This window comes from Coregonus clupeaformis, unplaced genomic scaffold, assembly GCF_020615455.1.
Source record: "Coregonus clupeaformis isolate EN_2021a unplaced genomic scaffold, ASM2061545v1 scaf0271, whole genome shotgun sequence".
NCBI classification, from domain to species: Eukaryota; Metazoa; Chordata; class Actinopteri; order Salmoniformes; family Salmonidae; genus Coregonus; species Coregonus clupeaformis.
In genome coordinates this window covers 316,646-388,734 of record NW_025533726.1, presented here as the reverse complement: position 1 = coordinate 388,734, position 72,089 = coordinate 316,646, and the positions used below count along the sequence as shown (strand labels likewise).

Genomic DNA, 72,089 nt, shown 5'->3' with positions numbered 1-72,089 from the left:
AATATGTTGAAATAACGATATCACTGGAGTCATTGCAAATCAATTTGTGCCACATGTGTAGCCTACCTGGAGCTGGCAAACCAATTTATTAAATAGTCTATGACTTCAGTTTGTTGTTGTAGCCTTGTGTTATTATAAACGCATTAGATTGATGGTAACAGTAGTCAGATTAGGCTACTACTAAAAAATAAACACTGGCTGTTGTTGACAAGCATATTCAGTTCTTATCACAGGAGGCTGCTGAGGGGAGAACCGCAGCTAGCACTGCGATGCAGTGGTCTAAGGCACTGCATCGCAGTGCTAGCTGTGCCACTAGAGATCCTGGTTCGAATCCAGGCTCTGTCGTTGCCGGCCGCGACCGAGACCCATGGGGGCGAAGCGCACAATTGGCCCAGCGTCGTCCAGGGTAGGGGAGGGAATGGCCGGCAGGGATGTAGCTCAGTTGATAGAGCATGGCGTTTGCAACGCCAGGGTTGTGGGTTCGATTCCCACGGGGGACAGTATAAAAAAAAATAAATGTATGCACTAACTTAAGTCGCTCTGGATAAGAGCGTCTGCTAAATGACTAAAATGTAAATGTAAATAATAATGGCTGGAATGGAGACAATTTGAATGGCATCAAACACCTGGCAACCATGTGTTTGATGTATTTGATACCCTCCACCAATTCCGCTCCAGTCATTACCACGAGCCCGTTCTCCCCCAATTAAGGTGCCACCAACCTCTGTGGTTAATATACATATTATTAATATTTAATTCAGTGATTGGAAATTATGACCCCATCCTCAGTAGCCAATTCCAGCAGGCAATTGGGAAACACAAGCACTTCTTATTGCGAAATCACCTGGCTATTCATGTTGAATAAATTAGTCTGTTAATTTGAACTAAGCAAGCTGCTAAATCATTCAGTTTACATCTTGTCTAGGCTACTGTAGACTATCTGAAATGAGATGTAGGCCTATCAGGGGCTATAGACTACCTGCCTTTAGCTAAGCAAACTATGGCAAAATGTAATTACAATCATAAACCCAGATTTTAGTCTGTAGCCTGTGCCTATTGAAATGACAAGTCAATCTCGCAAATGGGCCATTTATAACGGTTTGTAGTCTTAACATCTGGCAAATAACAGCACAATTGCCAGAAAATAGCCTAACTGTTTTTTTTATTTTCATCCAAGTGTTTCTTGCTCAAATTTCGAGATCCTCTCTCCAACTTTCATTAGTCAAACTCTCCTGTCAAATGTATCTATAGTTATGCACATGCAGAAAAGGGGATTTATTTACATTTATAAACCTGGTTGGAGCCTTGAATGCTGATTGGCTGCTAAGCTGTGGTATATCAGACCATATACCACGGGTATGACAAAACGTTACTTTTTACTGTTCTAATTACAGTGGTAACAGTTTATAATAGAAATAAGGCACCCGGGATTTGTGGTATATGGCCAATATACCACGGCTAACGGCTGTATCCAGCACTTAGCCGTGGTATATGGGCCATATACCATACCCCTGTGCCTTATTGCTTAAATCATAGCAGTCAAATGGGTTAAATCGACCTCCATTGATCTGTCGAAGTTTAATAAGGGCGAATGATCTTTTCTCTTGCCACATATTCAAATTCCTTTATTATGTCATAGCTTGCAATTATTATTATTTTGAGGAAACCCGAATTTTGCTACTAACGTTGTTACAAATTACTACGATATTCCTTCTTAATTAGCTCTTTAACTTTATGGGGGGTGTTCAGAAAGAACCAAAGGAAACTCGAGAGATGCGTTCCTGCAGGTGCGCCCAAATGCAGGAACGCCCCGTATGCAGGGGCTGCAGTTGCACACTAGTACACTGAGGCGTTAGCTTACTCCCAGGATAGCGCTGTTGATTAGTCGAGCCCAATTCTGGGCTGGACAGGAAACAGGAGACGCATAGCGTGCCTCGCGCAACAATCCTGGGAATATGTATGTGTTTGCAGGCGAAATGGTTAGTTTAAAAAGATGAGGACAGCGGGCACTACAATTCTTTAAACTTATTCACGAAACGTGTTATTTGGACCATTAAATCACGGTATTTGGAACAAATACCGTGATTACTGCGTTTGGTTTTCATCATCCATTGGGGGAACACAGAAGAGGAGCCGCTGTTAAATCCCAATTAGACTGTAAGTGGATTGTGAAATCAGCTTTTCTTACCCTCAGATGTGTTTTAGGATTTTTGTATTAATAAAACATAACAATCTACTTAACAAAAATACCTTAAACGAGTTATGATGTACCAGCCTAGGTGTTCCTTATTGTAGTGTCCCCATGAAAAAGGGGCCGAGAGACGGGGGAATTGATAGCCTGCTGGGTGTGAATTATTTGTGGAGGAAGGGTAGTTAGTCGTATAGGACCTCAAATGTAAGAATGCCTATGTTTCTAGATAAACATTTACCTTTATAAACGCTATGACGTCAAAGCTAGTGGTCTGTTTGAAGGAGTTATATGCTTTTTGTGGTGTTCTTATGCGGCCATTGAACACTCCTTGCATAAAGGGTGTGTGTGGCTGGCCAGTGACCTATTGAAACAGATTACTGGACAACTGCTGTTAGATTATCGTACTGGTGAATGTTTTTTTTAATGAACAGGCCAGGGATACAAAGTCGCACTGTCTGACTCACTGTCTGTGTGAATTGCTCATATGAATGTCATTTGATGATGGTCTAGGATGGGTAAAATGTTTTCATGTACATTTTATGACTTCATCGTCGTCTCTCATCAAAGTCGATTTGTGTAACGGAGATCAGCCTACTGCGTAATGTCATGCCATTTTCAGCGACATATTATGATAGGCCTACTGCCTCGTTGAACAACGATATTGCTGCCAGAGTCCCCACCCTGTTCAGACTGGTCTCAGTCTAGACATAATAGTAAACGTAAATCCGGGACACTAAATTAGTATGTTGCCTGGAAACGCGAGGTTGAATTGCATTAATTCTACGTCTGTCAGAAATGAGCGTTTGAATCAGGAAAGTTTATTCTCACGACCTCTACAAGCCAGAATGTTTAATACAATTATATATGAACATACTTTTACCGGTTGTTCTTGCGGCTGGTCCTTATTGATGGTAGGAATGTGAGATAGCATCAACAGGAAAGTATAATTACATTAACTTTTCAAAGTACTGGTAGTACATTCAGATTTCTATCACCTGAAGCAAGCTCACAAGATTAAAATACATGCACACTTGCCGAGCTCGTGCAGGTGTTTACATGGTTCTGCACATGGTGATAGAAATCTGAATTGACAACCAGCGCTTTGAAAAGTTGATGTAGTTATACGTTTCCTGTGGATATATTGTGTCCCATACCTGGGCATATAACGCAAACATCTAGCAACCAGAAGTTTGTGTGTACGAATCTCATCATGGGCAATTTTAGCTAATTAGCAACTACTTACCTTTTTAGCTACTTTTCAACTACTTAGCATGTTAGCTAACCCTTCCCCTAACCCTAAACCTTTAAGCTAACCGTTTAACCTAACTCCCAACCTTAACTCCTAGAGCTAATGTTAGCCAGCTACCTAACGTTAGCCACCTAGCAAACATTGGCCACAACAAATTGGAGTTCGTAACATCCTATGTTTGCGAATTAATAATATTGTATGTTTTGCAGTTTAACATATTGTACGAATTGCAATTCATAACATATCATACAGTATGAGTTGTAATACGTAACATATCATAGAAAATGGATGATGGACATCCACAAATCTAACACATACCGTACGTCTCGGATTTACGTACAGAATAATACAAAATGCTCTGAGGCCACGTTGCCCTTTTAGTGGGTAGGCTATCATAGCTGGAATAATTTCTGTTCTGTTGGAAAAATATTTATCTCCATTCGTTCCTGTGACATTATCATTCGTTTTCTCTTTCTACACACATTTAGGCTACATGTTTTGGACGTACGTACGGCCTTTGGCCCTTTGCTCGCTAGGCAACTTTGTTGGAGCTCGCTCACTTTGCAGTTTACTACTTTGCATCCACCATGTTTCGGCTCGTTTCTCATTAGGCGCAGATCGGCTGTATCTAATTTGACCACTGCACATCTCATTCATGTATAGTGGAAGATAGGTTTCCTATATGCCTGCTTAGACCCAACAAAGACAACATCTGTTATGACCAGCGGTTAAGGGTTTTATCGGCTGCTCTGTTGTCTCTTCTTTCATCATCTTTAGGGGTTAAGAGAGGTTTAATTGGCTGTTGAAAAGGCACACTGCTAGTGTTGTGGTATAATGCAATCCATTTTAACACTAGTGCTGCTTAAAAGGCAGAGTAAATGGTTCAAGTGTCTGTATGTGTCATATATATATATATATATACATACATACATACATACATACATACATACATACATACATACATACATACATACATACATACAGTACCAGTCAAAAGTTTGGACACACCTACTTGTTCAAGGGTTTTTCTTTATTTTTACTATTTTCTACATTGTAGAATAATAGTGAAGACATCAAAACTATGAAATAACACATATGGAATCATGTAGTAACCAAAAAAGTGTTAAAAAATCAAAGGGCCACCCTTTGCCTTGACAGCTTTGCACACTCTTGGCATTCTCTCAACCAGCTTCACCTGGAATGCTTTTCCAACGGTCTTGAAAGAGTTCCCACATATGCTGAGCACTTGTTGGCTGCTTTTCCTTCACTCTGCGGTCCGACTCATCCCAAACCATCTCAATTTAGTTGAGGTCGGGGGATTGTGGAGGCCAGGTCATCTGATGCAGCACTCCATCACTCTCCTTCTTTGTCAAATAGCCCTTACACAGCCTGGAGGTGTGTTGGGTCGTGTCCTGTTGAAAAACAAATGATAGTCCTACTAAGTGCAAACCAGAAGGGATGGCTTTTGCTACGGAATGCTGTGGTAGCCATGCTGGTTAAGTGTGCCTTGAATTCGTTCACTTACTTACCAAAAATCTCAAATTTGGACTCATCAGACCAAAGGACAGCTTTCCACCGGTCTAATGTCCATTGCGTGTGTTTCTTTGCCCAAGCAAGTCTCTTATTCTTATTGGTGTCCTTTAGTAGTGGTTTCTTTGCAGCAATTCGACCATGATTTACGCAGTCTTCTCGGAACAGTTGATGCTGAGATGTCTGTTACTTGAACTCTGTGAAGCATTTATTTAGGCTGCAATTTCTGAGGCTGGTAACTCTCTAATGAACTTGTCCTCTGCAGCAGAGGTAACTCTGGGTCTTCCTTTCCTGTGGCGGTCCTCATGAAAGCCAGTTTCATCATAGCACTTGATGGTTTTTGCGACTGCACTTGAAGAAACTTTCAAAGTTCTTGAAATTTTCTGGATTGACTGACCTTCATGTCTTAAAGTAATGATGGACTGTCGTTTCTCTTTTGCTTATTTGAGCTGTTCTTGCCATAATATGGACTTGGTCTTTTACCAAATAGGGCTATCTTCTGTATGCCCCCCTACCTTGTCCACAACACAGCTGATTGGCTCAAACGCATTAAAAGGAAATAGATTCCACAAATTAACTTTTATGAAGGCACACCTGTTAATTGAAATGCATTCCAGGTGACTACCTCATGAAGCTGGTTGAGAGAATGCCAAGAGTGTGCAAAGCTGTCATCAAAGCAAAGGGTGGCTATTTGAAGAATATCAAATATAATTTTGATTTGTTTAACACTTTTTTGGTTACTACATGATTTCATAGTTTTTATGTCTTCACTAATTATTCTACAATGTAGAAAATAGTCAAAATAAAGAAAACCCTGGAATGAGTAGGTGTCCAAACTTTTGACTGGTTTGTGTATGTATATGTATGTACAGTTGAAGTCGGAAGTTTACATACACCTTAGCCAAAATACATTTAAACTCTGTTTTTCACAATTCCTGACATTTTAATCCTAGAAAAAAATCCCTGTCTTAGGTCAGTTAGGATCACTTTATTTTAAGAATGTGGAAATGTCAGAATAATAGTAAGAGAGTGATTTATTTCAGCTTTTATTTCTTTCATCACATTCCCAGTGGGTCAGAAGTTTACATGCACTCAATTAGTATTTGGTAGCATTGCCTTTTAAATTGTTTAACTTGGGTCAAACGTTTGGGTAGCCTTCCTCAAGCTTGTTGGGGGGATTTTGGCCCAATTCCTCCTGACAGAGCTGGTGTAACTGAGTCAGGTTTGTAGGCCTCCTTGCTCGCACACGTTTTTTCAGTTCTGCCCACACATTTTCTATAGGATTGAGGTCAGGGCTTTGTGATGGCCACTCCAATACATTTACATTTACATTTTAATCATTTAGCAGATGCTCTTATCCAGAGCGACTTACAGTTAGTGAGTGCATACATTTTTCATACTGGCCCCCCGTGGGAATCGAACCCACAACCCTGGCGTTGCAAGCGCCCTGCTCTACCAACTGAGCTACAGGAGGCCTTGACTTTGTTGTCCTTAAGCCATTTTGCCACAACTTTGGAAGTATGCTTGGGGTCATTGTCCATTTGGAAGACCCATTTGCAACCAAGCTTTAACTTCCTGACTGAGTGTCTTGAGAAGTTGCTTCAATATATCCACATAATTTTCCTTCCCCTCATGATGCCATCTATTTTGTGAAGTGCACCAGTCCCTCCTGCAGCAAAGCACCCCCCACAGCATGATGTCTGTGTGTGTGTGTGTTTCTTGGCTAAATAGACCCTGTGGACAAACACAGAATTTAGAGTATGACTGGGTTTCCCCCGCTTATAGCTACAGACAGACATTCACACTGTAAAGTTAATGACCCTTCATTGACCGTAGAGTTCATAGGTCATCTTGGGAAGAGGAGCAGAGTGCAAAGCCTCTTGTATGCCATATGGCCCCCAGGTACCCAATGCCTGCTAAAATGTCAAAGCAAACATGTGTTGGGTTGGAATTGTTTACACTAGTAGGGCTGGGAAAACAGAGGTTTATTTTTGGTGTGCTCTTTCTTCTTGCGAGGTGGCACAAGCTCTGCTGGCACATGGTAAGATTGCTAGTGAAATTAGGCCTACTGGGTGAAGCTGATGAGAACTTATGACACCTTTTGATCTGTCCCAACAATTTATGACCATATGGTAATTTTTAGGCAGGCATGTAAAATAGCCAACCGTACATCCACAAGGCCCCGGAAATACTGAAACTGCCCTAATCTCTCTGTGTTGTTGGGGGACAGAGCAGTAACTTTTCTATGGGCAGTGAAGTCCTATCACCAAAGGAAATCCACCAACAGAACATGGGTGTATTCATTAGTGCAAAACGTTTTGCAATGGAAAAATGAAAACAAGCATTTGTTATTGGACACATTCAGGTAGGTCCCTCCCCATTTGGGCCCGTTTTCTTCAGTTTGGTTCTTAGTGAATACACACCAGTTGCGGGCCAGATGATAACAGCCAACTATCAGTAGGTGGTTTCATAGTTTTCTAGTGAACGCTGTTTACATTTACAGGGACAGCAAGTAGCAGGAGTTGTGGGTCGGATTTCACTGTCATGCCAAAATAACAGAGGGAAAGAATGGAAGGAGCGCATAAGTGAAGTGTTGTGCATATCACAGCAAAGATGTATCCAATCTGAAGATGAGCCCTACCCTCCTATTCACTTGTGGAGTTCTGAGAGAACTGGTAGTAGTTCCACCTTGCCTTTCAATAGACTAGATTGAGTTTTCATCATTGTTGCTTACACCTATCCAGTCCTCACAGATCTCCACAAGTGCCTAGGGGGTAGGGGCTGGTTGACTTGAGATGTTGGATTGATTGTCAGGATCTTCAGTCAGTCTCACCAATAGATGTTATAAGGTTGGTTGTGTGGTTTTGTTTCTGAAGAATTGAATGAAGGATCGCGTTGTAACTTACATCGGCAGCTGTGTGGCCACATTATTTTGAAGGGCCAAAGCACTTTCTGTTAGCTGTGTTCTTTGGGGCTGATGTAGCCTGGGTTGTGTTCATTAGGTCACATTGATTCAAAACGTTGTTGCAACTAAAAATGGAATGAGCTTCTCTTATTTGACAAATCCAGGTAGTCCATTCCCATTTTACTCCATTCGTTCCATTTGGTGCCTACTTAACAGACGCAGGCTTTGTGGGTACGTAAACAGCACAGTCATGGTTTAAGTTTTCCATTGATGTGGGGGGGCATCTGTCAGGAGGAGCTTGTCAGCGTCCCAAATGGCACCCTATTCCCCATGTAGTGCACTACTTTTAACCAGGGCCCATAGTGCTCTGATCAAAAGTAGTGCACTATATAGGGAATAGGGTGCACTTTGGGATGCAAGCCTGGTGTCATTTTAGTTTCCTCTTTTTCAAGGGCAGATGTAAGGGAGTTCAGTGTTCCACTGTTTCCCGAGGCCAGGGAGGGAGAAGAGTGGGAGGAGAGAGAGAGAGAGACACTGCATGTCTGAGAGGAAACTGCAGAGCACAACAACAACCACACAGCTTACAGCCACTGCATGGTTTTCCCATTCACTACTTTTGTTCAAAAAACATGTTCTCTACCTTATTTGCTCCCATGTCCATCTCCCCCCTCTTCCCTTTCATGTCCCAGTGAAAGTAGTTTTTAGTGGTAAAAGGTACCACATATATCTTTTTTACCCCTACCCATTTCAACTATACAAAAAGAATGGAAAGGCCTCTGTGTACAAGGCGCTATACAGTAGGGACTAGGAAGCCACATATAACTCCCTCTTGCCTTTCATGTCAGTGTTCCAGTGAAAGTAGTGAAGCTGCTAATCAGATGAGAAAAGCAGTCCCACGACTTGGTTCAATCCCTAGGGACAGAGGGTGAGGAAGTAAGGGGGTAAAGGCTGTGGAGGAGTAAAGGCTGTTCCTATTGGGGGTGGAGGGGGTGTTGCACGTGTAGAAGGCCCTCTGCCCTGCCACCCACCACATGTCCTGGGCACAAAAGGCAGCCCTCGAGCCACACAAAGAGCAGCAACACCACTGAGATGACGGGTGTAGGTTTACCAAGGATCTGTTACACCCAGAGGGGGTGTGGGGTGGAGGGGGCACTTCAAACATACTCATAACTTACCGTGAAGAGCTAGAGGGGGGCTGGAGGGTGGTGGGGGGGAGGGCAGGGAAACCTGAGATGGGTCCTATTGATGAAGGAGGTATCCCTGCTGCCAGTGCCTTGGGTGGGGTTGGGGGTTTGGGAGAGGGCGGTGGTAGGGGCCTGCGAAGGCCAGCTGGCGCCATGGTGCCCAAACGAGTACCACCCTCATACCAACCAGGGCTGGGCCCACCCTGCTTGGATGTGTGATACCATTCCTAGGCATGAGTTTCCCCTATTATAGTCTGTTCTGGTACATGGCTTCTGTCTCTACAGGTCGCTTAGTGTTCATGTAGCATTTTCTTGACCTTTGACAGCTGCAACTGCCATTTTGGAACAAAGGCAGCCACCCGCCTGCCTGCCCTGGCTCCCCCTTCCTATGGACCAAGATGGAGAAACAGATTTTCACTGACCAATTGTTCACAGAAATTTACAGAAACCAAATCTACATGACTCAATGAAATGAACAAGAAAATCAATGTATTTTTCATCTCACATAGTGTTACTTGATGGATACAGTAATTCAGTAGTGCGTCATTTGATTTTTATGCAATAAGAAATGAACAGGAGTTCTTATCTGAATGTTTTAAATGGATCGGGAGCACACATCTGTGGGTCCATGTCTAGATCATGTTTTCAGCCTGTTCGAGGGCTGGTATTCAGACTCTCTTCTCTCTGTCTGTTCCGTCTGATTGGAACAGGCAGAAGGAGGGCACCCTTGCCTGTGTTGAGGGGAATATATCTGGGTCCTCATTTAGCAGGCACGCTCAAGCGATGCCATGCAGGCCACATAGGAGAGATGAACAAAGTGCTGCAGAGGCAAAGTGTTGTCCCACAATGAAAGGAAATGTTCTCTCTCCCCTCTCTTTACCCAGTACGTCCTTTCTCTCTCTCTGTCTGTCTCTGTCTGTGTATATATAGTGTCATTATAAGTAGCTTAGGTAGTTATTAATCAATCAATAGCATGAGCACAATGGCAGGTGGCTCGTTAAGGCTTCTGCACGCTTAGGTTCGGCTGGTGCACCGAACAAGTGTGCTCACTTACTCCCTTTAAAAGAGCTTCGATGGAAAAAGTGGCAATAGTACTGTTTGTCCATCTTGAGACGCAGTAACCAGTATAGTCAATTGTCAGAATGATTCTATACTGAACAAAAATATAACGCATAACATGTAAAGTGTTGGTCCGATGTTTGTTTCATGAGCTGAAATAAAAGATCCCAGATATTTTCCATAAGCACAAAATGCTTATTTCTCAAATTTTGTGCACACATTTGTTTACTTGCCTATTAGTGAGCATTTCTCCTTTGCCAAGATAATCCATCCACCTGACAGGTGTGGCATATCAACAAGCTGATTAAAAAGCAAGATCATTACACAGGTGCACCTTGTGTGGGGACAATAAAGGCCACTAAAAGGTGCAGTTTTGTCACAAAACACAATGCCACAGATGTCTCAAGTTTTGAGGGAGTGTGCAATTGGCATGCTGACTGCAGGAATATCCACCAGAGCTGTTGCCAGAGCAGAATTGAATGTTAATTTCTGTACCATAAGCCCCCTCCAACGTTGTTTTAGAGAATATGGCAGTACGTCCAACCGGCCTCACAACAGCAGACCCACGTGTGACCACGTCAGCCCAGGACCTCCACATCTGGCTTCTTCACCTGCGGGATTGTCTGAGACCAGCCACCCGGACAGCTGATGAAACTGTGTGGGTTTGCACAAACCAAGAATTTCTGCACAAAATGTCAGAAACCGTCTCAGGGTTGCTCATCTGTGTGCTCGTCGTCCTCACCAGGGTCTTGACCTGACTGCAGTTCAGTCGTAACCGACTTCCGTGGTCAAATGCTCACCTTCGATGGCCACTGGCACACTGGAAAAGTGTACTCTTCACGGATGAATCCCGGTTTCAACTGTACTGTGCAGATGGCAGACAGCGTGTATGGCGTCGTGTGGGCGAGCAGTTTGCTGATGTCAACGTTGTGAACAGAGTGCTCCATGGTGGGGTTATGGTATGGGCAGGCATAACCTACGGACAATGAACACAATTGCATTTTATTGATGGCAATTTGAATGCACAGAGATACCGTGATGTGATCCTGAGGCCCATTGTCGTGCCATTCATCTGCCGCCATCACCTCATGTTTCAGCATGATAATGCACGGCCCCATGTCGCAAGGATCTGTATACAATTCCTGGAAGCTGAAAATGTCCCAGTTCTTCCATGGCCTGCATACTCACCAGACATGTCACCCATTTGAGCATGTTTGGGGTGCTCTGGACCGACGTGTACGACGGCGTGTTCCAGTTCCCACCAATGTCCAGCAACTTCGCACAGCCATTGATGAGGAGTGGGACAACATTCCACAGGCCACAATCAACAGCCTGATCAACTCAATGCGAAGGAAATGTCTCGCTGCATGAGGCAAATGGTGGTCACACCAGATACTGACTGGTTTTCTGATCCACACCCCTATCTTTTTAAAAAAGGTATCTGTGACCAACAGATGCATATCTGTATTCCCAGTAATGTGAAATCCAGGGATTAGGGCCTAATGAATTCATTTCAATTGACTGATTTCCTTATATGAACTGTAACTCAGTAAATTCTTTGAAATTGTTGCATGTTGCGTTTTATTTTAGTTCAGTGTAAGGAACACAAGAAATCTGTCATTCATTTAGGCGTTTTTGCAGAGATCTTAGTTGCGCAATTTTACGTCTAAGATGTTTGGTGCAGTATTTCTCAAGTGAAAAATGTTGCATGAAAACAAGTCATTTATCGTTGAATGACAAAACACTTAATTGAAGTATCCCTTGACCAATGACCGACGAAGGGGTGTAGCCTTCGGCTCTGAACTTCAGCTTGCCTCGAGGAAAGAAATGTGTGCACAACCACTCAAAAAAAACTTGCCCAAGACCAAAATGTCGTCATCATATATGCACAAACCGTTTCGGATAGGAAGCGTGCAGACGCCTTTAGCCTGTGTCCTCAAAGGCCACCCTCTTAGCTACAGGCAGATGGCTTCTGCTCGCTCCTCCTGTGGTCCAATCAGTGTCGGCATTAGTGTCATGTGACAGGATGTTTGGGAAATTTGACCGAAACATGAACTCGTCCAATAATAAATAGTTTTCGTTGCAAAAGCGTTATGCTCACGGTTTGCACTAACGAAGTACGATCCAGGTCTGAATAAATTATCTAAGAGAACCACTGATTTGGTCCATTGGGTCTAGTTGAAGCGTTCGAGCCCAGCCTGTGCTGGGTTCTCCGATCTGGTTGTGTCCCAAATAGCTCTATGGGGCCGGGTGAAAAGTAGTGCACTATGTAGGGAATAAGGTGCCATTTGGGAAGCAGACTGTCCTGTTTCCCTCCAGTGAGAAGTTCTGTTCTGAGTGACCTCACATGACCTCTGATGTTTTCTTCATTGCCATGGAAACGGGCCGTCTCCCATCAGCCAGGTGGGATAGACATCATTATCCTCCCCATCCTGTGTGCTCCTGCTCTCCTCTCCCAGAGTTCAGCTGGTTCTCATGGAACACTGACAACAGCACAGACGTATGTGTGTGTGTGGTTTATGTATGGGGTGGTAGAGAAGCCAAGATTGACGTGAGAGGAAGGAGGAGAGGGAGACGAGGAGAAAGAATCACACAGGGTGTGCGTGACTGTGTGTTGTGTTGATATGGAATTGTAGAGAGAAGCCAGGATTTGTCTGAGATTTACCAGGATTTTCATTTCTGTGTGTGTGCAGACCCTGGGAATTCTAGTCTCAGGTCATTAGCTGTGCAGATTAAGCTAGCTCTTCCGCACTTTTACCCCACTGCGAAAGTCCTCCACTATTTATCCCTACCCGTAGTTTGTGTTTGCTCTGTTTCCCCTGAGTGGTCTCTTCTTGGTCACATTCCTTTTAAATCCTCAGGAACTGTTTTTGTCATATGAACACATGCATTTTTGTAGATGTGTTTTGTGATTCAAGGAAAAAATTAGTGTGCAATTGTCTTTCTTTGGGACACTCTGCTCTATTGTATTGGGGTTTCTTGTGTGTGTGGTTATGCTCAGTGTGTCTGTCTTTGAAGAGCTCAATGGCTGTAAACAGTCCTTGCACTTTTGGTACTTGGGAGATTCTCTCTTACCATAGCACCTAGACATTTAGCTACATGGGTGGTATTCAGTAAAGGTACACTTTAGCAAACGCGTTTTGCAACGGAAAGCTCCATACTACTTGCCAGACATAGAACTGTGATACTGGTTGTGGGTGTGGGGGGGTCTTGGTGGCTATTGATACTTTTTATTGGATTCCTCATGTCTTACTCATTGTTGGGAAGAATTCGGTGGTCCAAATCGGATGTTATGTACTAATTTTTTAGATTATATGAATCCTATAAATTAAAAATGGCCAATCCTCTTTCTTGTGCTTTTTGAGGTGGAATGGCTCTGGTCTGTTCAAAGAGCTGAGACTGGGCTCAGTATAGAATAGAAATCCTCCATTATCCATTAAAGATGTACAACTTGCCTTCACTTTCTTGGTTTCAGCCCAAGCAAATATTACTAATTTAAAACATGCAAGATGCGTTACACATATTACTCTCTTCACATCTGTTGTAGAATAGCTTTCACTTTCAGATATGGCAAAGGCGCATATGGATGGGAGTCAAATTATTTAATTTTATTAGGATCCCCGTTAGCCGACGCCAATGGCGACAGCTAGTCCTACTGGAGTCTGACACACAACAACATTACAGACAAAATACATGTGCATTAACATTAACATGTAGTGTGTGTTTGCATCTATCAGTTACACATGTCAGTATATACACACAAAAAGTAGTTCACCTGGGGTAGAGTTCTTGTGCCGTAAGGTGTTGCTTTATTTGTCTTTTGAAACCAGGTTTGCTGTTCACTTACATGCAATCATGGCTCTGTATAATACTGTTTCCTTGAATTTGTTCTGGACCTGTGAGACGAGTTTGAAGTGAGACGAGTTAGAAGGCAAAACAGTGGCTTTGTCCCAATATTCTACCCCTTCAGCCTTAGTATGCACTTGCCGCTCCCATCATTGATTTAAATGCATTGGATTGGTGTAAGCATTGGCTGGAGGGAGTTTCTACCATTTGTTAATCCATGAGGGAAGTGTACAAGTGTAACGGTTTAGGAGAAGGGTGGAGAATCGGGATGTCACATTGCCCATTTTACCGAGCCCTAAAGTGAGGTTATTGGCTAACCTTTCCTCAACCTTCAGCTACCAAGTTGCCAACACAATAGTTACAAGACTGATGGCAGTGGTTGGGAACTGGGTCATCTTTCATTAGGGCACACTGTTGCAAAAAAGTTTTGAAAAAGAAAAGGAAACTGAGCGTTTCCTATTGGACATGTCCAAGTGGTCCCTCCCTGTTTCAATCTGTTTTCTTCTGTTTGGTGCCTAATGAAAATGACCCTAGTGATCGGATGGAGAGCATAGAGAAATAAATTAATAAACGAGAGAGATGTCTGAGCAAGACCGTGCTGCTCTTAGTGTAACTGATGTCATCCGAAATGCGTGCTTGGAAACTCTGAGGTCATTCTCATCATTTCTCCTCAAGTCATTTGACCAGTTTCACACAGTCAACATCTGGAACACTTGGCTGTGTAGCAGTTTCACTTTGTAATGCTTTTGCTTCTTTAATACCAGTGTTCAATAGGTGGTGTTCATTAGGGAACACTCTGCAAATAGCTTTTCAACAGAAAACGAGGGTTTCTTATTGAACAAGTTCGGTAGTCCCTCCCTGTTTTTCTGTTTTCTTACATTTAGTGCGTATGACCCTGGTATACTACTGTAGTCCTAACTTCAGAGGGAGTTATAATGGTCAATGTCTGAATGTTAAATGTTATGCAACAGTGTGCTGTTCCCTTGCTGAAACCATGTCACAAGGCTTTGGAATAAAGGTGAACCAGGCCAATAATGTCATTGGAAAAGGTTGCACCTGCTTTGGCTATGCCTACTGTAGATATTTCACTTCACCTTATGCCCCTCTTTCTCCAAAAAAGAGATGGTGACTCGTATCAAACAACCACCTGTAGCTTTAGTCACTCACTGGCGGTACATATGAGTGTTTTACCACTCTCACACAGTCATGGTGCATTCGTTTTGTTTCTGTTTCTGTTTGTGTGTGTGTGAACACCACCTCATGTTAGTGTGTGTGTGTGAGTGGCTCATTCTCACACACACCCTCATTGTCTAATACCCTGCCTCTCGGAGTCCAAACTCCTGACTCACCCGCTGGGCTGACTTGCTAATCTCTTGGCTGGGGCCTGGTTTATTGTGTGGTGATCCTGATTACACACTGCCAAATGTAGTAAGGCCTGGAACGATCAGCTGCCGAGCTTGACGTCCCTATTGGTTATATGGGGCATCAGAGGGCTACTCACAGGTCCAGGGTCAGCCAACATGAACCTGTTGCAACAGAAGTGAAGAAGTTTACAGAGAGCGAGAGAGTCGAGGCCCATATTCATAAATCTTCTGAGTAGGAGTGGTAATCTTGGATCAGTTTGGACATTTACATCATAATGAATAATGGGTAGGGTAGCGCTCCTAGTCGGAGGGGTCTTTCACGCCAAATTGGTTTTGGGTGCAGGTTTTTCCGAACTCTGGTGCATTTACCCCTTAGTTCGGTCTGAACACTATCTGCACGAGTGCACTAAACAACTCAAAAAGGGTGGTCTCGGTCCGTTTCCATTCGTACTGTGGTGCTGTTCGCTACAGGTGAGAACGCATGAGTCCCGACCAAACACAGGAAAATAACCAGAGTCGCATTATTATTGGTTGTTTGACTGCGAGCATTTGCTGGAAATACACCCATCATAACTTCAGATCTCTGGAAACATTCTGTGACTAGTAGCCCATCCTCGATGCAGATTAGGGGAGATGGGCTATACGTGGGATATAGTCTACTAAAATACTAGCCTATTCACGTCGCAGATTTCCTCCCGCATGTTGTTGGAAGGCTAAAGTAATATGAAGATTGGGACAAAAATGATGCTTCATGATAATTAATGGATTTAACGTGAGCATTTTTTGTCCAATAAACAAATTACTTGCATGGATACGTGGTTTTGTTTAGGAATTATTGTTAGTTCGACAATTGCCAGACCAAATGAAAAATACAATGTTACAAATAATTGAACTCTGATTCGAACTAGGGTTGGAGCGGTATCCAGATTTTCATACTGTCATACCGTTAATGTACCATACCGAGGTATGGCTATTACTGAATGTGCACACAAGGGGTGCTATTTCAGCAACAAAAAACGCACAAAACAATTTAGGCAACAGGGATCTTGATCCAGGAGGGGATTGAATGTCTCTGCTGTAACCAATAAGCTTGATCTTGACATTTTAGGTACTTAGCTAGGAAGTTAGCAAACCAATGCATAGCTGGAGCCCAGAGCTGGATATAATTTATTTGACAGCATCTTAGATTTCTTATACTCCTGGTTATAAGCAGTGGCACAGCACACAGCCCCCGTGAGGCTATATATATATATATATATATTTTTTTACGGTATTGTAAATCATACCGTCTGTATTTAGAAATACCCCGTTCATCGTGTTGGAAATTCCTGACGCCTTCCATATCCCCTAATTCCCACCATGTGTGCTACTTTGCCGGTGCGCTCCAGGCTGAACCACGGACAATCCTAGTGAAGAAGTGGGATCAGCTCCCTAGTAATGGGATCCATACCGCCGCCCTGGGAGAGCTCCTAGTCCCTATGAGTGGCTGTCTATATATAGGGCGACAGGTAGCCTAGCGGTTAGAGCATTCAGCCGTAACCAAAAGGTTGCTGATTTGAATCCCCAAGCTTACAATGTGAAAAATCTGTCTGTGCAAGGCACTTAACCCTAATTGCTCTAGGGACGGGAACTGGATGGGTGTGAGCTGGCTAGGTCAATGTAAACGGATTATGTATCTTTATGGATTGTGTATAGGCAGGATATACACTACAGGATATACAGTGGGGAAAAAAGTATTTAGTCAGCCACCAATTGTACAAGTTCTCCCACTTAAAAAGATGAGAGAGGCCTGTAATTTTCATCATAGGTACACGTCAACTATGACAGACAAATTGAGAAAAAAATCCAGAAAATCCCATTGTAGGATTTTTAATGAATTTATTTGCAAATTATGGTGGAAAATAAGTATTTGGTCACCTACAAACAAGCAAGATTTCTGGCTCTCACAGACCTGTAACTTCTTCTTTAAGAGGCTCCTCTGTCCTCCACTCGTTACCTGTATTAATGGCACCTGTTTGAACTTGTTATTAGTATAAAAGACACCTGTCCACAACCTCAAACAGTCACACTCCAAAACTCCACTATGGCCAAGACCAAAGAGCTGTCAAAGGACACCAGAAACAAAGTTGTAGACCTGCACCAGGCTGGGAAGACTGAATCTGCAATAGGTAAGCAGCTTGGTTTGAAGAAATCAACTGTGGGAGCAATTATTAGGAAATGGAAGACATACAATACCACTGAATCTCCCTCGATCTGGGGCTCCACGCAAGATCTCACCCCGTGGGGGTCAAAATCATCACAAGAACGGTGAGCAAAATCCCAGAACCACACGGGGAAACCTAGTGAATGACCTGCAGAGAGCTGGGACCAAAGTAACAAAGCCTACCATCAGTAACACACTACGCCGCCAGAGACTCAAATCCTGCAGTGGCAGACGTGTCCCCCGCTTCAGCCAGTACATGTCCAGGCCCGTCTGAAGTTTGCTAGAGTGCATTTGGATGATCCAGAAAGAGGATTGGAGAATGTCATATGGTCAGATGAAACCAAAATAGAACTTTTTGGTAAAAACTCAACTCGTCGTGTTTGGAGGACAAAGAATGCTGAGTTGCATCCAAAGAACACCATACCTACTGTGAAGCATGGGGGTGGAAACATCATGCTTTGGGGCTGTTTTTCTGCAAAGGGACCAGGACGACTGATCCGTGTAAAGGAAAGAATGAATGGGGCCATGTATCGTGAGATTTTGAGTGAAAACTTCCTTCCATCAGCAAGGGCATTGAAGATTAAACGTGGCTGGGTCTTTCAGCATGACAATGATCCCAAACACACCGCCCGGGCAACGAAGGTGTGGCTTCATAAGAAGCATTTCAAGGTCCTGGAGTGGCCTAGCCAGTCTCCAGATCTCAACCCCATAGAACATCTTTGGAGGGAGTTGAAAGTCTGTGTTGGCCAGCGACAGCCCCCAAAACATCACTGCTCTAGAGGAGATCTGCATGGAGGAATGGGCCAAAAAGACCAGCAACAGTGTGTGAAAACCTTGTGAAGACTTACAGAAAACGTTTTACCTGTGTCATTGCCAACAAAGGGTATATAACAAAGTATTGAGAAACTTTTGTTATTGACCAAATACTTATTTTCCACCATAATTTGCGAAATAAATTCATTAAAAATCCTACAATGTGATTTTTTCTGGATTAATTTTCCTCATTTGTCTGTCATAGTTGACGTGTACCTATGATGAAAAATTACAGGCCTCTCTCATCTTTTTAAGTGAGAACTTGCACAATTGGTGGCTGACAATACTTTTTCCCCAACTACACTTACCGGTCAAAAGTTTTAGAACACCTACTCATTAAAGGGTTTTTCTTTATTTTTACTATTTTCTACATTGTAGAATAATAGTGAATACATCAAAACTATGAAATAACACATGGAATCATGTAGTAACCAGGAAAGTGTTAAACAAATCAAAATATATTTTATATTTGAGATTCTTCAAATTGCCACCCTTTGCCTTGATGACAGCTTTGCACACTCTTGGCATTCTCTCAACCAGCTTCATGAGGTAGTCACCTGGAATGCATTTCAATTAACAGACGAAGTACATATTATGGTAAGAACAGTTCAATTAAGCAAAGAGAACGACAGTCCATCATTACTTTAAGACATGAAGGTCAGTCAATACGGAACATTTCAAGAACTTTGAATGTTTCTTAAAGTGCAGTTGCAAAAACCATCAAGTGCTATGATGAAACTGGCTCTCATGAGGACTACCACAGGAATGGAAGACCCAGAGTTACCTCTGCTGCAGAGGATGGGTTCATTAGAGTTACCAGCCTCAGAAATTGCAGCCCAAATAAATGCTTCACAGAGTTCAAGTCACAGACACATCTCGACATCAACTGTTCAGAGGAAAATGTGTGAATCAGCCTTCATGGTCGAATTACTGCAAAGAAACCACTACTAAAGGACACCAATAAGAAGAAATTACTTGCTTGGGCCAAGAAACACGAGCAATGGACCTTAGACCGGTGGAAATGTGTTATTTGGTTCCAACCGCTGTGTCTTTGTGAGACGGTGCAGGTGAACGGATGAGCGCCGCGATGTGTATTTCCCACCGTAAAGCATGGAGGAGGAGGTGTTATGGTGTGGGGGTGCTTTGCTGGTGACACTGTATGTGATTTATTTAGAATTCAAGGCACACTTAACCAGCATGGCTACACACAGCATTCTGCAGCGATAGATGGCTAATTTACCAGCTACGTCTATCGATAGTTGTTGCAGTGAAATCATAAACATTCTATTGAAATAGTTACTTGCATAGTGCAGTCTTTTGTTTAGACATGTAGCTAGCAAGCTAACAGTACACTTTTGAACTTGAAATGAAAACGACTTTTTGACAATTCGAAACGTGTAATATCTGAAAATGTAGCTAGCTAGACTATCTTACCAGTATACATGGAGGGACCTTCCCCCTCTCTGTTTGAAGATGTAATCCGGAGACAGGTGTTTTATACAACAGTCTTCTGTGTGTTCTCTTTTCGAGCTCCGTCTGCATATTTGCAATCAAACACCAGAATTTTCTTCATCTCCTTAGCTATCATACTCTAATTCCACTGATTTCAAAACTCAGTCCTCCAGAAAGTAGAGAGCAACACTTATGCAGATCTACTATGTGATATCTTTCAAACAAGCTGCATTAGAAAGGATTACCTACACATACTCCGACCAGCTCATGTTATAGACAGAAGCGTGCTACATGGCTGACCAATCCGAATTTATCTCTCGGCATGTCCAGCCCACTCATTATCTCAGCCAATCCTGGCTAGCGGGAAGGTTCCAGTCTTTTTTCCGTGGCTAAACCACGTAATTTAACAATTATATTTGTATTTACAGATGCATAGCCGTTTGTTATTAAGGCACATGAAATTTCAAATGTTCCACTAGGCATTTCTGCATTTTGATTTTAAAAAAGTTTACGTTCAAATGGCGCTCCTGTGAAGTAGCGGGGCAAGACTCCGTGTAATGAAATGCTCACGATGTAAACGGAGCATTAGTTTAGATAATGCAGGAGGGCATGAGGCAGTGTAACGATGTCCTAACTACTGTGAATACAATGTGATCGGAGTGGTGGAGGTCACGGGTTTGGATGTTCACACGCACGCATGCACGCACGTGCACATGCACACACACAAATGCTTTTACTACCTGCTGCGTTCTTGTGGGTAATGTCCATTACTGGACACACAGTCCTAGTTTCTCTCTCACTTTCCTCTGTTAACAATACTCGTTTTTATTTTCATCTGACATCATCACCTCTGCATAGTGCCCTCTTTCCCACTTCCTGCTTCCTGCTCAGACAGGAAATGTGAGATTGGGGCGAGCAGGAGTATGGAGTGGGAGAAGGACACACCTGTATCCCAGGGAGATTTGAATATACAGTACAAGAGGCAGTGTTTCCCCTACATTTCGTTTTTTGGGGCGGAGGCAGAAGCCTACACCAACATCAACACTTGTCTCAATGGAAATCAACAGAGACAAAAGGTGCAACCATAGTGGCTGTAGGGGATAAATACTGGCGCAGAGGGGAAGGGATAGGACTGTGGATAGTGTGATACGTTTTCAGGAGTTTTTCATCCCTATCCCAAATAGAGGACTTGATTCTCTAACCTTGGCTTTGGCCCTTGAAACTTAACCCCTGCGCTTGGACTCCACCCAGTGCTAAGAGATTGACAATAAAGGTCCTGCTCTTTTGGATCCTGGGATCCTCTCTAGCACCTGGGATGATGTCACACTTGTTTACTTCCTGTGTGCTGAGAGGATGCGGCAGCCGCTTTCGTCACGGCTGCTACTGCAGCGCCTACAGCTGTTCATACCTACATGTCAGCTCCATTACAATGTCACAGTGTTGACTGACGCACATAATTGCTGGGCAGATATCACGCAGAGAAGGCGATCACTCACTGTAAGTCAAGCTGAGTGATAGTATCAGAAACAGACGCTAACACAAAGGCTTTGTGTGTTTGTGTGTAAGTTGTTTTCATGTCTGTGTGTATATTAGACACACACACACACACACACACACACACACACACTGTGAAAGAACACCCCCCCTGTGTTTTGAGTGGGAGCCACATGCTTCGTGTGGACAGTCCGTCTGCACAGTTGTTCTACAAAGGGACAGCTGAGGCCAGCTGGGATAGCCAAGGCTAGAGTGTGTGTACTCGAGGCAAACAAACACCAACCGTGTGGCCATGTTCACCACACAACGAGTCAGCATTTTTCACACCAGGCTAATGGTCCATCTATGTGATTCATTTGAATCATGTTGAACGAATGTGTAACATATGAGTCAGCATTAAAAACAAAAATGTATATCTTTTTGGGACTTTATTGAACAGATAGAGATGGAGGAAGACCCTGGGCAAAGATAGAGGTTGTGTCAAAGGGCAGTAGGCCGGATTCAAACCTATCCCAACACTGTAGACGTGTGATAGAGGTTGTGGCACAACCGCTAGACCAGCCAGGCCAAGAGTCAGCATGTTTTACATGAGCCTAATGTTCCATCTATATGATTCATTTGAATCATGTTTAACATATGAGTCGGCATTCTTTCTGGACATGAGACATATTTGGTTGTGATTCATCTGCATCAGTCTGAATCACTGTAAGGGATTTGTGAATCGTAATGCGAGTCAGGGTTTTGATTAGCTTTGTAGTTTGGTCTGTGACTCAATGTGAGTGTCTGCCTGTGGAAGTTCATTGCTCCTCATTTATGTGTGTGTGTTTTGTCACATAAGCTGCCATAGTGCGTGTGTTAGCTTCTTAGCTTGATGCAATTGCTCAGCCCAGTGTGTCTTTCTAAGAGTGCTCCCACACCCAGGCATGCTCTGAAGCTAATCCCTGTGACGTTGAGATTGATCTCTCGCTCTGTGTGTGTACAGCGACGCAGTCCATGCGATTTCTCTACAGCACTATGAGAACAAGCACCATCGATCCATTGGTCCCATTTTTCACTCAGTAATGGCCCTTGCCATGGGACCATTATCCATAGGTCCCATCTTTTTTTGTCTCCACTTTAAAACACAAATAGATGGTGAATCAAATCTGATAGATATTTTTTTCTCCTGTTCTCTCTCTTCTCTCCAGGACATAAAGCTTGGTCCTGACTGTTGCCGTTGGCTTCATTTGACCTTTTGACCTGAGCGGGACAAAGGGGAGAGACACCAGAGGTAAGATACACTTTTAACACCTTCCTTTAGCCTGATGTTTAGTCAGTTACCAGCCACCACTACATAGCTAGGTGGTCGTAGATGTTAGTTGACGACAATAGGACTTGGCAAGACGGCACAAACCAATCTGGAACTACCAGGCTAGCCAGTACATTGGCTCCCATTCCTATTCTTTCAATAGAGACTTTCTGACTCCTGTAGTTATTGTATAATAATATGGACATTTTAGAAGATCGAACCCACAACCCTGGTGTTGCCAACACCATGCTCTAACTCAGTGAGCCATTGGAACCAGTCATGGACTCTTCTGACAGAATCTCAACAGTGAAAAGAGAGGCTCTTGCTCATAGAAATATAATTACTAGAATGGCCATTCCCATTCAAGCCAATGCTCTGTTATTCTATTTCAATGCGTGGTCTGTTTTTCTGTAAGTTGAAGAGGAGACCCAGGAAAGACAGAGGACAGGCAGGGGAGGAGTTGGGAGAGGGGGGCTGCGTTTCATCCCAGGAACATGTTCCCTCCCTTCTGCCTTCATTCACTCGCCTTCACAGATCTGATAGGGACTGTATATGTGAAAGCAATATGGTGGAAACTGGGTGGAGCTGTTTGCTTTACACCCACACCAGTTTTCTCATATCCATGAAGGGGAGTGAACGAGGCAGAAAGGGAGGGAACATCTTCCTGGAATTAAACGCAGCCAGGGGGCCCAGGCGGAAGCCTCCCTTAGCTAGCCTCGTAAATCGGGTCAAAATGAAAAAGGAGTTAAGGCGAGGATCTTGTCTTTGGGTCGGGGGATAATTCCAGGCTAAAGTGGAACCATGTGAAGGGGGTGGACTGGAATGATGTCTGGATGTGTCCCAAATGTCACCCTACTCCATACATACAAAGTAGTGCGCTATGTAGGGAATAGGGTGCCATTTGGGACTTAGTCTCTGTGTGGCTGCCTAGTGGGTGTAGTGAAGAAGTTTGCTCCCCCGCACCGGCCTGTTTCGGGAAGGGGAGAAGTACTGTTAAAGTGAATTGTCATGCATGCTCTGAGAGTTTGTGTGTCCTGCGCAGTCTTGTGTCCCCTCCACCACCACTGTGGAGAACTTGCTCTCTCGTGTCTCCTGGCTCTCACACTGTCCTCATGGCGGTGTGTGTCTCCCAATCCTGGTCCTCGAGGGGGACCCATAGGGGTGCAAGTATTTGTTCTAGCCCAGCACTAACACACCCGACCCAACTAATCATTGAGCCTTTCATAAGTCGAATCAGGTGTGTTAGTGCTGGACTAGAACAAACGTGCACCCCTCTGTCCCCAAGAACCAAGAGGTAGGAAAGCAGTGTGGTGTAGCAGTAGTGCTGCAGTCTACCAAGCACGTTTTTGTCCAGGAGCAACATGGAATCCAATCCTACCCCAAACACGTTCTCACATTCTTCCTTCTACAACTGTAGCCTACATCTACATTCCTAACTGTCTAAATAAAGAGAAAAATACATCAGTAGGATGGGAAAATAGTAGGTGGAAAGTATGTGTGACAAATAGGGGTGAGGGGAAGGATAGTCATGTGCCATGTCAGTGTATTTAGAGACCTATACTAATTCCTTGAGGATGAGATGCTTTCACTGTGGGGATGGGTAGACTCGCAGAGCGTCACACACACACACTCACACACAAGCAACCTTCTGAAGTGGACCTTTTTATAGTAAACAAAACATACAGTACCAGCCCCACTCTGCCCTGTCACTCCAGGGTGCGGGTGTGTGTGTGTGCTCGAGTGCATATGTATCGCTCGGGTGCACACACTCTGAGCTATAGCACAGCACACACTCAATCTACACAGCAGTTTTTGTTAGGAAAGAAGCACTCGTGATCGTCATGTGTTTTATCTAGGCAGGCTAATTAGCTGGGGTGTGTTTGGGTGTTTATAAGTGGGACGGTGGCCTGTAATTTACACCAACTAACCCCTTTTCCAGTTTCCCCTTTAAGGTTATATGGGATGTAGGGTGAAGTTGCACCCTAGTCGCTGATCTTGGATCAGTTTAGCATTTCCCCCACTAATGGTTAAGGTTAGGATTGGGGAGGGGAGGTTTGGGGTGAAGTGTATCACTATAGACAGACATATACTACTGACTGGCAGGATGCTATTGTTTCTATTGTCTCCATGGAGATGATACAAAAACACATGAATTGTGCGCTATCAAAGGGTGTGTTTGCATGTGTACATGTGTGCGTGACTTTGACTGTGTGTTTGTCTGTCCTTTAAAAGCTAACAATCCCCTTTGGTGGTGAGGGAATCTGACTCTTGAAGATGGAGAGTAAGCCCTCGGGAGCTGAAAATAAACTAGCGGGGAACAGTATAGTTGTTTGCGTGTATATATGGGTACGTCCCAAATTCCACTGTGTATGTTGTGGGGGGGGTGTTGTACACCTTCAGGGGGCAGGCTGGCATTCCTGAATATTTGGACGCCAGAGATGGAAGGTGTGGAGTGGTCGTAACGCCGGAGTAGCGTGGCGACGTGAGGTGGCACTGCTGACGGACAGACAGACGAATGGACAGTGACACACTACCGACAGTTGCTAGAGTCAGGAGGCCTAACAAGACAAGACTGTGTGTTTGCGTGTGTGCAATGTGCCAGTTACCAATAACCAATTCCCAGCCAGCTGACAGAGGTCATGAGGTCAGGGGCTTGCTGGAGCAGCTGGCAGGAGCTGGGGCTGCTTGGATTAATGGGGGCTTTCTCAGCTGTTCTGGGATCTGTGCTGTGGTGCCAGTCTGTGGTCTCGGTCTGTCTGCCTATAAGGAGACACTGAGCCCATGTGCACAGGTCAGGTGTGGTTGGACAGCTCTATACCCACTGTGCTCTTTGTTCCCAAACAGGTGTGTGTTCACGCACAAGATGTCTACTATAGACACACCACGGTTAGACACTGATACTGAAATACTAGGATAGCTAGGTAAAAGAGACCGAATAGTACAATTATAAACGTACAGCAACATTGTTATTGAGCCGACATGCTAGCTGCCAAGCTAGTGTTACTCTGCAAGGAGATTGAGGACTTTTAACACATTCATGGGTTATTTCTGTGCTGGGTGACTGTACTTCCATTGTGTGACTGTTTTTTACCCTAGTGAGAAGTCTCTTTCTCTGTCTAAATTGGCTTAGCGAATGATTGCCCAATATGAAAATCAAACCCAGCAAAGATATTTGCCCACGATGAACAAACTGATGGTTGTTATGAGATTGGAAACAATGTTACTCATTACCCAAGGATATTAATGATAAACCTTCTGATATCAGATAGTCTATGGTTACATAGCTAGTGGTTATCATCATACATAAATGCCTATTTATTCCTGCAGCATACATTGCCATATTAATTAGCATTTTCAAAGACCATGGCAACGGAAATTAATTATATAATATATGCCATTTAGCTGAGCTATATAATAGCTCAGTGATTTGGAAAGGCACACGCCTGTCTATATAGTTGAAGTGCATGTCAGAGCAAAAACCGACCAAGCCATGAGGTCTAAGGAATTGTCCGTAGAGCTCCCGAGACAGGATTGTGTCGGCAACAGATCTGGGAAGGGTAGCAAAAGATTTCTGCAGGTGAAGGTTCCAAGAACACAGCGGCCTCCATCATTCTTAAATGGAAGAAGTTTGGAACCACCGGGACTCTTCCTAGAGCTGGCCGCCCGCCAAACTGAGACCAATTCGGTGGAGGGCCTTGGTCGAAGGTGACCAAGAACCCGACAGAGCTCCAGAGTTCCTCTGTGGAGATGGGAGAACCTCCCAGAAGGACAAACCATCTCTCTTCAGCACTCAATCAATCAGGCCTTTATGATTTCAGTGGCCAGATGGAAGCCAATCCTCAGTAAAAGGCACATGACAGCCCACTTGGGAGTTGGCCAACAGGCACCTAAAGAACTCTCAGAGCAGGAAGAAACAGATTCTCTGGTCTGATGATTGAACTCTTTGGCCTGAATGCCAAGCGTCATGTCTGGAGGAAACCTGGCATCATCCCTACGGGTGAAGTATAGTGGTGGCAGCATCATGCTGTGGGGATGTTTTTCAGCGAGCAGGGGACTGGGAGACTAATCAGGGATCGAGGGAAAAGATAAACGGAGCAAAGTACAGAGATCTTTGATGAAAACCTGCTCCAGAGCGCTGAAGAACTCAGACTGGGGCGACGGTTCACTTTCCAACAGGACAACGACCCTAAGCACACAGGACAAGTCTCTGAATGTCCTTGAATGGCCCAGGCAGAGCCCGGACTTGAACCCAATCAAACATCTCTGGAGAGACCTGAAAATAGCTGTGCAGTGACACTCCCCATACAACCTGACCCAGAGCTTGAGAGGATCTGCAGAGAAGAATAGGAGAAACTCCCCAAATACAGGTGTGCCAAGCTAATAGCCGTCATACCCAAGAAGACTCAAGGCTGTCTAATCGCTGGCAAAGGTGCTTCAACAAAGGTACAGAGTAAAGGGTCTGAATACATTTGCAAAAAAATCTAAAAACCTGTTTTTGCTTTGTCATTGGGTTGGGGGTATTGTGTGTCTATTTGATGGATGGGGAAAAAACATTGAATCAATTTTAGAATAAGGCTGTAACGTAACAAAATGTGGAAAAAGTCAAGGGGTCTGAATACTTTCCGAATGCACTGTATTTGGCCTTGTGTTTTAGGTTGTCCTGCTGAAAGGTGAATTTGTCTCCCAGTGTGTCTGTTGGAAAGCAGACTGAACCAGGTTTTCCTCTAGGAATTTGCCTGTTTTTAGCTCTATTCCATTTATTTTTATCCCAAAAAAACTCCTAGTCCTTGCTGATGACGTGCATACCCATAACATGATGCAGCCACCACCAATCTTAAAAAATATGAAGTGGTACTCAGTGATGTTGGATTTTGCCCCAAACATAACGCTTTTTCTATTTCTTCGCCACATTTTTTGCAGTATTACTTAGTACCTTGTTGCAAACAGGATACATTCTTTACAGGCTTCCTTCTTTTCCCTCTGTCAATTAGGTTAGTATTGTGGGAGTAACTACAATGTTGTTGATCCATCCTCAGTTATCTCATATCACAGCCATTAAAGTCTTTAAAATCTTTGAAATCATCTCGGCCACTCATGGTGAAATCCTGAGCTATTTCCTTCCTCTCAGGCAACTGATTTAGGAAGAGCGCCTATATCTTTGGAAGTTACTGGGTGTATTGATACACCTTCTAAATTGTAAAAATTTAGAAAATAATAATGGCTATTAATAATAATACCCATCTCACGAATAGGTGCCTTCTTTGTGATCCATATGACTAAGCCAAGATAGCAAAAGCAGTGCGATTTAAAAATCAACAACACGTGTGGGGTACAGAGATGGAGTAGTCATTTAAAAATCATTTAAACACTATTATGCACACAGAAGTGAGTCCATGCAACTTATTATGTGTACTTGTTATCAAATGTTTACTCCTGAACTTATTTAGGCTTGCCATAACAAAATTATTGAATACTTACTGACTCTTTATTGATTTAAACATTTTTTATTTTGTAAACATTTGTTAAAACATAATTACCGTTGACATTATCGGTATTGTAGATAGATTAGTGACACAATCTTAATTTAACCTATTTTAAATTCAGGCTGTAACACAGCAAAAATGTGGAAAAGGTCCAGTAGTGTGAATACTTTCTGAAGGCACTGTATTTGCACAGTTAGGTGGCTGCTATGGGGGTAGGGCTGTTGGTAGGGCTGTTGCTGTTACTATGGAGAAACCTGCTGACTGCTGCACACACCAGCTGACTTCTAGCTGCTGCCTTTGGGTGGGAACATATCAGCTGATCAGCTCCTCGCTCTCTCTCCCCTTTCGTTCTTTCTTTCTTTTCCCGTCTCCCTCTGTCTTTGTCTTGCTTTCTTTCTCCCCGTCATACATCTCTCTCCCCTTCTCTCTCTCCCCTTTTTTTATCTCTGTTAGTATGTTTTCTCTCTCTCTCTCTTCTCTCTCTCACCCCTCCTGTTAAATTGGCTGTTATGCCAGAGTCACTGTGTGTGATCCTCTCCTCCTATACTCTTTCTATTCTCCTCTCCTCCTCTCTTCCCTCTCTCTGCCTGCTGGCTGTCAGTCGTGCTTGACTGATGCTGTTTTGTCAGTCTCTGACCCTCCCCCTACTCATATTCTAATTGTCTATCTCCCTCCCCCATCATCTCACCATCTCTCCATTGCTGTCCTCCTCTCTCCCACTCCCCCATCCTTCCTTTATCTGCCTATTGTAGGAAGTGTTTTGTTCTAGCTTCCTTTACTGGTACAAAGATGGCAAAATATATCTGGATTAGATCTCTGCTTCATTTTATGCATTTGTTGATATATTTAGGCTGTATGTCAGTTGTGCGGTTTTCCCATTGATATTACCAGGGGATGTTGATATATGGTGTTAGTCGACGTCAAGGTCAATAAGAAACACTTGTTTTGTATTTTTCTGTTGAAAAAAAGCTATACTACGGTATGTCCTAATGAACATGACCTTGGCCCTGGAGTAAGTTCCTCTCGATTTACTCTCCCCTCTTCCGATGTCCCACATAGCTTTGAGAGCCAGGGATCACGAGCACAAAGGGTCCAGGGCCTGTGTTCATAAAGCGTCTCAGACTAGGAGTCCTGATCTAGGATTAGGTCCTCCCTGTACATGTCATCTTATTCATTATCATCTAAAAGGAAAAACGGATCTTAGATCAGCATTCCGCGAGACACTTTTGAATACGGGCCCAGGAGTGATCCACACCCACATTTTATTTTAGGCTGTTGCCGTGTTCTTGTCAATGGAACTCTTTCATAGCCAGTGTGGAGACGATTTTTCTCATTTTCGCACACTATTGGTTGTATTAGCCTACTAGCCATAACAGTAGTCTTACGGTTCTAACTGATGACGTTCTCAGGCTATTTTAATGTTCTCTTACCCCCTCGCACTGTGCAAATGTGGCCCCTTTTCATTGGCTCATCTCAGCATGGTGGATAGGCCTGTTTGACTAGAGGGGATTGGCGGGGGGAAGATGGGATAGGGGGGGTGAAAAAAAAAATCACTGCTCTGACACAGCCATAACCCCCCCCACCCCCTACAATTTGGGAGAGTCCAGCCCCCTTAGCCATCGTTCCTCTCCAGACTCTTACGACCAGGTACTCACCCACAGGAATGTTATTTCATGTGGGGTGAGTGTCAGCTGTTGAATCAGACTTTCTAAATTTAGCCACAGTGATTAAATCTAATAGACTAACTCGTGTGCATGTATTCATGTAAGGAAAAAACAACCTCATCTGCAGCCTTGGTTTGAGATGCACACACACTTCCCAGGGGACAATTAGCGGTGGCTGGGAATATGACCCACTCTGTAATGGTCCATTACCACACACACTGTTGTTATTACTACCCAGCAGCTTCCCTAATGTTTTATTTGTTCTTGGTATTAATTTTTGGTCCACCCCCTCAGGAGAGTCCAGTTGAGCCCTACAAACTCACAGAATCCCCCTCTTTTCCATCTACCTCTCCAGAATGGCATAGTGGGTTAAAGGGAAATTCAGCATTTTACTTAATTAACAACATAATTTGCGGTTACTCACCCTGTATGGTAGAGCTTCACTTTCACACCGGGATTGTGGGTTTAATTCCAGGGGCCACCATTAATAAAATGTATGTATGCATACTGTAAGTCTTTTAGATAAGTGTTTTCTAATTTCCATTTATTATTATTAACTTTCCCTGTATATTTTCCCAAAAATTTACCATTATTTTAATGAATATATTTCTCCTTTTTAGAAATTCATTCATCATATATGTTGTTATTATTTTTACTCTCTTATCTCATTGGGTCATGATTTTTTTAGAAGAAATAGTTGCAGAGTGAAAAAATATTATGGGTTGTGTGTTTTGTGTTCTGGTTTTTTTTCCTGTTTAACAATGTTCACTGCTTCCAATGTTTTTTGGCCCCTCAGTCCTCCTTGCAGTCAACACACACACACACCCCGAGTTTTGTGTGTGTGTCTTTTTTGTTTGCCCCTTATTAACTACATCCACACCCATTTAGTTTGGTTTATTGAAACATCTATTCAGCCATTGCTCATAATGACAATAGTATTTTCCTACAGCTTAACGTCATATCACCAACTCTCTGCTTCCACTTTTTGAATCATTGAAGGGTTAACAATCCTCTGTGTTGGAAGATAGTGAAGGTAGTATAGAAAGGTGAGTGTGTGTGTGTGTGTGCGCGCCCACTTGCATTCACGCTAACCATGGTCTTGTTCAGTGGGCACAAAGCGGCGAGGAAACAAAACACTCATTTTCCGTTGCAAAATGTTCTGCTCCAGTAAGCTCTAATGAACAGGACCCAGGACAAGGCTGAGAACAAACCAAATAAACAACTATGTTCTGATCCTACTAGGATGCAAAGTGAATTAATCGAAGAGACTGCAGAGAGTTCCACATTAACCTTATCTTTGATGTAATGGGCAATTCCCGTAACAGAATGACAACACAAACAGCACAAAACGTTGTTCTGTTACCAAACTTTGCATCTGCACTGTTCTTCAAATAAATGTGTTTTTGTAAAATGCTCTGTGGAAATGGTTAAAGTCGTCCTTGTGTCGTCCTTGGTTAAAAGTCGTCCTTGTGCATAGAGTTGTGGTTTGTTGAACTTTGCAATTTCATTGTTCTTTGTTTGACATAGGATATACATAAGGGAAAAATCTGTTACTGTAGGACTGCTCATTACATCACAGATCAGATGGAACTTATGTCTCTTCATTAATTAACTTTCAGTACATACATTTTTAAATGAAAAATCTGAGTTTCAGCATCATTCTGTTAGCGTGGAATTGTCCTAATGCCTTCTCCCTCTCTCTCTCATTCCTCCCTCCTCCCCCTCCCTCCCTCTCATTCTCTCCCTCATTCTCTCTCCTTCTTTCACCTAACTCTCCCTTCCATTCTCTCTCCCCATTCTCTCTACTTCTCTAGTTAAACTTCATCTCTCCTTGCACTCCAGTCTTTTCTCCCTTAGGAAAGGGGGGATACCTAGAGTGAGGGGGAAAAGTATTTGATCCCCTGCTGATTTTGTACGTTTGCCAACTGACAAAGAAATGATTCAGTGTATAATTTTAATGGTAGGTTTATTTGCACAGTGAGAGACAGAATAACAACAACAAAATCCAGAAAACGCATGTAAAATTTTTTTATACATTGATTTGCATTTTAATGAGGGAAATAAGTATTTGACCCCTCTGCAAAACATGACTTAGTACTTGGGTGGCAAAACCCTATCCAATCACAGAGGTCAGGCGTTTCTTATAGTTGGCCACCAGGTTTGCACACATCTCAGGAGGGATTTTGTCCCACTCCTCTTTGCAGATCTTCTCCAAGTCATTAAGGTTTCGAGGCTGACGTTTGGCAACTCGAACCTTCAGCTCCCTCCACAGATTTTCTATGGGATTAAGGTCTGGAGACTGGCTAGGCCACTCCAGGACCTTAATGTGCTTCTTCTTGAGCCACTCCTTTGTTGCCTTGGCCATGTGTTTTGGGTCATTGTCATGCTGGAATTCCCATCCACAACCCATTTTCAATGCCCTGGCTGAGGGAAGGAGGTTCTCACCCAAGATTTGACGGTACATGGCCCCGTCCATCGTCCCTTTGATGCGGTGAAGTTGTCCTGTCGCCTTAGCAGAGAAACACCCCCAAAGCATAATGTTTCCACCTCCATGTTTGATGGTGGGGATGGTGTTCTTGGGGTCATAGGCAGCATTCCTCCTCCTCCAAACAAGGCGAGTTGAGTTGATGCCAAAGAGCTCAATTTTGGTCTCATCTGACCACAACACTCTTACCCAGTTCTCCTCTGAATCATTCAGATGTTCATTGGCAAACTTCAGACGGGCCTGTATATGTGCTTTCTTGAGCAGGGGACCTTGCGGGCGCTGCAGGATTTCAGTCCTTCACGGCGTAGTGTGTTACCAATTGTTTTCTTGGTGACTACGGTCCCAGCTGCCTTGAGATCATTGACAAGATCCTCCCGTGTAGTTCTGGGCTGATTCCTCACCGTTCTCATGATCATTGCAACTCCACGAGGTGAGATCTTGCATGGAGCTACAGGCCGAAGGAGATTGACAGTTCTTTTGTGTTTCTTCCATTTGCAAATAATCGCATCTCCAACTTGTCAACTTCTCACCAAGCTGCTTGGCGATGGTCTTGTAGCCCATTTCCAGCCTTGCTGTAGGTCTACAATCTTGTCCCTGACATCCTTGGAGAGCTCTTTGGTCTTGGCCATGGTGGAGAGTTTGGAATCTGATTGATTGATTGCTTCTGTGGAAAGGTCTTTTATACAGGTAACAAACTGAGATTAGGAGCACTCCCTTTAAGAGTGTGTCTCCTAATCTCTCAGCTCGTTACCTGTATAAAAGACACCTGGGAGCCAGAAATCTTTCTGATTGAGAGGGGGTCAAATACTTATTTCCCTCATTAAAATGCAAATCAATTTATAACATTTTTGACATGCGTCTTTCTGAATTTTTTTGTTGTTATTCTGTCTCTCACTGTTCAAATAAACCTACCATTAAAATTATACACTGATGTCATTTCTTTGTCAGTGGGCAAAACGTCACAAAATCAGCAGGGATCAAATGCCTTTCCCTCTGTAAGTTGCACAACTGAATGCATTCAACTCAAATGTCTTCCGCATTTAACCTAACCCCTCTGAATCAGAGAGGTGTGGGGGCTGCCTTAATCGACATCCACGTCATTGGCGCCCGGGAAGCAGTTGTTGTTGGGGGTTAACTGCCTTGCTCAAGGGCAGAACTTCAGATTTTTTTCCCCAACGTGCCAGCTCGGAGATTCAAACCAACGACCTTTCGGTTACTGGCCCAACGCTCTTAACCGCTAGGGCTATCTGCTGCTTCTTATCTCTCTCCTTCCCTCCCTCTCTCAAATACACTTATAGGATCAATTGGTTTGCATGTGAAGCATGGGTGGCTAGCTGATTTCTCTACAGATTACACAGAAGTCAACCAAACACCCTGGTTGAACACTATTCTACTTCTCCTACTAGGCTACATGCTACATAATATCGGCTTGTATTTGTCTCCGTCATTAATGTATGTAGTGTTTCAAATTCACATTTCTACGGGCGTGTGGGTGTGTGTGGTTGTTGGCTATAGGTTATGGTTCCACACCTCCTGACTTGACTGTCAGTGACCATCCTATGTATGACCTTTGATGACGCTGACTTTTGACCCTCCATGGGCCAACAACATCACATCCTGTCCCTTCTCTATATGAAACACTCTTCCCCCCTCTAGTCCGGCTTGAGCACTCCAACAGTACATTGACAGTCTGTGTGTTCTGTTCTCTATTCCCGGCCTCATGGTTAAGCACTGGAAGCCAGCCATTGCTTTCTTTAATTTAGATCAGTGCTTTTCCAGAACAGCCCCCTCTCTCTCTCCTCCCTCTTTGCTCTCTTCTCTTCAGAGGCACAGGCCAACCCAAACTGGTGGCCTAGTGTGGGCAGATGTGTGTGTGTTTCTGTGTACCCCTCCCACTATGGCAGAGGCTTAACACCACAACAGCCCCAGTGGGTTGACCTCTGAACCCTGAGGTGGCCCCAGCGCTGACCCTGGTAGTGATGGGAGACAGATGAGGGACTGTCATGCTCGGGCTTCTCTAGACACTGGCCTGGAGAGAGAGAGGGATGCAGGGGGGAGAGAGAAAGAGACACAGGGAGGCAGAAAGTGTGAGAGCGAATGCGAGGGAAGGGAGAGCGTGCGAGGGAAGGAGACGTGCGAGGGGAGGGGAGAGCGTGCGAGGGAAGGGGAGAGCGTGCGAGGGAGGGAAGGAGAGAGCGTCCGAGGAGGGAAGGGGAGAGGTGCGAGGGAGGGAAGGGGAGAGCGTGCGAGGGAGGGAAGGGGAGAGCGTGCAAAGGAGGGAAGGAGCGTGCGAGGGAGGGAAGGGGGAGAGCGTGCGAAGGAGGGAGGGAGAGCGTGCGAAGGAGGGGGGAGAGCGTGCGAAGGAGGGGGAGAGCTGCGAGAGGGCGGGAGAGCGTGCAAGGAGGGGGGAGCGAAGGAAGGAAGGAGGGAGGGAGGGAGCGAGCAAGCGAAGGAGGGGGGAGAGCGAGCGAAGGAAGGAGGGAGGGAGGGAGCGAGCGAAGGAGGGAAGGAGGGAGCGAAGGAAGGAGGGAGCGAGGGAAGGAAGGAAGGAGGGGAGCGAGCGAAGAGGGAACGCTACTGCAAGAATGCTACTGTTATTCCCCATACTTTTATAATTTTTTTGTACACTCAGTACAAAACATCATAGCTTTAACCTGGATCATAGCTTTCACCTGGATTCAACAGCCAGTTTATTAGGTACACCCATCTAGTACTGGGTCGGACCCCCCTTTGCCTCCAGAACAGCCTGAATTCTTGCTGCAGGTTGGAAGGCGATACACCACCGCCACCAGCCTGTACCGTTGACAACAGGCAGGATGGGTTCATAGACTCTACTGCTTACGCCAAATCCTGACTCTGCCATTAGCATGACGCACCAGGAAAAACAGGGATTCGTCGAACCAGGCAATGTTTTTCCACTCCTCAATTGTCCAGTGTTGGTGATCGTGTGCCTACTGGAGCCGTTTTCTTGTTTTTAGCTGATAGAGTGGGACCCGGTGTGGTTGTCTGCTGTAATAGTCCATCCGTGACAAGGATCGACGAGTTGTGCATTCAGGATGCCATTCTACACACCACTGTTGTACTGCACTGTTTTTTGTATGTTTCTGGCCCGCCTGTTAGCTTGCATGATTCTTGCCATTCTCCTTTGACCTCTCTCATCAACAAGCTGTTTTCGCCCACAGGACTGCCGCTGAGTGGATGTTTTGTTTGTCGCACCATCCTCGGGAAACCCTAGACACTGTTGTAGCGTGAAAAGCCCAGGAGGCGGGCCGTTTCTGAGATACTGGATCAGGGCGCGCCTGGCACCGACGATCATACCATGCTCAAAGTCGCTTAGGTCACTCATTTTGCCCATTCTAACATTCAATCGAACAGTAACTGGATGCCTGTCTGCCTGCTTTCATATAGCAAGCCACGACCACATTACTCACTGTCTGTAGGAGCGATCCATTTTCGTGAATGGGGTGGTGTAGCTAATACACTGGCCGGGTAGTGTAGGCTAAGTCATGAGAATAGGCTATATTGAAATGAGCCTTTGCCTCAAATATCCGGTATTGTTATTTTAGTATTGTGCACAAGCTGCTAGACAGAAACAGTAGGCATAAATGCCAAAAATCTTGCCTATGTAGAGTAAGATGATTGCAAGGTTTTGCAAATAATCCTCAACCACCTGAAGATTGAGATTCATTAGATATTTCTTGAATGTGGGGTAATTTGTAGAATTCAAATGTCACATGAACATATTCAAACCGGCAAGTATTTGGGAAACATAGTGTTTTCTATGGTCCTATTGTAAAGGGATAGCGCACCCAAATGAATTACATATTTACAAGGAGAGACTGAAATCCATCCCATGGTTAGCCACCAACTTAGTATTAGCATTTTCTAACCAAAAACCAATGTAATTTCATGTCCGCCAGTTAGCATACTCTAAATGTCATTGCCCAAATAATCTCAAAGTAACTTCAAACCAAGTCGTTGAGAATCCTGACCTGGGATATAAAAAAAAAATCAAAATCCACCCTGGTCATGGGCCTTAGCCATGTAAAAATATGTAGAATTGCAGGAAATGAGCTTTAAAACAGATGTTTTCCCCTGGGGGAAACCACCAGACCCCTGGTTAGGAATGGAGCTAATGACATTAACAACAACTTGGAGTGAATTCCTATCTTCAATAGTTGGCAGCCCTGTTTTAAAGCTTATGGACAACAACCCAAAAAGTGGTGTGTCTATAATTGTATTACAGCAAGGGCAGTGCTGTCCAAGTACAGCTCAGACTACAGGCAGTGGCTGATCTCTCGTCTCTGTGGCTGCATCCCAAATGGCACCCTATTCCCTATATAGTGTCCTACTTTTGACCAGAGCCCATAGGGTGCACTCACCAGCGTATTTGCAAACAGAAAGGAGGCTTATTTCATTCTGTTCTTTTCCTCTTCCTGTCCTCCCTCGGTTAGCCATGATGTCATGCTGTAAAGAAGCCCTGTCCCTGGCACTGTAACCATGGCGATGCTTGTGTTTGATGGACTGCTGGGCTTGGGCGTTGTTATGGAACAGCCCGTGTGGGGGAAAATAGGAATTCTGCACATCTTGGCCATTTCCTGTTCTGACCCACTCAACTGCCACCCTGTTCCCTCCCTCTCCGCATGCACAGCTACTACATACACACAACGGGTGTGTGCACTGTTCACTGTACATTGTGTATCACCTATTGGTGGCCATGCCAACTAAATGGTTGACTGTGATGGCCAAGGGGGTTTTAAGGGGGCGATGGATGGCGGCTGTAGAGACACAGTGTGGAAAGACTGTGTGTGCGTGTAACTGGGCGGCAGGTAGCTTAGTGGTTAAGAGCGTAGTGCCAGTAACCGAAAGGTTGCTGGTACTAATCCCCGAGCCGACTAGGTGAAAAATCTGTCTGTGCCCTTGAGCAAGGCACTTAACCCTAATTGCTCCTGTAAGTCGCTCTGGATAAGAGCGTCTGCTAAATGACTAAAATGTCAAATGTAAATGTAACTGTGCATGCCTGTAAATCTGCACGGTCACACACACAGCAGTGGTTCTGTAAGCTAGCTACAGTGAGGAAAAAAGTATTTGATCCCCCTGCTGATTTTGTACGTTTGCCACTGACAAAGACATGATCAGTCTATAATTTTAATGGTAGGTTTATTTGAACAGTGAGAGACAGAATTACAACAAACAAATCCAAAAAAATACGCACGTCAAAAATGTTATAAATTGATTTGCATTTTAATGAGGGAAATAAGTATTTGACCCCTCTGCAAAACATGACTTAGTACTTGGTGGCAAAACTCTTGTTGGCAATCACAGAGGTCAGACGTTTCTTGTAGTTGGCCACCAGGTTTGCACACATCTCAGGAGGGATTTTGTCCCACTCCTCTTTGCAGATCTTCTCCAAATTAAGGTTTCGAGGCTGACGTTTGGCAACTCGAACCTTCAGCTCCCCTCCACAGATTTTCTATGGGATTAAGGTCTGGAGACTGGCTAGGCCACTCCAGGACCTTAATGTGCCTCTTCTTGAGCCACTCCTTTGTTGCCTAGGCCGTGTGTTTTGGGTCATTGCCATGCTGGAATACCCATCCACGACCCATTTTCAATGCCCTGGCTGAGGGAAGGAGGTTCTCACCCAAGATTTGACGGTACATGGCGCCGTCCATCGTCCCTTTGATGCAGTGAAGTTGTCCTGTCCCCTTAGCAGAAAAACACCCCCCAAAGCATAATGTTTCCACCTCCATGTTTGACCAGCGGTGGGGATGGTGTTCTTGGGGTCATAGGCAGCATTCCTCCTCCTCCAAACACGGCGAGTTGAGTTGATGCCAAAGTGCTCGATTTTGGTCTCATCTGACCACAACACTTTCACCCAGTTCTCCTCTGAATCATTCAGATGTTCATTGGCAAACTTCAGACGGGCCTGTATGTGCTTTCTTGAGCAGGGGGACCTTGCGGGCGCTGCAGGATTTCAGTCCTTCACGGCGTAGTGTGTTACCAATTGTTTTCTTGGTGACTATGGTCCCAGCTGCCTTGATCATTGACAAGATCCTCCTGTGTAGTTCTGGGCTGATTCCTCACCGTTCTCACTGATCATTGCAACTCCACGAGGTGAGATCTTGCATGGAGCCCCAGGGCCGAGGGAGATTGACAGGACTTTTGTGTTTCTTCCATTTGCGAATAATCACACCAACTGTTGTCACCGTAATGTAGCCCATTCCAGCCCTGTGTAGGTCTACAATCTTGTCCCTGACATCCTTGGAGAGCTCTTTGGTCTTGGCCATGGTGGAGAGTTTGGAATCTGATTGATTGCTTCTGTGGACAGGTGTCTATACAGGTAACAAACTGAGATTAGGAGGACTCCCTTTAAGAGTGTGCTCCTAATCTCAGCTCGTTACCTGTATAAAAGACACCTGGGAGCCAGAAATCTTTCTGATTGAGAGGGGGTCAAATACTTATTTCCCTCATTAAAATGCAAATCAATTCATAACATTTTTGACATGCGTTTTTCTGGATTTTTTTGTTGTTATTCTGTCTCTCACTGTTCAAATAAACATACCATTAAAACGATAGACTGATAATTTCTTTGTCAGTGGGCAAACGTACAAAATCAGCAGGGGATCAAATACTTTTTTCCCTCACTGTATCTTGAATGTGTCCGCTCATGATCCGAAACAGACTCCTTTCCAGCTGCTGTGTGTGTGCATATTTTGCACGCATGACCTTTTGTGTGTTGTGTGTGAGGGTATATGTGTGTGTGTGTGTTTTATGGCCTGTACCAGTGCCCACCAGGCCCACTCACACACTCAGCCAAACTAGGCCCAAGTCACAGGCTGGGTAACCACAGGATGCTAACTGCAACGCAGCACAGCAGCCCTTTTTCTCTCTCTCTCTATCCCTTTTCTCCCTCCTGTTCTCTCTTCTTTCCTCGCTCTCCTCCCTCCCTGCTCGCTCTCCCTCCCTCCCTGCTCGCTCTCCTCCCTCCCTGCTCGCTCTCCTCCCTCCTGCTCGCTCTCCTCCCTCCCTGCTCGCTCTCCTCCTCTGCTCGCTCTCCTCCCCCTGCTCGCTCTCCTCCCCCCTGCTCGCTCTCCTCCCTCCTGCTCGCTCTCCTCCCTCCCTGCTCGCTCTGCCTTTCTCCCTTCCTCTCTCGCTGTCTTTTCTGCTTCTTCCTCTCGCTCTGCTCTCTCCTCTCAGGGGAATAAGAGGTGAGGGGATTTTCAAAGCAAGCCCCTTCCCTGCCCTTCCTCTCCACTGCCCCCACACTTAAACACAGTGGTCCTCTCTTTGAGACAGATTGCTATTAGATTACACTACCTCTCACACACTCTCCAACATGATGCTGTAGAAAATGATATTGTACAGATACAATTTCAATTGAGCTCAAAATGCTGATCTTGGATCAGTTTGCAGTCACACACACAGCTTTATTTTGTGGAATTTCAGGACTTTCTGGTGAGTAATAAGGTTTGAACATTAAAAATCCTATTTTCCTTTACCTCTAACCTCAACCTCAACCCTAACCCCAAAACCATAAACCTAACCCTTAAGCTTAAAATAGCATTTGAACAAATTCAGGACATGAAAAATGTCCAGACTTTTCAAAAAAAAGTTGTTTTCCTACCCTGTCAGGACATTCAGGTGAATTATTAGGACATTGGGGTCCTGATAAGGTTGGGAAACAAGTACACACACAGTATCAAAAGCAGGGGTCAATTTGGGTTTAGCCCCCTTATGTACCTGTGGAGGGTCCTGTTGTCTGGTACAGTACAGTCCCCCATCAAGGGGCTCACAGCACGGTTAGGGGGAAACACTATACCCCCTAGAACACCAATGAGATTACCTTAGGCCTGAGCTTCTAACAGTCTAACTGTTCCATCTGAATGGGCTGCTATCAGACCTGGCTTCAAATACTATTTGAAATCATTTCAAATACTTTATCTGTGCTTGATTGGGCTCTCCTGGTGCAATGGAACCCATAGTCTGGCACTCTAGGCAGGCTAGAGCAAACATTCAAAGTATTTGAAAGATTTCAAATAGTATTTGAACCCCTGGCTGTTGTAGGGGTTAATGTACTGGAGGAACACAGATGTTGTGGCGATAAGACTGGGCCTTTGTGTCTTTAGGTGACTTTGTCACACACTGCTGCCGTGCCATTGAGCCCGTGATCCCATGTCGTCGTGTGTGTGCGTGCGTACATGTTTCTATGTCACCTCTCACTAGTTGTGCTCTCAGAGAATGCCTGTGTGTGTGTGTGTGTGTGTGTGTGTGCGCGTGCGTGCGTGCGTTAAAAAGAGAGGGGGGGCGTAGTTATTGAAACTAAATCTGTGGTTACAGTTTAGTGGTACTGTGTGTGTGTGTGTGTGTGCATGCGCGGCATCCGTGCGCGTATGTGACCATGTGTGAGGGAGTGTTTTCTGTGTCCGACCGTGCCATGGCCCTGCCTCCCCATGTCCTCATGTAGCCTACCAGTAGATAAAGATAAGATGGCATTCCTCTGACTAGATCCTATGCTGTGTTTTCATTCCTAAGGTTGTGTGGCACTAATACTCCCCCACTAAACTGGCTCCCTATCCAACCAGGAAGTGATGCAATAGGGACAGGATGTGAAGGGGGGTCTCTGGTGATACTTTTAATAGTATCAGAAGAGGATGTGAAGGGGTCAGCTACCACACCAATATGCTTCTGTCTGCCCGAGGTTGTAATGGATCAGGAAGGAGTGATGTCAGAGATTGGTTAAGCCACATAGTTGTGGTTGGTGGTTAGGGGAAGGGAATTCAAGTGGGGGCTTCGGTGACGCATGTGCACACACTCTCACCCCTAGGGGCTTTAAAGGGCTTGTAGTGTCACTGGCTCAAGTTCTACCAGTGTGGCTTTGAGTCATGACACTACACATTACTTACACACGATCCCAGCTGTGTAAAAGGTGGGAAATTAAACAAAAATCATCTGTTTCCAATCTGTCCACAAGAGGGCGCTCTGTCATTATCATTAGATGGCACAATGTGGCTCGGTGATACAGAATACCATGGCTACGTCCCAAGTGGCACCCCTATTCCCTTCATAGTGCATTACTTTTGACCAGAGCCCTAGTGCACTATAAAGGGAATATGGTGCCATTTGGGACAAAGGTCATGACTGGCTGTGGCTGACACTCGACTTCGACTCTTATCACCAATGTCTGACCATAGGTATGATGGGTTTATGAATTGATGTGGGGCCTATGTGGAACATGTCATGTGGTCATTTCAGTGCTCACTGCTGTACAACACAGCCAAACCAGTATGGGCAGCCACTTGTGGGGAATAGGCCTTGGCTCAACTTAGTAGGCCTTCCAAAGGCCTCCAGCACGTGGTATACTGTATCTCTGGCAGACACAACAGGGAATAGCCTCCTGCTGTTGCGCAGCCGTATCCCTCCACGCTATAGAGCTCTTTTGGCGGTTGCCATGGTAACAGATAAGGAGGTTGCGCTGGTGAAGATGTGGATTCATCGCTGCCGCTGTGTGATGGAATTCTCTCTTAGTAAATGTGTGTGCGAATGCGTGCGTGCACGTGAATTGAAATATTTTAATCATTTTGATTGTAATGTGATTTCTATATTCAAATGAGGTACTCTGTGTGTGTGCCTCCAGATGGCAGATATGTCGGACGATGAGCTGGACCATGGGGGCAGAGGAGGAGGACAGTGATAAGGAAGACCAGGACCTGGACAAAATGTTTGGAGCCTGGTTGGGAGAGCTGGACAAACTCACACAGGTATTGCAGTAGGGGAGAATGGGCGTATCCTGGTAACTGTAGCCTGGCAAACGTATCCTAGTAGCCATGTCATACATACCATATCTTGGCAACGGTATCCCAGTAACTGTATCCTAGAAACCATATCCAAGTAACCATATTCTAGCAACAGTATCATAGTTACAGTATCCATGCAACCATGTCCTAGTAACAGTAACCTAGTAACCGTATCCTGGTAACCGTATCTCGGCAACCATATTATCCTAGTTACCAACCCCCCACCTCTCCCACCCTTTCGCTAAGTCATGGTTGCTTTCTTCCACTTCCTTCAATCCTGTTCAAATCTGGTCTTGTATTGTTATGCATTAAAGACATGCTCCGGTACTTTTGCAACTAGTAAGTATTTTTTAAACCTCCTGCTTTGGGCTGAATTGTTTCATGTGTAGTTCATACATGCATAATCTATCAGCAGAATTACTGTTTTACCTCAGTTAGCCATGAAATCCCTAGTTTGTAAACGACTGTTTTCTGGAATCTGTGTGGTGCCATTTTCCCTACATTTACCCCCACGTGGGCCAGCCCCCTAGCAATTCGAGTTTCATTCAATGAGCTTCAGCCCCTCGCCATTTGAGTGACAGCTAGCAAGACGCACACACAGTAGAGCGAGAGAGCAATAATCTGTGACGTAGTACGCAACTTTCGGGGACCACTTTTGGCTCGTGGGCGCTATATTCAGGACTAGTGGCTAAAAAGTATACAAAAGTATCCGAGAATATCTTTAAGATGGTGGTGATTTTGATGGTGTGATTTGTCCTCTACAGAGTCTGGATGACGGGAAGCCACAGAAGCCGGTCCAGAAGGCCCCTCTCAGACAGGAAACCAACATGGCTAATTTTTCCTACCGCTTCTCCATGTACAACATCAACGGTAAGACACACACACTCAGACCTGTATGCCCTACCTACTTCCTGCAGAGCATGGTGTCTGTGACATGCCTGTGTGACCCACCCAGCATTGCTTTACCGCTGTGCAAAAGTACCTTTTCAACCATCACACTTTCATAAAATCAATATTTTAGCTTGCGTTTGTGTGTGTACTAGCATGTGTGAATACAAGAACGTGGATTCCCACTCCCCTTTTCCCACTCCTTCCAGAGGCTCTGAACCAGACAACAGAGACCGTAGACCTGGATGCCCTGATGGCTGACCTGTGTTCCATAGAACAGGAGCTCAGCACCATCGGCAAGCCCAACACCGGCACCGCCCGCCAGGTTAAATGTCAACAGCGAGGCCCGGGGGGTCGCAACGCCAGTGCCAAGCAGACTGGCAGCGGTGGAGGGGGTAGCAGCGGGGGCAGCACCAGCAGTAGTACCCGGGCGTCACCAGCCTCCACCGTCCGAGGGGGCAGCTCCAACTCCCACGGGCGCCCGTCGGCGTCCAACTTCTCGCTGGACGACATCACGGCCCAGTTGGAGCAGGCGTCGCTCAGCATGGACGAGGCGGCGCACCAGACCTCTTCTTCCTCGTCCTCTTCCTCCTACTCCTCGGCCACCCTCCGGCGCCCTTCGGCGGGTTCCTCGTCCTCGCAGCACCGGAGAACAGGCTCGGTGGGCGCGGTTAGTGAACACGAGGCGGGGGGCCACTCCTCGAGGTCCAGCGTTAATTCTGCTTCCGCATCCAGCATGGACTCTCTGGATATCGACAAGGTGCTGTCTAGGGCAGCAGGAGGGGCTGAGCAGGAAGGGGGGTCCCAAGGCCCCCAGCCGCCACAGGGTCTGGCTAGTACTGAGGTAAGGCACACACACTCATACACACACTCACACACACTCTAATCTTCACAATCCTGTTTTCCCAATTATGTCCTAAAAACGGACTAAGATGTACCATGGATAGCAATATCTCTAAGTGAAACATTATTACCACTGACAGTTTGTTCATTTCCTTCCTCTGTTGTTGTCTGTATGAGAGTCAGCCTGCAAACAAGGCCCAGTTATCTCAGCCTATCAAAAGCCCATTTTCATGTACAGGCTTTTAGTTTGGGCAGGGTAATGATTGCCGTTAATGGGGAATTGTGGGACTTACTTTATTCAGACTAAAAGGGTGGGCTGACTATTTGAGTTATGACAGTGAAAGGCTGTTTGGTTAGGGGGAAAATAAACTGCTGCAGGGGTTTGTTTGTTTGTTTGATGATGATGAATGGTATGATGATGAATGTGTGTGCGTGCGTGCGTACGCAAGTGCCCTCTCAAAACCACCCTCTCTAGTTCCCTGCATAGTACATTTACACTGCATGATGTTTTGAAGTTCAATTGCATGTCAAATGTGCACTGTACAACTCATTGTATTACATGTGTTTGCTATCCGTATAACACACAATGTTGTGTGTGTATACTGCCCATTGGAAAGTGTGGTATTTACAGTACAGTAAGCGAATGCATTGTAATCACTGCAGTCTGCATGTATGATATGGATTACAATGTATCTACTGTACCTGTTTTGCTGTAAACTCAACCTGCTTGACTTATGTACGGGGACTAAGTTTAGGTTTACAAGAGGGAAAGGACAAAATATATATGCAACTTAGCAGAGGCTTTTATCTAAAAGCGACTAACGGTACAGTGCGTGCATACATACAGTATGTAGTACGTTATCACTAATTGAACCCACAACCTGGCATTGCTAGCGCCACACTCTTACCAACTGGGCCACACATGACCACATATAGAGTCAGTATGCGTTGTCTTTTCTTTGTTTTGGGGGTGGTTGGGAGGGAGATGTTGAGACAGATTAAAGAGATGGAGAGATTGAGGAAGTGTTGAAAAGAAAACGTGAACTTTTTAAATAGAGAAAGAGAACTTAACCCCTGCTTGAATAACGTGCACCTCCCCGTCCCCTTGCATGTTAACTGTGTGTGGGTTTGCGATCCTCTCTGCACCCATAATGCACCTCCCGTTTCCCAGCATGCCTCACTACCAACGGGCCAGTGGTAAGCCGGCCAGACGGCAGCTTGACTTCACCTCACGGGAGGGTGAAGTGGATGTGGATCTGGGCACTGTAAGTGTGTGTGTGTGCAAGTGCGTGGGTGTGTGAACATGTGTTGGAGCGAACGAAAGACATGTATATAGTGACAATGGATGTACAGTATGTGTGTGAATGTGTACAGGTGAGTATTACCAATCACCTTCAGTAATCACAGCAGGATCATCTTTAGAAAGTATACTTTTGATAAATCGTCTCTTTTCCCCATCCACAACTATCTAATATGACTACCACAACAATCAATGCTCCAACTTTTGGACCTCTCTTGCTTCCACACTTTAAACCCCACCCTCCCCCTGGATCAAAAGCATTTTTAATGAGCCATTGAGAATCATTGCACTGACTGTCTTATCTGTTTCTCTCCTCACCTCTGCGCCACCAAGCACTCCTATCTGGACAGAGAAACGTCCCTCATTCTGAAAAGCATTGCAGGAAAGCCTTCTCACCTGCTTACCAAGGTGACGCCTCATTAGCTTGCTTATGCTTGCTTTTGATTGAACATCACTTCTTTACCATCTCCCTAAGCCCCTCCCACGGTGCCAACACCCACCCACTGTGCTCGATTGACCTGATTGGCTTGTTTTTACTTCTGTCTCATCCTTTCTTTCTCGCCTTTTTCCTGCATGCAGCCCCTGCTTATATGCCTCCTTTATCCATTTTTCCCCTCGTCTTCCTCCCAGTGCTGATGTGTCCATTTGATTCCCTGCACTCCTTTTCTCTAGTAGGGGGAAAGAAATGGAGGGTAGGTAACTGGCACTGTGGCCCAGTACAGTTTTGCACTGTATCTAACTTCACTGTCATGTCAGTCTTGCAGACAGACCTGGGTCATATACCTTTATGTAAAATACTTTCAAATGTTCTTGACTTGATTTGCCTGGGACAATAGAACCAACATAATCCCAAAAGTGCAAACTCCCAAGTTAAATCAAGCACACCTACTGACATATACTTTTCTTGAGTAGAATTTGAAAGTATTTGACATGCATTTGACCCACATCTGGAGTGTTGTTTATAATAACCACATACATATGGGCTGCATTCAGTTGCGCTAGGTCTGGAGCATGACTGCATGCCTGTGTGCGTCGACTCTGGTTGACATGTGCCTGAGCATAGAGAAATGGAACTGGATGTGTGTGTAACTCTGAACGCTCCCTTTTATATTATGAAGTCTTTGTGTGAGCCGCTAATGCTGTGGTATAAACCAGTGTTCCTCAACCTGCGGTCCACGGGCCGGGTCTGGTCCCTGGGATGTTGCTTACCAGTCCCTCAGGCGGTTAGTTGTCTGACACTGATTCTGTCAACTTTCCAGTGCTCGTTTTAATGGAAGTGGTCAACCAGGGAAGAATGGTAATTTACATATACAGTAGTTTTGCAGCCCCCTGGTCCAAAAAAGGTTGAGAAACACTGGTATCAAGGTTGGTGTCGATTCCATTTCAATTAGATCAATTCAGGAAATTAACAGAAATTCCAATTCCAATGTTCCTTATTGTTTCTTACTGAATTGAGATAATGTTAATGGAATTGACCCCAACCCTGCCAGGTATGGTAAGTATGATTCTGAAACCAACAGGAGCCAAGGCTTATACATGTTTTCCTCCTCATTGTTGATAAAAGGCTACTTGGCTGAAAATGTCAATGGATTTGACCTGACCCTCCTCTCCAAAGCTAATGAGAAATAACAAGCCGAGTCATTTATAGGTTACTGACTGGTCTGGTGCAGTGAAATGACACTGAGGGGAAATTTCCATGAATAAAATAAGGAGCAGTGTAGAGTATGTTGTTTAAGATGTCGTCTGAGAAATTGCTGGCCTGTTTTATTTGAATGGCCTAATCCTCTTTAGGGTTAGAAAAGATGGTTGCTCTCTCCCCCTCTCCGTGCCCCACTATTCCTTCGCTCTCTCTCTCTGTCTCTCTCTGTCATGTGTTTATTTATCCATCATCTTTAATCTAGAACTCCTTCTCCCCTCCCTCCCACAGATTTGCACAGTAAAGTACATTCTTGGCAGTAGCAGTGACATTTCCCATCATGCATTTGGGTACATTTGTTTGATGGTTGTGTGTCAGATGTTGACTTTGGTGGATTGTAAAGTTGGCCACTTTCTATCATGATTTATTTTGCCTTCAAAACAAAAGCAGCTGAGCCAAGTGCTTGTCCTGGGATACACAGAGAGCAGTAGTGATAGATACTGTATTCTAGGGTGAAGTATGGAGATATACTGTATTTCTGTCGATGTTGTAAATGACAACATTTTGACAGAAATCTACCTCTATTGTGATGCTTGGACATTGTTTTAGATGCACAGACCCAAGAGTGTTTGTTTTCACCATTCCTTGATTAGCGCAAACGCTAGCCAAGGCCATCTGACATATTAATAAACCCGTTAATAAATCTGTTAATAAACAATTAGCTCTACACAAAAAGAAGCCCCAAAACAAATTAGTCAAACGCACTTTTAATTTATGCAGAATGTATGGGAACGTAATTATGCAGTCATTCTCAGGGGAGTACTTCCTGTATCGCTGCTCATTCGAATGTTATGGATGACAACACTGGAGGATTGTGGGTAGGAGGAGGCACACATCTGTATGTCATCTGACATAGTATCTCGAATTATTAACCACACATACAAACGCAAAATTCATCTGCCCCCGAATTTCATGGCCAGAACCTTGGGGCCGTATGATATAATTGACTAATTATGCAGTTATTATAGTCCAATGTAGCACAAGGCTATTTGTTTATGAGCTGTTTTTAAGCCAACCGTCTGTCCATGTCTGTATTCAGACTGCCATCCAAATGGGCTTAGAGGGAGAAGCGAGGGAGAAAGAGAGCCTGCCTGAGGTGTTTGTGGCAATGGACGGGTTTGTATGTCAGTGTTACACTGCACTTTTACACAGAGACGGAGAGAGCGAAAGAAAGAGAGAATAGATTGCAGTTTCACCACACTACCTCTCTTCCCTGCGCACCTCATGAGTCAGAATAGAACCAGGAAGTACAGAGAGTGTAGATGGGAAGAGGGAGAAAGAGAAAGGGAGGGAGGGTAAAACTTCAAAGGAAAAAGAGCGAGACCGGCTTTTTATAGGCGCAGCAGAAAAGCCTGTTTAAATTCAGCCTCCATGGAATGCTGTGAAAATGCAGTAGGAAAGTGCCTGTAGTAGGGAAGCAGGGATATCTAGCTTCCAGTATTTACTGAGGAGCATGCAGGAAGCAAAGTGCTGTAGAGGGGGACATGGAGAAGGGGTGTCGCAGTCTCTCTGGATGGAAGTCCAAAGGCTAAAGTAACAGTGTGACTGGGATTGACTCCATATTGTAATCCCCCATTGGTCCTGTGAACCCTTACATTTACATCATTTAGCAAACACACTCCACACTAAAAGCATGTCGCTGTGTGTTGGCCAAACAGTGTGTTTCTTGCATTACACCGCAACTCATGCGGAAAGGTAGTCTGGGTCAAGGAGGGGGTGCCCAGATAAGAGGCTTGGATCTTAATACCCCAAACCCCTCAAGGAGGGGGGGCAAAGCTGGTCACAGCTACCCCTGCACTGATTAGATAAGGGGGAAGAGGGTCTGGCGAATGGGTCCTCCTGGTTGGTCAGAGGAGAGCGGGTAAACATTGTGATTGGGTGACGGGACAGAGGGGTCCTCTTGTCGCCAGCCGGAAGGGGGTCTCCTGTTTGTGTGGGGATTATGGCTCGGCGATTGGGCACGCTCCCAGGACTCTGCAGCTGTTCCACAGAGAGTGAGGGAGAGAGAGAGAGGATGGAAGGGGGAGGGGCGTCCGCTCCAAGTCTCTCGGCGTTAAGAGGGGTTAGCAGTGCTCATCTTGTGCGAACAGTACTTGTGTGTATGCCGGCCTGTGTGTCAAGGAGCCTGTACTCTCACACACTCCACTCCGGTCTTGCTGTCCTGGCTGTAGTCTGTCAGTCAGAGGAGAAGTGAGTGGAAGCAGGTTGAAGTCGCTTTGCATTGGTCTCGGTTACTCCTGAAGGACTTAAACAAATATCTCTCTCTCACTCTCTACTACAGTCTATCGATTTCCTTTTCTTGACTACATTGCTTTCTGCCATTCATCTGGACTCAATACGGTCTTGGAAGGAGAAGATTGGGATTTTGGAATAGTGACATTCCAACATCGGGAAACCCCCTTTTTTTTTGTTGTTGTAGGATTTAGGCTTTATCTATATACTATATACTATGTAAGCGTCAGTTTTTTTGTTTTGTAGTAGAGGAAACTGATAATTTTAGGACCGAACTTCATATCATCCGCAGATTCTTGCCGTTTGGGGGACCCGCCACTATTGTCTCCCATCCGCTGTGTAGCGAGATCAAAGGGGAAATCCACACCTCGGTGCTGCTCTAGTAGAGAGAGAGGACGATAATGGGGAGAAAAGGATGAATGAGCGGCCATCTTTGAGTGCTTTTTTTCTTTCATTTTTACGAATGGAGCATTGGAGCACTGGGGATTTAGGGCTATCTACTGTTGGGTTGGAGTCGGAAGTGTTGGGCTGATCTGTGTGTGAGGACACACACACACACACACACAGGTTCTGTGTTGTGGTGGCTACCAGAGATGGAGGTGATGGCGTCTTGCTGGAGGGGCCAGGTAAACGATTCCAGAGCCATTGATGGAATGCACAGTATGTATCTCTGTCTATGACTGAGTGGTACTAAGTGATAAGGTGTGTGAGGTGTTGGTCTCACTCTGGCAAATGGAGTTCAGAGAGCATCAACTCAACTGTCTGCCCTACGATGAGGAGAGGTATGGAAAGAGTAGGAGAAAGTGATAAAGGATGAGGTTGGTTCAGTACTAAAGGCTCCTGTTGGTTTTTGTGCGTGTGTGTGTGCCGTGTGTGTTTGGCCGTTGCCTGTGTGTGTGAACTGTTGCTGTGTGTCTGTAGGAGGAGCAGGCAGCCAAAGTGAAGGCCGAGAAGATCCGAGTGGCCCTGGAGAAAATCAAGGAGGCGCAAGTCAAAAAGGTACGGTTATGACCTAACCAATGTACAATAGTATACACACACAGTGATTTTTTGCACTTGTATTTTCACAGTATGTGCTGTACACTCCCATTGTGATACACAGTTCCATAAGATCCTCTCCTCCATATCTGCTTCAGATTCACTGCGTGAACTAACTTCATTCAGAGAGATGCACGAAGTGCTAAGAAAATAGGTCATTGCAGTGTTTGTGTGCCTGTGTGTGTGTGCCTGTCTCTGTGTGTGTGTGTGTGTGTGTGTGAAAGAGAGTGAGAACAAGAGACAATCAGACATTTTGCACTGGCATCCGTAAGACAGTTTATTCTTTGGGTTGATTAAAACAAGTCTTGTTTCGTGAACAACTGGGGTCCTTTGTTTGCACTGTGTTCCAGTCAGTGAATTGGTTCTGCGAGCCACCAGGCACCAGTTTCAGGCCATGGGGCTTGAATGAAGTGCAACTGCTCTAAATGAAACGGCTCCATTGAACACAGTGATGTGCTCTTATTCTCCCAGTACATTATTATGGAGAGAGTAGACCCACCATTTCAGCCCACACTGACTGACTGAGCCAGCTGCTAGATCAAATTGATCAATTTTAGCATAAAAATACACTAGATATTAGCAAGCAAAGATTGTGGCTCCTTCAAATATGTTGGTGTATAACACCACTGTAGTTATAGTATGTTAAGTGTATAGAACACAGAAAAAGATGTAACATTTTGTGAATGTTGCTTTGAAGCTGTGTATTTTTGAATTTGTTCTACACTGCTCAAAAAAACTAAAGGGAACACTAAAATAACACATCCTAGATCTGAATGAATGAAATAATCTTATTAAATACTTTTTCTTTACATAGTTGAATGTGCTGACAACAAAATCACACAAAAATTATCAATGGAAATCAAATTTATCAACCCATGGAGGTCTGGATTTGGAGTCACCCTCAAAATTAAAGTGGAAAACCACACTACAGGCTGATCCAACTGATGTAATGTCCTTAAAACAAGTCAAAATGAGGCTCAGTAGTGTGTGTGTGGCCTCCACGTGCCTGTATGACCTCCCCTACAATGCCTGGGCATGCTCCTGATGAGGTGGCGGATGGTCTCCTGTGGGATCTCCTCCCAGACCTGGGACTAAAGCATCCGCCAACTCCTGGACAGTCTGTGGTGCAACGTGGCGTTGGTGGATGGAGCGAGACATGATGTCCCAGATGTGCTCAATTGGATTCAGGTCTGGGGAACGGGCGGGCCAGTCCATAGCATCAATGCCTTCCCTCTTGCAGGAACTGCTGACACACTCCAGCCACATGAGGTCTAGCATTGTCTTGCATTAGGAGGAACCTAGGGCCAACCGCACCAGCATATGGTCTCACAAGGGGTCTGAGGATCTCATCTCGGTACTAATGGCAGTCAGGCTACCTCTGGTGAGCACATGGAGGGCTGTGCGCGCCCCCAAAGAAATGCCACCCCACACCATGACGACCCACCGCCAAACCGGTCATGCTGGAGGATGTTGCAGGCAGCAGAACGTTCTCACGGCGTCTCCAGACTCTGTCACGTCTGTCACCCGTCATGTGCTCAGTGTGAATCTGCTTTCATCTGTGAAGAGCACAGGGCGCCAGTGGCGAATTTGCCAATCTTGGTGTTCTCTGGCAAATGCCAAACGTCCCTGCACGGTAAGTTGGGCTGTAAGCACAACCCCCACCTGTGGACGTCGGGCCCTCATTACCACCCTCATGGAGTCTGTTTCTGACCGTTTGAGCAGACACATGCACATTTGTGGCCTGCTGGAGGTCATTTTGTAGGGCTCTGGCAGTGCTCCTCCTGCTCCTCCTTGCACAAAGGCGGAGGTAGCAGTCCTGCTGCTGGGTTGTTGCCCTCCTACGGCCTCCTCCACGTCTCCTGATGTACTGGCCTGTCTCCCGGTAGCGCCTCCATGCTCTGGACACTACGCTGACAGACACAGCAAACCTTCTTGCCACAGCTCGCATTGATGTGCCATCCTGGATGAGCTGCACTACCTGAGCCACTTGTGTGGGTTGTAGACTCCATCTCATGCACCACTAGAGTGAAAGCACTGCCAGCATTCAAAAGTGACCAAAACATCAGCCAGGAAGCATAGGAACTGAGAAGTGGTCTGTGGTAACCACCTGCAAAACCAGTCCTTTATTGGGGGTGTCTTGCTAATTGCCTATAATTTCCACCTGTTGTCTATTCCATTTGCACAACAGCATGTGAAATGTATTGTCAATCAGTGTTGCTTCCTAAGTGGACAGTTTGATTTCACAGAAGTGTGATTGACTTGGAGTTACATTGTGTTGTTTAAGTGTTCCCTTTATTTTTTTCAGCAGAAGCGTCCCTAATGGCACCCTTACTTCCTATATAGTGCACTACTTTTGACCAAAAGTAATACACTATATAGGGGAATAGGTGCCTGACATTTGGGACTCATCCCATGACTGTGGATGTAGGTCAAACTCAATGGATGCCCATGTCTAGGGCACAGTCGCTTCCTGGCTGCTGTTTGGTTTAGAGATCTATTTGATCGGCTCTACTGACTTAGTGATTGGATGTTGTGGTCCCTGAGGGAGGGGATTTGTGGGCCCTTCCAGGGGTGCTGGCTGTGTTTTGCTCCCTACCATGTCATACACAAAATAAATATGTTTTATTGTCACATACACCAGATGGGTGCAGTGAAATGTGTTGTTTTACAGGGTCAGCCAAAAGTACGGGCACCCCTGGAGCAAATTAGGGTTAAGTGCCTTGCTCAAAGGCACATTGACAGATTTTTCACCTTGTCGGCTCGGGTATTTGGAACCAGCAACTTTTTGGTTACTGGCCCACCACTCTAACCGCTAGGCTACCTGCCGCCTACACTCTACACTGCTGGGGCTATGGGATCCCCGGTTGTGTCACAAGGGGGATTTTGTTGCAGTGGTCTTAGATAAGGCTGAAGCCTATGGGGTGCATTCAATGGACCAAACCAGCAGCTGGAGACAAGGAATGCAGCAGAACAGGGGCCTGAATTTGTTGAACATTGTATACGTTAGATATGTTTTATAGATGGCAACATGAAGACATGAGTAAGTTCAATTGAAGACCATTTCAATCTTTGGAACCATTACCTTTTAGATCCACTTGCTAAATACATATGGTTGCATCCAAGGCACCCTATTCCCTATATACAGTAGTTGCACTACTTCAAAAGTAGTGCACTATATAGGGAATAGGGTTCCATTTTTTGGATGCAGTCTGTATTTAACCAGCATGTTGTGACACCATACTACACACTGTCACATATGGTGCATTTCACAGGTTCAAATCACATCCTCAATAGTTGTCCTAGGGGGAACTGAAACATCCCTCTTAAATTGATTTCATATCAACAATTATGTTATGAAGTAGGCTGGTCCAAGATCTGTTTATGCTCTTGCTAACCTTGTCCCCAGGCTCAAGTATCTGGTGCATAGAGCCTGGTAACACTGTGCAATTAAGTGGGACTTGAAAGGGGTGTGATTTAAAATTGAGGCAGGAGAGGGAGTGAGCCTGCTACAGCTATATTAGATTGAAAAATGGCAAATCGCCAATCAAAATAAACGTTATCACATTGGACCATAATATTTTGAGGAAGCCCAATTGATTCTGAGTTAGGGCATATCAAGTTTTTATGTGTGAAATATTTCTAAGATGCGTACTTTCAGATTTGCCAAACTCACTTCCCTTGTTTAAATAAATCACTTCTGCTGCTCGTGCTTTGAAGTCCACAATGTAGGGGAAGATTTGAAGGGTTATGCTAGATGGTGATGGACTAAGAGATCAGCCTATTAAAACCAGCGGTTGTTTAGTCCGCTCCTGCCTTCCAGTCAAGTCCCGTTCTGAGGCGCTGTAAAACCCGACAGTTCAACCGGAGAGGGAGCCAGCTGGTGGACGAGATGAAGCTCTTGCTAACTCCATTGTCATCATTCTCAAGCCAAACATTCGTTATGACAACGTTTTGGCATGATGGCACAAACAGACTGGCACTCAGGCTAGTGAGAACTGTTCTATACAAAGAGGCTGACCATTCTGCTCCTCTTTCTCTTCATCCCTCTTCGTCTTCCTCCTCAGCTGGTGATCCGGGTGCACATGTCGGACGAGCTCCAAGACCATGATGGTGAACGAGAGACAGACTGTCAGACAGGTGCTGGACAGCCTGCTGGACAAGTCCCACTGTGGCTACAGCCCCGACTGGTCACTGGTGGAGACCATCAACGAGCTGCAAATGGGTATGGATATACTGGCAGACAGAGACTGGCAAAGATACTGGGAGAGAGTGAGATATTGGGGAGATACTGGAGTTATACTGGGAGAGAGTGAGAGATGCTGGAGACACTGAGGGTGAGTGAGATATTGAGGATGATACTGGTGGATATACAAGGGGGAAACTTGGTGGGAGATATTGGGAGAGAGTGAAGCATACTGGAGAAGTACTGTGAGACAAATGTGGACACTTGGACAGTGTCAACTCTGACAGTGTCAACCTTGAGTGTTGTCTAGGTAGTAGCTAGTATTGTATCCGTTTGTGTTTTCAAGACTGTCCGTGAGTGTCTCTGTAACTGTTGGTCTGTCTGTCTATGTGATTGAGTGAGGCGGGGACGGGCGCCCAGCCTTTAGAATGCTAGAGGAAGCACTCGTGGTAGGTGCAGGCAGCATGGTTGTTTAGGCTGCGTCACACATGGCGCCCTTTTCCTTCTATAGTGCACTACCTTTGACCAGATCATGCTTAGTCTGGATTGAACCATGTCTCACACACACTCCCTCTCTCGCTCTGTCCTCAGAGCGGATCTTTGAGGACCATGAGAACTTGGTGGAGAACCTACTGAATTGGACCAGAGACAGCCACAACAAACTGATGTTCATCGAGCGCATCGAGAAATACGCCCTCTTCAAGAACCCCCAGGTAAGACCTTGGAACTAGGAAACCTTCCCAATGTGTTGTGTGTGTGTGTACACTACTCACACAGCTTCAGTGTAGAGTACACACACACATTTCTTATGCATGCTAAGAGCCCTTGAGAGAGTGTGTGTTTAAGAAGTAGGTCACAGCTCTGGCAATAAGTGACTGAATAATGCATTGGACATGAGAAGGCTAAGTGAGCCAGGTCGCCTGGAGGAGTGTGTGTGATCTGCTGTTTTCAACTCTTGTCTATTTCTCCTTTGCTTTCCTCTCCTCCTCTGTTTATTTTTCTCCATCTCTCTGTTTTCCCCACTTATATACAGAACTACTTGTTGGGGAGGAAGGAGACCTCTGAAATGGCCGATAGGAATAAAGAGGCCCTGCTAGAGGTGAGACACAGACAGACAGACAGATGCATGCTCTCTCTCTCTCTCTCTCTCTCTCCCCCCCCCTTCAATTACACTACTAATATAACGATGATGTGTTTGTGCAGGAGTGTTTCTGTGGCAGCTCGGTGTCAGTACCAGAAATAGAGGGACTCCTCTGGCTGAAGGAGGATGGGAAGAAGTCGTGGAAGAAACGATACTTTCTCCACTGCGCGCATCAGGAATCTACTCGTGCCCAAAGGCAAAGCCAAGGTTAGCCACCCACTGAATACGCGAATCATAAACACTTTGTGACAACTGCTGATGTAAAAGGGCTTTATAAAATACATTTGATTGAATAGTGTGTGTGCGTGTGTCCATGAATTTGTGTATGGGGTTCACATGTTGTCAGTTATGAGAAACCGATCCACACCAACTCTCTGGTATTTCCTGTTTCTGGATATGATGACACAGGACTCCACAGGGACCGAACCGCCGCACATGCCTCCTCTCCTATTGCATCATGTGTCATTGGTTACCCCAGGAGACCAATATTTCTCAACCACAGCCCCATGTTGTGGATATATGCTTTAGCTTTAACCCAGGGTCGTGTTCAGAAGGCATGAATCGGAAGTAAACCTTGGACTTGTTTTCCCATTCTGTGCCTATTGAAAATGCCTCAGGCCAATTGGGGGGTAGAGGTAAGAACCTTAATTTGTGTCCCACTTCCTCATCGTTTACCTTTTCCCTTTCTTGTCCTCTCTGATTATCCCATCGGTCGTCTCCTTTTTTATGTATATGCAGTGCCACCTTGTGGTGTGTTAATTCTGTGAACCAGAAATCTGATAAGGTTTGTCGCGTTGGCCTCCCGAGTGGCGCAGCGGTCTAAGGCACTGCATCGCAGTGCTAGAGGCGTCACTACAGACCCAGGTTCTATCCCGGGCTGTATCACAACCGGCCGTGATCGGGAGTCCCATACGGCGGCGCACAATTGGCCCAGCGTCGTCCGGGTTAGGGGAGGGTTTGGCCGGGGGGGCTTTACTTGGCTCATCGCGCTCTAGCGACTCCTTGTGGTGGACTGGGCGCCAGCAGGCTGACGTCGGTCGTCAGTTGAACGGTGTTTCCTCCGACACATTGGTGCAGCTGGCTTCCTGGTTAAGCGGGCGGGTGTTAAGAAGTGCGGTTTGGCGGGTCATGTTTCGGAGGACGCATGACTCGACCTTCGCCTCCCGAGCCCGTTGGGGAGTTGCAGCAATGAGACAAGATCGAAATTGGGGAGAAAAAGGGGGGGTAAATACACCCAAAAAAATGAAACATACAAAAATATACGATTTGTCACGTTGAGTTGTTGCAACACATACACACACCACTAAAAGCCTGTCACTGTGTGTTGGCCAAACAGTTCAATTTCAACCTCTACTTGAATTAATACCTTATCAAACCAGTTTTGCCTCTCTAAGCATGGGCCTTGGCCAGTCTGGAACCAATTATATGTCAAGATATCTCCACTCACTCTCCTCTCTCTCTCCTCCATATAGACTTCTCTAGTCTAAAGCCTCAGACAATTTATTAATTACATTTTTTTTTTGAAAATCAGTCTGCCTTTTAATTTACTGCTGTTGAGAGTTGTAATAGTAGACGGCACAAGGAGTATTTAGAAATGTGGTAGTGCATGGACAGTTCTCCTCTTATGTCATTCACTGACAGACCTTAGAGCAGTGGTTCCCAAACTGTGGGGCACGTCCCGTCGGCCGCGCCACCCCCTTTTTTATTTATTTATTTTTTATATTTTTTTTAAAAGGAACTCAGTCCGGCTTTAAACTTACTCTTGAAAGTTGTAATAGTAGAATGCACAAGGTGCAATTTTGAAATTGGGTAGTGCATCATCAGTTCCTCTTGTCATGTTAGTCTTTGCATACCTTAGAGAGCTATTTATAACTTGTCAGAAATGTACAGATCAACTAGCCCATGTCAGCTATTCTTTTTGCCCATATATATTGTTGAATACACATTAGACATGGCAAAATGTATAGAATTGCAAGAAAATTTGCTTTAAAACTGCAAAATTGTCTTTGCACCCCATGAAAAAATTTGTAGAATTGCAGGAAATGAGCTTTAAAACTACAAAATGTTATTTCCGCAAGAAGGGTGGTGTGAACAGTTTGGGGTTGCATGGGTCGCGAGGTTAGGGTTTGTTACTATGCCGATAAATGACAATATCCCAATCTTTGCCACCTAGGAAATGTGTGTGACCGGACCTTCTCAAATAGTATTTGTGTACCCCTGCAATATATGATATAATCAATCATATCTCAATATATCAATCCTCTCTCCCCTCCATATAGGCCTCCAGGGACCTGGTATGCTTTCTCCAGCTGGACCACGTTAATGTGCATTACGGCCAGGACTACCGCAGCAAGTACAAGGCCCCCACAGACTACTGCCTGGCCCTCAAGGTAAGCCAAACCCCCCCATTTTCACCTAATGGTACACTCCACTTCTGCTCCTTCTAGAGAATTGATTAGCGACATGGCCTAACCCATTTTATACAAGGGGTGGCACATTTTTAGAGTAGGGATGTTGCGGTGAGCCTGGACAAGCCCATTAAGATGGATCTGTTGTGTGAGTGGATGTGGTCCCAGGGGCTTGTCTAGGTAATGACATCCTGTGAGGCCCTAAGGCCAATGCCCTGTCCACTTAATAGGACCATTACCATGCCATTATGATCGCATACTGGACAGATGTCAAACTTATCTGCCACTTTCAGCCTGTCTCTACTCCACTTCTTATTAAAAGCACAGACCCTGAAAAACACCAAAAATAAGTGTTAAGGCGCCACTCTCCTATGTTATTAATGTTGATCCACCTATTTATAGCTGTAGTCAAACCAACAGGCACAAAGGCTTTGGAATCAATGTCTTTACCGAACGATCAGGGCCGGGTCCTGGCTGTTCTGCCGCCCGAGGCAAGACAAAAACATTGTCGCCTCAGTAAAACTAGAATAGTCCCAGTAAGGAAAATGACTTTGAGAAGACATCTAAAATACGTGTTTTCCAGACGTTGAAATGAACGTTGAAAATGCGTATTTTCCGGACGCTGAAAATACACTACGGTCAAAAGTTTTAGAACACCCACTCATTCAAGGGTTTTTCTTTCTTTTTACTGTTTTCTACATTGTAGAATAATAGTGAAGACATCAAAACTATGAAATAACACATGGAATCATGTAGTAACCAAAAAAGTGTTAAACAAATCAAAATATATTTTATATTTGAAATTCTTCAAATAGCCACCCTTTGTCTTGATGACAGCTTTGCACACTCTTGGCATTATCTCAACCAGCTTCACCTGGAATGTTTTCCAACAGTCTTGAAGGAGTTACGACTCATCCCAAACCATCTCAATTTGGTTGAGGTCGGGGGATTGTGGAGGCCAGGTCATCTGATGCAGCACTCATCACTCTCCTTCTTGGTCAAATAGCCCTTACACAGCCTGGAGGTGTGTTGGGTCATTGTCCTGTTGAAAAACGAATGATAGTCTCACTAAGCCCAAACCAGATGGGATGGCGTATCGCTGCAGAATGCTGTGGTAGCCATGCTGGTTAAGTGCGCCTTGAATTCTAAATATATCACTAACAGTGTCACCAGCAAAGCACCCCCACACCGTAACACCTCCTCCTCAATGCTTTACGGTGGGAACCACACATGCGGAGATCATCCGCTCACCCACACCACGTCTCACAAACCAAAACCAAAAATCTCCCATTTGGACTCCAGACCAAAGGTCAAATTTCCACTGGTCTAATGTCCATTACTCGTGTTTCTTGGCCCAAGCTTCTTATTGGTGTCCTTTAGTAGTGGTTTCTTTGCAGCAATTCGACCGTGAAGGCCTGATTCACACAGTCTCCTCTGAACAGTTGATGTTAAGATGTGTCTGTTACTTGAACTCTGTGAAGCATTTATTTGGGCTGCAATTTCTGAGGCTGATAACTCTAATGAACTTATCCTCTGCAGCAGAGGTAACTCTGGGTCTTCCATTCCTGTGTCGGTCCTCATGAGAGCCAGTTTCATCATAGCGCTTGATTGTTTTTGCGACTGCACTTGAAGAAACTTTCAAAGTTCTTGAAGTGTTCCGTATTGACTGACCTTCTTGTCTTAAAGTAATGATGGACTGTTGTTTCTCTTTGCTTATTTGAGCTGTTCTTGCCATAATATGGACTTGGTCTTTTACCAAATAGGGCTATCTTCTGTATGTCACAACCTTGTCACAACACAACTGATTGGCTCAAACGCATTAAGAAGGAAATAAATTCCACAAATTAACTTTTAAGAAGGCACACCTGTTAATTGAAATGCATTCCAGGTGACTACCTCCATGAAGCTGGTTGAGAGAATGCCAAGAGTGTGCAAAGCTGTCATCAAGGCAAATGGTGGCTATTTGAAGAATCTCAAATATAAAATATATTTTGATTTGTCACTTTGGTCACTACATGATTCCATTTGGGTTATTTCATAGTTTTGATGTCTTCACTATTACTCTACAATGTAGAAAATAGTAAAAATAAAGAAAACCCTTGAATGAGTAGGTGTTCTAAAACTTTTGACTGGTAGTGTATATAATAGTCTGTCTACATCACTGCAGGTGGGCTGTGACTGTGCTTATGGATGTGCTTTGTCACAATGCTTTTGGCCCATCTAGTGGATTCGCTGCATTGATGTAAAAAATATTTACCTTATGGGTTACCGCCAAAAATGTACACAGCATTATTTACCTGACATTTATTCAGAACCTGCCTGGTGAAATGGTAATCATAACAATTACACCTCAATTTCACTTTGGTAGGTGATGTTTCAGTACATGCAGGCTACCAAAAGTGTTTTCTAAGTAAATACCATCTTGTTTTCAATACCGTTGTTGATGCACAGAGTTCTATTTCAGACACAGGGAAAGCTATCTTAAGCCCACTTTAAAGGTGCCTTGCGCGAGCCTCCTCCTAGGAACAAAGTGAAACTACATTTGTGTTGTCATGGTAACACATCTGTGTGTTCAGCACCCCCAGATCCAGAAGAAGTCCCAGTACATCAAGTATCTGTGCTGTGACGATGTCAGGACCCTCCACCAATGGGTCAACGGCATTCGCATCGCCAAGGTAAACCTTAACCTCCACGTAGCTCTTAAACATGACTATTAAAGAGGCTATATAGAACTTTGCCCTGGAGCCAAAAGTGGTCCCCTAAACTAAAAGCTTCTTTAAAACAAAAGTTACTTTCCCCTAAAACTAAAGATTTGTGTTTTACAAGATAAGACATTGGTAAATATTATATAATATATTTATATGAACCATACAACCAATGTACAAAATTCAATGTAAACAATTAAATAAACAACTGTGACCTCTCTCTTTTCCCCACGGTGGTGTAGTACGGGAAACAGCTGTATGTGAACTACCAGGAGGCCATGAAGCGCACGGAGGCGGCCTACGACTGGTCCTCCCTCTCCACCTCCAGTATCCGCCCGGGCTCCAGCTCCGGCTCAGCCAGTCTGCCCGGTGAGTCAGCCTTCCAGGGCTTAGCTTGGTAACCATGATCTTAAATTGAGGTCAATTTGAATTCAGTCGATTCAGGAGAGAGATTGATATGCTGTTAATTAATTGATTGCCCGTTATTTTCAATGACAACTTTTCGATTCAATTTCTGAATTGGAGTTCAGATTGACCACAACCCCTGTCTAGCAGTAGGTACATTGATTCTAGTTCTGATCTTGAATCAGTTCTGGCTTTGAGGGTACACGATAAAGCTCTAGTTTAACTATAGACACGTGGATTCACCCCTTTTTTACACATTCACTCCCATTACTCAAATCTGCAAAAGACGGAGTACTGGCAGGTAGGAGCGTCGGGCCAGTAACCGAAAGGTTGCTGAATCGAATTCCCGAGCTGACAAGATAGAAATCTGTCATTCTGCCCATGAGCAAATCACTTAACCCACTGTTCCCCGGGGCGCCGATGATGTGGATGTCGATTAAGCAGCCCCCCGCACCTCTCTGATTCAGAGGGGTTGAGTAAAATGGGAAGACACATTTCAGTTGAATGCATTGTTGTACAACTGACTAGGTATCCCCCTTTCCCTAATATGGCGGTTCGGTGGCTTCAGAGTCTCTTGTTAGCAAAATGCATAGGTCAGCAATCTAGTGTTTATATGCTCCGGGGTGAAGTTTCCCCTAGGGTACAGATCTAGGATCAGCTTGCCCAATCCTAACCTTAACCATTAGTGGGGAAAATGCAACACTGACCCAAGATCAGCGACTAGCGGCAAATTCACCCTGCTCTGTGTTTATTGAGTCTAACATGCTCTCTCCCATGACTGTGTGTGTCCTCCAGAGTCCCAGTCGAACCACTCGGGCCAGTCAGACAGTGGAGTGGACACGGCCTCCAGCCACGGGCGCTCCCAGAGCGTGGTTAGCTCTATCTTCTCTGAGGCCTGGAAGAGAGGAACTCAGATGGAGGAGAACACCAGGGTGAGTCCTTCTCCCCTTTGACCTCTCCTCTTCACTCCAATATATCCCTCCTTTGTATTTTCTCCTTTTCTCTCTCTCCATTACATCCCTCCTTTCGCCTCTTCTCTTTGTCTATTTTCAGTGTATAACCATCAGATTCTTTACTGTAATGATTGATTTTGTCTCAATCTGAAGTTTTTTTCCTTTCTGTCTTTGCTTGAATTTTTTCTTTCACTCTGCTGTTGCTACTAAGGTGCTGCTTTAGGGTAACACTTTATTTTGATAGTCTGTAAAGCATCTACAGATGGGCTATCAGTTACATTTCAACCAGGGCCGGCACCAGAACAAATCAGTTGGACGCCTTTTGATTTCCGTAGGGGGCAAGTTTTTTGCGAGACCTCCTTCCCGTGAAAAACTAGAACCGCTTGTCTTCGAGGGACCCCTAATTAGTTTATGTTACTGTTTATTTAAAAAACAAAAAACACTGACATTTTATTTGTGGAGTGCCTTTGTTACAACTATGAAACAGAAAGCATATGTTGGAGTACGGTAACAGCTTTTTATAACGGCAAAACAATATATAATATCCCAACCACCAAGATGCACAGTCAGCAAGATGCACGGTCAAATTATGAAAACATTAGTTGCCTTGATAAATAGTGAAAATCGGCACAAAAGCTTAAATGGCATTCTAATGAATATATGACCGCAGTCAAAAATGGTAAATGATTGTCAGCTCGTGCTTACAAGGTGTGCGTCTTCACGCAATGGCTGAAGTTGGAGCATGTCCATGTCACATAAACAACGAAAGCTGGTGAGTGCGAGCTGATGTGTTTTTTTTGCTTGAGATGTTGGGCCTGCTCTCTGTTATGACATTTTGTGCTGATAATCAGCCAGTAGCATTGTCTCCGGCTTGTTATATCCAAACGGTGCCGTCTCTTCCTTTCTCCTGTCTCTCCGTTTTCATTTGGTGGTGGCGCGGCACCTGCTCAGTGCGCACCGCTTTTGGCTTTTTTTTGCACTAGGCCTTGGAGGGTTAGGTTTAGGGCTGAGGCTCAGAATCAGAAGAATAATCATCAGAGATGTCATCATGATTAATTTCTTCCCCACCATCTGAGTGGTTTGATTCAAATTTTGTAGCAACGCTAACGCTGCATGTGCATCCATTAATCTTGGTCTCCTTGCCTTTTGTAAATGATGGCCGCTCTCACTGTGTACTCCAAGTAGGCCAGAGTAGACTGATAAGACTGCTTGGATTCGGTGGACTGATATAGGGTACATACAATTTTGAGATTATAATTAGAATAGATCAATACAATAGAATGGCTCGCCCTGTTCTTCATTTACAATTGGTGGTTACATAATTATGCATTGTTCGCTTCCCCTCGTTCATCAACTCCCCATTTTGCCCCTTTCTTCCTCATCATACTTTACTTCCCTTCATTTATTTCATCTGTTATATGTGTGAAATTAGTTTCGGTATTTGTTCAGTTTCGAGACAATTATCGGGGTAATTATTAACTGGGCACGGCACCTTTAATTATCGGGAGAAGGAGGGGCAACGGGGGAAAGCCATAAAGAAAATGACATGCCCTCCTAACACTGGTTATAACACCAATTTGGTTTGTGATATTAAGATTCTAACAACGGCAGTGTGTTTTATAGACTTATTTAGGTAAAGTCGAGGGCGGCATGACTTAAAACATGTCAGAGTAATACCATTTTTTCCCCCTTTTAATGTGGCATGAATACAACCAGTCATGATGTTTTCAACTGATTTGTCAAACAAATCACTTTAAAAAGTAGGTTACCTTCACTCAAAATTATTCCAGCATCCAAACAGTGCACTGTGCACCCGCCAACTTTCCTTCAATTTGCAAGTGGCTGAAACTACTATCTCACCGGAGAAAGCATCAGAGCGAGCGAAACGGCGCCCCTCTGTTTTACAATGTCAACAAAACGAAGGAGCTGATCGTGGACTTCAGGAAACAGCAGAGGGAGCACGCCCCCATCCACATCGACGGGACCGCAGTGGAGAAGGTGAAAAGCTTCAAGTTCCTCGGCGTACACATCACTGACAATCTGAAATGGTCCACCCACACAGACAGTGTGGTGAAGATGACGCAACAGCGCCTCTTCAACCTCAGGAGGCTGAAGAAATTTGGCTTGGCCCCAAAGACCATCACAGACTTTTACAGATAAACCATTGAGAGCATCCTTTCGGGCTGTATCACTGCCTGGCACCTACAGCACCTTATGTCACAGGAAAGCCAAAAAAGAAGGCCAAAAGGATCATCAAGTATATCAACCACCTGACCACGGCCTGTTCACCCCGCTATCATCCAGAAGGCGAGGTCAGTACAGGTGCATCAAAGCTGGGACCGAGAGACTGAAAAACAGCTTCTATCTCAAGGCCATCCAACTGTTAAATAGCAATCAGTAGTCGGCTACCACCCGGTTACTCAACCCTGCACCTTAAAGGCTGCTGCCCTATGTACATAGACATGGAATCACTAGTCACTTTAATAATGGAACACTGGTCACTTTAATAATGTTTACATACTGTTTTACTAATTTCATATGTATATACTGTATTCTAGTCAATGCCATCCTACTCAACTATTGCTGTATATATACTATTCTATCCTACAGATACACTAAGTATTCCATCCACATACTGTCCATAATGTCTATACATCCCATCACATATATATATATATATATATATATATATACATATACACTCCGGACTCCGACATTGCTCGTCCTAATATTTTCATATATTTCTTAATTCCATTATTTTACTTTTAGATTTGTGTGTATTGTTGTGAATTGTTAGATATTGCTGGAGCTAGGAACATAAGCATTTCGCTAAACCCCCAATAATATCTGCTAAATATGTGTATGCGACCAATACGATTTGAATTGATTTATTTAGCCCGTGTATGTGATGCTGTCTAACCAAAAAGAGTATGCCATACAGCCAGCATCAGATCCAGCCAGCATCAGATACATGGGCTACACATACTGAGACAGAGGTGCGCTGTTCCGCTCGTTCGGATGATTTATCTGAGATTTTTGCATCTTTCTGTAGGCGCGCATCTCGGTCAGATAAATGATAAATATTAAAATATTTGATTTGGACGGGCAAGGAGGTACGGTAGGGTGGGCCAGGCCCCCTAATGCCACTCATAACGCCGGGGCTGAGTTCAACCATCTACTAACCCTGAACTTAACCCTAGCCCTGACCTTAAACCTTATCCTAACCCTTACCCGAATCCTTATTCTAACCGTACCCTTAACAAGCCGTTGCTTATCAACAGATAGTCCATGGTCATCCTGTGCTCATTGTGTGTACTCCTCTGTCCCCACACAGATGAGGGAGTCCACCCGAGGTGCCACCCTCCCCCACCCTGCCCACGCGCACCGCCAGACCCCACAACTGGAGCCCCCTGCCTCGCCAGCGCCACAACAGCAGCCACCTCCCCAGACTCGCAGCAGCTACACCCACACTCTACAGGGGGGTACCTCCGCGCCGCTTCAACAGCAACTGCCCCCCCAGATCCGCAGCAGTTACACCCAGGTCTTGCCTCCCCTGCCCCCAGCCCTCCCCTCCCCCTGCCCCAGCCCTCCCTCCCACCACCCCAACATCCCTCCTCCACCACCCCAACAGCTGCCCTTCCAGATCCGCAGTAGTTACACCCAGGTCTTGCCTTCCCTGCCCCCCAGCCCTCCCCTCCACCACCCCAACAGCTGCCCCCCCCAGATCCGCAGCAGTTACACCCAGGTCTTGCCCTCTCTGCCCCCCCAGCCCTCCCTTTCACCACCCCCCCAGCCCTCCCTTTCACCACCCCCCAGCCTGCCCCTCCACCACCCTCCCTGCCCCCCCAGCTTTCTCCACCACCCCAACAGCTGCCCCCCAGATCTGCAGCAGTTACACCCAGGTCTTGCCCTCCCTGCCCCCCAGCTCTTTCCTCCACCACCCCAACAGACTTTCCTCCACCACCCCAACAGCTGTCCCCTCAGCCCTGCAGCAGCTAAGCAACCAAGCTGTGCCCCCTCCACAACCACCTCCCCCACCCCCGCCGCCCCCCTCCCCCGCCACCCCTGCCTGCCAGCAGCACCTCACCATTCGGGCCCCACCCGTGTTCGCCAAGTACAGCACCACCACCCGGCTGCAGAACCAGAACGCGCCCACCAGGCCGCCAATCACCACAGGGCGCAAACAACCACCAGAGCCCGCCCAGAGCGCCAGCCCAAGCCCCGCCTCCTCCCCCATCAGGCGGCTGTCAAACCGCTGGTCAACAACATCACTGTCCCGCCTCCCCCGCCCCCTCCCCGCCCTCCATGCCCGCTCTGGGGTCAGCCATGGCCGCACTCAGGCTCGGGCCCTCCAGCTCGGCCGCCCTGCCCCAGTTCATCCCACCACCCCCCACCGCCCAGGGCAACAACATCCCCCCTCCTCCTCCACCCCCCCCAGACCCCATGCCAGGCCTGTGCCCATCGCCCTACGGTGCCAAAGCCCTCCAGCAGACACTGGCCCAGAAGTTCCCTAGCCCTCCCCCCCCAGGACCTCTCTCCCCGCTGCCAGACTGGTTGAGTCGCCCCCGGCACCTCCTCCGCCTCCTCCTCCCCCGCCACCTCCCCTCCTCCCCCGCCACTTCCCCAGCAGCTCTCTGTGCCCCCTCCACCTCCCCAGCAGCAGTACTCACCTGCACCTGCTCCCCCTTCCCCTACCCAAAACCTTCTCCCCAGGCTTTCTGCTCCACCACGGTGCCCCGAAGCCCCTCTACCCTGTTTCCCCTCTCCCTCCCGTCCCAACTCCTCCCCCCCCCCGCCCCTCCTCCTCCGGTGTCAATGAAGAAGCAGCACAGCCTCCAGATAGGCCACACCCCCAACCAGCCCCCTCCCACCTTTCCCAAGCAGCACAGCCTCTCCAAGCCACCACCCTGTCCTTCACAGCTCCGCCCACCACCACCTCCCTGGTCAAACAGATGGCAAGCCAGTTCCCAAGGTCCACACTGCTCGACCAATCACATTGAGAGCCCCAAAGTCCCCCCTGTCCCCTCCTGCGGTGAAGGCCAAACCAAAAATGGCAGCCAGGCGGTGGACAGGCCCAGCAACAGGCCTCTGAGTTCCCCCACCCCTTCCGAGAGCAGCCTGCCTTACCCTCCGCCTCCCCGCCTCCACCTGCTCCGGTCACCGGTCCTGTCCCCTCCTGCTCCACCTCCTCCCATCACTGGCCCCACCCCTCCGCCTCCCCCTCTCCCCCGCAACCTGGGCTCGCCCCGAAGAGGTCCCCATCAGGCTCTTCCACCTCCTCCTCGGGCTCCTCTGGCTGGGGGGCAGGAAGCCCCCGCCCACCACCCCCCAGAAGGCCTCCAGCATCAAGTCTAACTCCTCGGCTGAATACCAGGAGTCACGCAAGAACCTTCTCAGCAAGTTTGCCCCCAAGTCCTCCTCGTCCCCCCTCCACTTTCCCTTCCTTCCTGCCCAGCCGTATCCTTCGGTAGTTCTCCTCTAAGGACTCCTCCTCCCCGGCCGGCCCCCCGGGCGCCCCAGCCAGGCAAGCTGAACCTGGCCAACCTGCCCCTGGCCCTGCAGGCCAAAGTGGGTCAAGTGGGCCAGCAGCGCCAGTCCACCGCCGACATCCCCTCCCCTCTGCCCGAGTGCGCCGTGGCCTACTTCCCCCCTCCCCCGCCGGCCTCTGATCTCTTCCCCTCCCCGCTGCCCAGTGACGGCCACGTCGGGGGCACCTAAGGTGGCAGTGGTCAACCCCCAGCCGAAAGTACCCCGCCCTCCTGGTCCCCCTCCCCCTCCACCATCAACTCCTCCTGGGGCAAGGGCTCCCTGAAGAAGGCCCCTCCCCCACGCTGCAGCGGAACCAGCCGCCTCTGGCCCTGTCCCCGACTCCAAAGCTGCCCCTGCCCACTCGCCCCCCAAGGGGAACAGCAACAACGGCACCCCCCAGCCGGGCAACTTCATGGACGACCTGAACCAGACTCTGAAGCGCAAGTCGGTGAGCCGGCAGGGCTCGCTTTCCTCGTCCCGCCTCTCCGGCGCCAAGCTGGAGCCCGCCGCGGGCACCATGGACGACATGGGTTGGCGCTGCCTTCCACCGCCCGAAGTTGCTGTCGGGGGAACGTCTCAGGCTATGCAACACTACGGCGGGGGCCCCCGCCGGCCCCACCCAAGAGGGGGGGCAACACCAAACTGACACACTGACCAGGGGAGTGGTCGAAAAGGAGACTGTTGGATGATGCCTACTTTACACCTCTCTTGGAGAGGAGCTTCGATCTATCATATCTATCACAGGACCGTCAGTGGACATTGACAAACTGAACTCCTCGTGTTCCATGATTATGATGGTGAATACTTAAACATGTAAATAAGGAAACGTCAAACCATGAATCAGCTTCTTCTTCTTCGCCATATGTTTGTGCCACGTAATCAGAAAACCATAATAACGCCGTTAGGATTTATTCTGCATTGGTACTGCATGGACATGCTGTAAAGACAAGCTGTAAAACGTGAAGCTCTTTGGTGAATGTGCGTGTGTGTGTATCCGTTTGTGTATGCGTACCCCGTGTATGTTTGCGTGTGTGTGAGTGAGAGCGAGCGATAGAAGGGGATATGGGGGACAGCCCATAAAGGAAGGCCTCTCTGTAATAGGGATTGTTATTTTGCCTCTGTTTTTATATGAAATTATTTAATACATGAAAGGATTTTCTTATTTTATAGTTACGTTTTTTTCAAGCTAGTTGCTAAAGGTAAGATCAATTTGTTTGGAAATCATGAAGAGAAAGCTGCAAGTATGTTGGAGAGATGCAGATAAGATCGAAAAACTGTAGCTTATAGGCTGAAAGGTTATTTTAATCAATGATCTAAGAATTCCCAGAGTTTTCTTAACGTTTCCTAAGTATTCCCTGAATGTTTTACAAGTGTCTCGCTCTCTGTGCTGCGATTGGGCGACACGCAAATCAGAAGGACGGATTATTTCACAGGCTATTGCACTCTCTCTAAATAATCTCCAAACGAAAAAAGGAGATTCCCTCCTCCCAAAGGCATGAAACCATGACTGTGCAACTGGAAACATTTGTGACTTGGATTTTTTTTTTCATAGTACATTTTTTATTTAATTAATAACATTTTTTGCTTAACTGAAGACAGAAACGGCATGAGGCATGTCGTGTGTATGTCTTCAAAGGCCCTGTGAGTCTGTGGGTTGTGTGCTGTGTTGGTTTGACCGACCTGCCTCTGGGTCGTGTTCATTAGGCCCCAAGCAGAAGAAAACGGACTGTGAAACTGGGAGGGACTCACTGGACTTGTCCAATAAGAAACAAAAAATGTCGCTTTTCGTTGCAACATGTTTTAAAATGTTTGGTGCATAATGAACATCTGCTTCTGTTTATCTGTACAGTAACAGCTTCTGCTCCCCTCCCATTGGCCCCCGCCGCCTTTAGATTGTCACATGGCCTATAAATCATAGAAATAGTGTATAGAGTGGGGACAGCTGTGCTCCAGGTGCAGTTTACGTTATACTCAGTTCTTCGAAACATGGTGGCTAAAATTGAAATGACACATTGTTGCTTTAAGGTACTGAGCATTGAATTATGTTGTCAGGACCATTAGACTAGACCTGACTGGCAAAATTAACCCACACATTCCTGCCTGGCTCGCATAAAAATGGAATGTTGCTTTCTACTCTGTCCTATATATCCTGATTTTATGGCCTAAACATCCCAGTGTTGTGCAGTTTCCTGCTTCTCCTGCCAAAGTGCAGTGCGCGACTTCGCTCACTGTCTCGCACTCAGTGAGGATCATGGGGGGTCTTGCAGCAATGCCTTCATTTCAAGGGTGCTAGTGCTTATTGTCCTAATAAGCCTGGATATCAATGGGCATCAAGGTGCTGACATCTTAAAAGGTAAATGTAGGCTTCGTCCCAAATTCTCCACTCTTCTCCCCGAAGTGTGACCATCCAGGATTGGATCGATATAAGCATTAGCTACGGTTTCCAACATTGTTAAATCCATGACGGGAAGTATGCTAGTGCACACTTTGGGAGAAGGGTGGAAAATCGGAACACCCAGAGCAATAGATGGTGACCATAACCACATAAAGCTGAATGACCGCACTGAACTTAAGTGGGCCATGAATGTTTTGGGACCACTACTAGACACATTTAAAACATGCTGTCATATTAATCTTGCTTAATGCCCTTGAGAGACTCTGTATTGGTGAAGTTGGCTCTAGACGCTGATCTTGGGTCAGTTTCGCATTTTTACCACTAATGTTTAAGATTGGGGGCAGGAAAGCTGATCCTAGATCTGTACCTAGGGGAAACTTCACCCCCAGAGCCTGTGTATTTTCATGACTGAATATCATCCTTTTCAGGTTGTTGGTTTGCAGTATGTCAAACTGAAGTAGGCATTAAATTATTGAAGTGTTGTGTATCTGATTTTGGGGGCCAAATGAAAGTAAATGAAGAAAACGGGGGGAGATTGCAGACTGAATGTCTCTTCTTGCATATAAACCGAAGATCACAATATAAATGTTCAAGTCATACCTCGACCATGTCTCACTGTCTCGTTTATCACCAAGTCTATGGTTCATTTATTGGTTACCTTAAAGGGGCAATCTGCAATTCAAACACACATTTTTTGCAAAAATAGCTAAGGAATGGGGCTGGAGCAATCTAACCACTCAAGAATTCCTAGATGGATGCAAACTATTCATAATTTTTTTTTTTTTTACCAGGGCCGGGATTGAATTCACTTGCGCCTGTCAACTATGCGCCATCTAAAGGTAATTTACGATTGAGCCGACATCTGCATCGTTTACCGGGAATGCAATGGAGTAAAACAAGCTTATATTTTGGGTTTTGATTGTGGCAGGTGTAATTAAGCTCAAAAGGCATTATTCTAAAATAATCAATGGCTATGTATAATTAATTGAAAAGTCAAATTGGATGTACCAATCCCAGATTGTCCCTTTATCCCTACTGTTGTGAAAGAATGAAATTTAAATATTGAGGCTAGAGCATCTAATGCTTCCTTCCTTGATCTGACATACACTACATTACCAAAAGTATGTGGACACCTGCTCATCAAACATCTCATTCCAAAATCATGGACATTAATATGGAGTTGTTCCCCCTTTTGCTGCTATAACAACCTCCACTTTTCTGGGAAGGCTTTCCACTAGATGTTGGAACATTGCTGCGGGACTTACTATTAACCCAGTTTGCGTCTACCCACTCGGCGTGTCCTGTTGTATTCTAGAAGAGTATTCTACACGTCACTGGTATAATAAACATACATATACGCTGTGTACAAAACAGCTGCTCTTTCCATGACATAGACTGACCAGGTGAATCCAGGTGAAAGCTATGATCCCTAATTGTTGTCACTTGTTAAATCCACTTCAATCAGTGTAGATGGAGGAGACCGGTTAAAGAAGGATTTTTAAGCCTTGAGACATTCAGAAGGTGAATGGGCAAGACAATATTTAATAGCCTTTGAACAGGGTATGGTAGTAGGTGCCAGGCGCACCGGATTGAGTGTGTCAAGAACTGCAACGCTGCTGGGTTTTTCAAGCCCAACAGTTTCCCATGTATCAAAAATGGTCCACCACCCAAAGGACATCCAGCCAATTTGACACAACTGTGGGAAGCATTGGAGTCAACATGGGCCAGCATCCCTGTAGAACGCTCGACACCTTATCGAGTCCATGCCCCGGTGAATTGAGAGGCTGTTCCGAGGACAAAAGGTGCAACTCAAATATTAGGAAAGGTGTTCCTAATGTTTTGTACACTCAGTGTAGAACAAAGTCTGCGTTTATACACAGGCCACCCAATTCTGATCATTTTCTTCCACTAATTGGTCTTTTGACTAGTCAAATCAGCTCTATTGACAATAATTTGGCAAAATATCAGAATTGTGCGGCCTGTATAAACACAGCCAAACACATATCTATGATAATAAGATGGAATGTAGCTCTGGGTTCAGCGTTGATGGGCTTTGAGTGCCGCCTTGTGGTCGCCACATGTCCTGCATACACGGGTGACACAGGATCACTCAGATCCCTGCATGTGTATTTCAATGACGATGGCCAGTGGATCATTTGTCATTCATGAAGTGATCACATCTATTACATTCCAGAGGCATCAGAGGATACAATTTCCCTAAAAGAAACGTGTATGTCCCACTTACTGATCATGAAAATGAATGACGACTCTCATTCAGACGAGTAATCAATTTAATTGGAAATGTTCTCTTATAATGTTCCAGCGCTACCATCAGAACTTCCTAAGCTCCCTGCTCTCCTACAAGTACT

The 72,089-nt window shown here is 45.5% G+C and overlaps 2 pseudogenes; one reads left to right on the top strand and one right to left on the bottom strand.

Annotated features, from left to right (window-relative positions):
- Window positions 1–9,214, bottom strand: part of LOC123484312 — a 69,026-nt pseudogene extending 59,812 nt beyond the window's left edge.
- A 32,630-nt stretch (window positions 9,215–41,844) lies between these two features.
- Window positions 41,845–68,323, top strand: LOC123484311 (annotated as a pseudogene).
- Window positions 68,324–72,089: the final 3,766 nt, after the last annotated feature.